The 72,089-nt window shown below is 38.9% G+C and overlaps 2 protein-coding genes across 2 annotated transcripts; both read left to right on the forward strand.

Moving 5' to 3' along the window:
* The first annotated feature begins 29,717 nt into the window (after positions 1–29,717).
* LOC110544425 (melanoma antigen preferentially expressed in tumors-like) lies at positions 29,718–33,133 on the forward strand. Its single transcript, XM_021630413.2, has 3 exons — positions 29,718–30,007; positions 31,118–31,699; positions 32,620–33,133. Exons 1-3 carry the CDS (start codon positions 29,718–29,720, stop codon positions 33,131–33,133), a joined length of 1,386 nt encoding a protein of 461 aa, XP_021486088.2.
* Positions 33,134–34,652: 1,519 nt separating this feature from the next.
* LOC132649880 (leucine-rich repeat-containing protein 14-like) lies at positions 34,653–56,407 on the forward strand. Its single transcript, XM_060374644.1, has 3 exons — positions 34,653–34,740; positions 54,411–54,969; positions 55,894–56,407. The coding sequence occupies exons 1-3, from the start codon at positions 34,653–34,655 to the stop codon at positions 56,405–56,407; spliced, it is 1,161 nt and encodes a 386-aa protein (XP_060230627.1).
* Positions 56,408–72,089: the final 15,682 nt, after the last annotated feature.

Raw genomic sequence — 72,089 nt, forward strand, 5'->3', positions numbered from 1 at the left:
TAGGCACCTGCCATGCCTTAGGGATATACATATGTAATTTGATTCTAATTATTTAACAAGTGGCCATTTAGTATGCTATTCTGAAAAAAAACAGCAAGATTGGACAGTGGTTATAACCACTATCCCTTTCTTTTTTTTAAATTTTATTTTTTTCTTATCAGTTACATTTTATTAACTCTGTATCCCAGCTGTATCCCACTCCCTCATTCCCTCCCAATCCCACCCTCCCTCCCTCATCTCCACCCTGCCCCTTTCCAAGTCACTTGAGTTTTTTATCTTAGCCATTCTGTTGGGTATAAAGTGAAATCTCAGGTTTGTTTTCACTTGCATTTCCTTGGTGACTAATGATATTGAGCATTTCTTTAAGTGTTTCTCTGCCATTTCATATCCCTCTATTGAGAATTCTCTATTTAGTTGTTTCCCATTTTTTAATTGGACTGCTTAATTTGTTGCTTTTCAGCTTCCTTAGTTATTTATATATACTGGATATGAGTCCTCTGTCAGATAAAGGGTTGGTGAAGATACTTTCCCAATCCTTAGGCAGTCGTTTAGTTTTGATGACAGTGTCCTTTGCTTTACAGAAGCTTTTCAGTTTCATGAGGTCCCATTTATTGATTGTTGCTCTTAGAGCCTGTGCGGTTGGTGTTCTGTACTAGTGTATAACCAATATAGGATTTTTTTTTTTCTAGCCCAGGTTGCAACCTTATTGTGACTTCTATTAATTTACACATATTGACCAATATACTGACAGTTATTTTTAATGTGCATTCATTTTTAACTCATTGGGTGACTCAACAATAAACTCAGGACATTTTTCACAGTCCAGTACAGTGTGTTGGATTAAAATTCAAAGTCTTTAATTCACTTTCTGCTTAGTCATGGCTAAAATCCTTATTGTATTTATTCTCAACTTTTCATCAGTAGAATGGGAATGGGCAGGAAATTAACCTCACACTGCTGCTGTGAACTCAGTGAGTGTGTGAATAGGACTAGCACACAATTCATTATAGTCACTTTTATCTGTTCTCTTGTGTCTTGCTTAGGAATTACTAGGCATGCCACTCCCAATGTGTAGACTGGTGGTAATTAATATTTAGTCACTATTTTATTTCTCAGTTTTATTACTCTATACTGGTAAGCAGAAATATACGTATTTAAATGATGTAGAGAATTGCTTTGATGTATGTACATATGGTGAATGATTGTGCCCACAGAGCTACTGAGCACATCCATCAAATCATAAAGTTCTTTTTTTGTGTGACAGGAATATTGATTTAGTGTCTTTGCAAATTTCAAGGAGAAAATGCACTAATGTTCTCTACTGTCACAATTCCTGTACACTAGGCCTCTGGAACCAATGGGCTTTATAACTGAGTTCTTCTATCCTTCACTCTTCCCAGAGCCAAGAGTGTGCTCAGCTTTTCACAGCTGAACTTTATTGGTTCTACATGCACATTGAGATGAGGTCCGACTTTCATTTATATTTCTTTGTAGTAGCAGCATTATGGTGTGAGACCAATCACAGTTTGGACATTTGCTGTATGTGGCATGGGAGTCCCTTCATGGGTGCTCAGAGAGGTCATACTGTGAATCTGTGAAGGTGACACCAGAGCTGTGGGATACCTGCCAAGGAGAAGATCAGGTGTAGAATAAGCCTACAAAAGAGAAGCATGATACAGTCAACAAAGTGGAAAGAAGTTGGAGAACTGAAGAGATTTTTGACATCTGTCATGGAGATGCAGAGTATGGAGTTTACCTGTTTTTTTTTGGTTTGCTTGTTTGTTTGTTTTTAACTTGGAGGGTATAGTATCTGTTTACTATGCTCTCTTTCTTTCATTTTTGCCTGGTGAAGCATATTCTGTGTGCCATTGTATGTGGAAAGTTTTAATTTTACAGGAAGTTACAGTTAATATATTGTCATGAGTCTCAGAAGATAAATTGAACTTTGGACTCCTAAATAGTGCTGAGACTATGATGATGATAGACCACAGGGACTTTTGACTTTACACTGAATGTGTTTTTGCGTTATGATATGTCAATAAGTGTATGGGGGCCCGGGTGAGGAATGCAGTGATGTGAACAAAAATGGCCCCAAGAGGCTCATAATTTTGAGTGTTTAGTCATCTGTGTTGTCTCTTCATGCCAACTCTCAGGTGAGTGTTGCAGACAGTTTTCCCTGCTATGCACAGAGATGGGTTTGGAGAACTTTGGCTGTCAGGCTCCACGCCCAGACTGTAATGGAGGACAGGCCTGGTTCCTTAAGGCATGTGATTGTTCAGTGCTTCTTGAGAAGCTGCTGCTGCCAGTCTCTGCTCCTGAGGAGCTCTAACAGCCAGATGACACCCCCAGACCCTATTGGCTGTAAATGCAGCTCACAGTCCCTTGAGGCAGTAGAGTGTCCAGGCTTCACCCTACAGAAAAACATCTCACCAATCCCTGAGCTTTCCCCCAAATCAAGGTACATCATCCCTCAAATCCCAGGCCACCCTGTAAATCTCTGTCATCCAATGACCTTAGGTAAATCCTGTATTCTGACCAGTTCTCTGATGCTTCTATCTGCAGCAGAGCAGAAACAGCCACCCTCCTGGGTTTTTCTTCCCAATACATCTCTTATGTGAGTTTTGTCTTGTGCCGTGATCATGTAGCCTTCCTTGGCTCCTGACTGCCTGAATACTGTTCACATCCAAGCTGTAACATATCATGGAGTACCACTATTAAAGGATGATTAGGAGGTGTGTCCCTGTATAGAGGAAGAGTATTACTGGGAGTTGGGCTTGGGTTTTCAAAAAAAGCCAATGGTAGTCTCAGTCTCTCTGCCACTCTGCGTGCTGAATAGGATAAAGTTCTCAGCTACTTTGTCAGCAATATGACTGTTATGCCTGCTTTCATGGTCCTTGCCATGACTATAATGAACTAAATCTCTGAACCTGTGAGCAAGACCCCTGATAAATGCTGTCCTTTCTAAGATTGCCTTGGTCGTACTTTCTATTCAGAGCAATAGAATAATGACTAAAACATAATGAATATGCATATAAAATACCATATTATGGGGCTGAGAAAATAGTTCAGTTGGTAATTCACTTGCTACCAAAGTATAAAGATCTCAGTGAGAACCCTGGCATTCACAAAACACAACTTCCATTGGGCATGACAGCCCATTTATAATCCCACTGCTTGGGAGGCAGAAATAGGTAGCCTCCAATGATAACTGGTTAGGTGATCTCTGCGTTAATTTAAGTGAAAATGTTTTCATGAAATAATGAGGAGAGCAAACTAGGAAGACACTTGATTAATCTCTAGCATGTGTGTGTGCACGTGCACGCTTACACACACACATACACACAAATTCAAACACAATACACAACACACATGTCATATCACATGAAAATTACATACATCTCAGCATCCTAGGCTATCTGGGAAATGTAAATTAAAATGACACTGAGATTTCATCTTCCACACATCAGAATGGCTCAGATAAAAAACACAAGTGTCAACACATGCTGGAGAGGATGTGATATCACATGAAAATTACATCCATCTCAGCATCCTAGGCTATCTGGGAAATGTAAATTAAAATGACACTGAGATTTCATCTTCCACACAACAGAATGGCTCAGATAAAAAACACAAGTGTCAACACATGCTGGAGAGGATGTGATATCACATGAAAATTACATCCATCTCAGCATCCTAGGCTATCTGGGAAATGTAAATTAAAATGACACTGAGATTTCATCTTCCACACATCAGATGGCTCAGATCAAAAACTCAAGTGACAACATTCCTGGAGAGGTTGTGGAGACTGGGGAACCTCCTCCATTGCTGGTGGGAATATAAACTTGTACAACCACTTTGGAAATCAATATGGTGCTTTCTCAGACAATTAGGTATAGTGATACCTCAAGATGCAACTATAACACTCCTAGGGAAATATCAAAGATGATGAAGTATTCAACAAGGATATTTGCTCTACCATGTTTATAGTGGCTTCATTTGTAATACCAAGAAGCTGGAAACAACACAGATGTCCATTAGTTCAGGAATTGATACAGAAATTGTCGTAAATATATATACTCTTATACTATTCAGAAATTAAAACAAGGAAATCAGGAAATTTGCATGGAAATGGTGGTAACTAGGAAAGATAATCCTGAGTGAATTATCTCTGAAGCAGAAAGACACAGATGGTGTATACTCACTTGTAAGTGTATATTAGTCAAACTAAAATCTGTACACCTAAAGAAACTAAGCAAGAAGGAGGACCCTGGGTAAGAAGATCAATCCTCATTCAGAAAGTCAAATGGGGTAGACATTGGAAAAGTGAGAAAATCGGGAAAAAGAACAGGGGCCTAACACAAAGGGACCCTGAAAGACTCTACCTTGCAGGGTATCAGAGCACATGATGAGACTCATAGCCAAACTTTGGGAAGAATGCAGGGAATCTTATGAAAGGATCAGGAGATAGAAAGACCTGGAGGTGCTTGAGAGACAGCTCAGTCATTAAAGCCTAGACTCACAATGATAAATATTAGAAAAGACCAGGAGAGGACAGGAGATCCACAGGAGAGAAAAAATGGGCACAGGGATCTTTTCTGCGACTGCCTCAGAGGGGTACAGCCTTTCCAGGCCACAAAGGAAGACAGTGCAGTCATTTCTGAAGAGACCTGATAGACTAAGATCATATGGAAGGGAAGGAGGACAGTCCCTATCAGCAGCCTGGTGGAGTGGCATGGGTGGAGAAGAGGGAGGGAGGGTAGGATTGGGAGGGAATGAGGGAAGGGGCTACAATTGGGATACAAAGTGAATAAACTGTAATTAATATAAAATAATTCATAAAAATAAAAAACATTCAGATGAATCTAAGTTTTTATTAAAGAACTTATAAAAAATTTACAATAGTGATAACACAGTAAAAACAATATAAAAAAATTTGAAAACTACACAAAACCTAACAAATCTGTGAAAGATACCAAAATATCCATGAAAGAATAGAAATTTTGAATAGCCTTAAACGATTTATATTATTAATATTAGCATATTAAAAGATTCTCAAAAGCAACAATGATGATCACCAGGTTAATAATAATGAGATTGTGATATCCAACAAAATTTAAGACAAAGTAAATCAAGTCTTTATAAGGTTTTCGAGCATATAAATATGACTAGATTCCTATTTTATGTTATGACACTGGACTCCCTATGCCAATCAAACCAAAGGTGTCTGAAGAAAAAATACACGAATATTCTTGAACATTGCCATAAAAATCCTGAGGAGAACATTAGTAAATTGAATCCATCAACACGAAGTATAAGACAACACCACAACTTCTGAAAGTGGGATCAGTTTGGTTTCACTATATTAACAAATTTCAGGAACATGAAATGACTAGGTCACCAGCCAGGAAAAAATGCTGAGAATAAGAACCATTTGTGAAAATTTTAGAATTAACATTAAACTTTGTTTTATGTGTTTTAAACTATTTAGATGTATTTATTTTGTGTTTATTCAGGTTTTGCCTGGTGCTCATGGAGGTGAGAAGGAGGCATTGGACCCCCTCGAAAGGGAGTTTTGTTTGATTGTGAGGCACCACGTGATTGCAGCAAAATGACCATGACGGTCTTCTTCGGCAAGAGCAGAAGTGTCCTTCACCAGTAAGACATCTCTTCAGCCCCTGTGTTCTGTTTTCAAAGACAGGGGTTTGCTATTCTGTTCAGGTTTGTCTCAGAGAGACTGAAGTAGTCTTCTACTTATGCCTCCCAAATGCCACATCCCAAGCATCCGAGAGGGTTCCACTACTAATACGGCAGAGAACTCGGGACATTATGTATGAGAGTATCTTATAACAATATATTTTAATGTGTACTATTGGCACGGTGCATGCTCCTGTTTGTGTACCATGTTCATGTGGTGCCCACAAAAGCCAGAAGACATCTGTTGTTGATGTCCACAAAAGAGTGTGGTGCAAGGCCTGAAACATGACATCCGATTGTGAGCCAATCGGAATCTCCTTCCAACGTGGGTCCTTTGGTCGAGCAGCCAGGGCTCCTAACCACACACTGTGTCTAGAGCAAAGGCCTGATTTTAAATAAAAAGCTTCTGCCCTTTTGTTCCCCTTAGTCTGACTGTAGGTTTCCAAGTTAGAGATCTTGCTTGGTAGAATTGCCTAGTCAGGCAGTGCTTAGGTCACACTCATATAGTCTACATTTTCTACCAAAATGATGTAGGCAGGTGCTTAGGCACCTAAATGTAACTTGCGGTCAGAAGGTTCTTAGCCTCATGAATGGCAGCATGCGGAAGAGAGAGAGCGAGGTCAGCTGACCGAAGCCAAGCCAACAGCGTTACAGTTGGAAAGAAAAGGCTGGGGGCTTCAAAGAGCTGTTGAGGACCCTGCACGCTCTGGCTCTCTCTAGCTCTGGCGCTTTCGAGCTCTCTAGCTGGTGGGGTTTCACGCTTTCGGTTTTCTGAGGATCCTGAGCTGTGGTCTACAAAACGTGCTTTCGAGACTGAGGTGCTGGAAAAGGCAGAAGATTCTCCTCACCCGTCCACTGAGGTAAACAATGGAAGTTTCTTTTCATAACTTGAACTTACTGGGGCCAAATGGTGGAGACGGAAGGTTTGGGGATTAATCATCCATTTCACTTGGTAGCTTAAAGGTTCTTATTAAGGGCATTAATTCTGCTCTCTTGCCCAAGGCTTCAGTTCTTGGGGTGTGAGTCGCTTCACTGATGTGACCAATATTTTCACATGCTCTACTTAAAATTCTTCACACATCCTTTTACGTCTTCTTCAAAGTTTTATATTTCTGGGCTGAGCATGATGGTGCTTTGGAGTTTGATGAAGCAAGCCGATTTTGAGTTCTACATCAGCCGGAGTACAGGTTGAGGTATTGTCTCAAAAAAATCATAATAAAGAAACAAACAACAACAACAACAACAAAAAACACCATTAATCTGGAAACAAAAGCACACACCTGTAATCTGAGCACTCAGTGAGGCATTAACAGGCAGGACTCTGATTTTGAGGACAACCTAGTGTACATGGAAAAACCCTATGACAAAAAACCAAAAACCATAAACCACCATTGTGTTTCTCTTTCTGGTAGAAGAGTCAGCCTTGGTCCATAGTGAGGACTTTTCTCAAACAAAACAACAACAACACACTCAAAACACCATTATTTGTTTCTTCCTTTGAATCAGTAAAGGTTAGGTTCATGGGGAGGGTTTCAGTTCCTGCATTTGCAATTTACAGTGGTGGACAATAACTTGTTAAAGGAAAAAAAAATCATTCTTCCCAGAAGGAAAAACAAAAAACAAAGAAACAAAAAATAACAACAATAAAAGAACCCACAAAAATCATTATTTTTTTTTCTACCTTTGAGTCAGCCTGGATATATGACAAGACCTTGCCACAAAAATAACCACCACCATTTCAAAAATCCACCACTATTTGTTTTTCTTGCTTTGCCTCTTAGTCTTATTAGTTTTTATATGCCAGGCGTTTAGGGAAAAAAATTTATTGTGTAGACATGTTTTTTCCCCCTCAGGTTATTTAATGTATATATTTAAATGCTTTTGCAACTGTAATACATATACCTGCTCATTCACCTGTTGGACCTGAGAGTGACTTCATTTCCAAGGAGTTTAGAATTTTCCAGTGTCCCACTGTGACTTCTCAGAAACTATATGATCTTCCTGCCTCTGCATTCTGAGTGTTGGCCTCCATGTCTGACTTTCATCTTTAAAATATCATAAAATAAAAATTTGAAGAATAGAGGTGAAAAAAAAAGCTTTCCGTTTTCTGTGGGTCCATCCCTAAAAAAAACAAAAAAAATATTTTATACAAAATGTTGTTATATTATGCAGTTTATGTATGTAGGTTTCTGTATGTTGTTTGGTCTTGTTCCCCTCAGGGCCCTCTCTTGTCCCTTGAGCCTATGGGCAACCTTTGGGCAGAGTGCAGGGAATCTTAGGATAGAAGTGGGAAAGAGTAAGATCTGGAGAGGACAGGAACTCCATAAGGAGAGTAACAGAGCCAAAAAAATCTGAGCACAGGGGTCTTTTGTGAGACTGCTATTCCAACCAAGGACTATGCATGGAGATAACCTAAGACCCCTGCGCAGATGTAGCCCATGGCAGTTCAGTATCCAAGTGGGTTCCATTGTGATAGGAACAGGGACTGTCTCTGACATGAACTGATTGCCCTGCTCTTTAATTATCTCCCCCTGAGGGGGAAGCAGCATTACCAGGCCACAGAAGAGGACAAGGCAGCCAATCCTGATGAGACCTAATTGACTAGGATCAGAAGGAAGGAAAAGAAGTCCTCCCCTATCAGCGGAGTTGGGGAGGGGCATGCATGCAGAGGGTGGAGGAAGGGAAGGGTTGGGATGGGAGGAGGGAGGGAACCAAGGGGGGAATACAAAGTGAGTAAAGTGTAATTAATAAAGAAAAAAAATTATGCTTCCTTCATTCAAACAGATGCTTTCTCTTTACTTACATGCCATATGATGTGTGTGTGTGTGTGTGTGAATATATATTTATAACTAAGTTCTTCCTGTGAAAGTATGTAATATTGGCATTCCTGAAACTGGATGATTTTGAGTAACCTGATGATTTCGGTTCCATGTAGTTTTCTACAAATGGAATCATTTTGTTTCTCTTTACCAGTTGATAATAAATACACTGCATTAGACATTTTATTTCTTGGATCCACTAAACTGTTGATAGAGTTCTAGGCTGATTCCATTCTTGTGTTATTGTGAAAAGTAACATAAGAAATGTCAATATGCAGGTTAATCTGTGGTTGGTTCATTTAGATTGCTTTGGATGTTACCTGTGGACAGTAAGATAGTTCTACTTTTCATTTTTCCAGGCGCCTCCCTGAGGGTTTTCATGTTTTCACCAGCATGAATTAAGGATTCTTTCTAACTCATCCTCACCAGCATTGGTTGTTATTTAATATATCCACGTATGTTTGTTTACCATATTTCTTATGACTATGGAATTTGGACATTTATAAGATTATTTATTATTCACTTGTATTTTTCCTATTGATATCTGTCCAATTTATTTGTCATTTATTCTTGTGGCAGTTTCTATATTTGATAAGTACTTTGAATATTCTAAATATTAATTTTCTCTAAAATATATAGCTAGAATATAATACCATCTTGTTGGTCATCACTCCTCTGTCTTTTCTATTACTCTGCAGAAACTTTTTAATTTCATGGAGTTTAATTTGTCAGTTCTTGCTGTTGTATCCTGAGCTGTTTCCAGAATGAGTTTTAAAGATGCTTTCCTGTGCCTGTATCGTAAAGAGTTTTTCTCATATCTTCTTATAGAAGTTTCAGTATGTTGTATCTTACATTAGGAAATTTGATCCATTCAATTGATTTCTGTAAAGAGTGGAAGACAGGGGCACAGATTAAAATCTCTACATTTAGATGGATTGTTTTTATCAGCTCCATTTGTTAAAAATTATTTTATTTGATGGATATTTTGGGCACTTTTATTTTTTATTTTTTCAAAAGTGAAGTGATTGTGAATATATGGTCTTATTTTTGGGTTGTCTATTCTATTCCAATGATTACACATCTCGTTTTGTTGCAATAACATGCTATTTTGTTAATATTGTACTGTGATATACTCTACATAAAATCTGTTCTTATGTGGGTGAAGAGAGAAAGTGAGGAAAACACTAGAAGAGAAAAAACCTCCTCCAGACATGAACCAGTGAGTAAATATTAGCAGCTTTCAAATCATATCATAGAGAAATACCAAAGAAACAGCATGTTATTGCAACAAAAGGTATGTGTAGATCTGCTTAAGAGACATCACTAATAATATTGACACAGTCAATACTGGGCAGTCTTGAAATCTCCTGTCAAGAGTATTAGTCTAATCCTTCTCAATTTATCCTCTGGCAGGTTATTTGGACAAGAGCAGCCAACTTCTTTGGCAAAACATTTTAAGAATGATCTCTAGGCCAGTTGCTGTTTTTGTCCTCTGAAACCTCTCAAGCTGGGACTCCATAGTCCACATTGTTCTCCACATTACTGTCTTTCAACTTTCTGAGAGGATGGCCCATTAGGCCTCATTTAAAGAGTTCAGCCATTTTCCTATTTCAAAGCTCCAAAGCACATATTCCATGAACAAACAGCATGGTCAGGCCAGGTCTGCCACAGCAATACAGCACTCCCTGGCCCTACTTCTAGTTATTTTCCTATTCCTGTGAAGAGGCCCTATCTATGGTCAAGGCAATACAAAAGAAAAGTACTTAATTGGGGCCTTGCTTACAGTTTCAGAGGGTTAGTTTATGTTCATCATGGTGGGGATTGTGGCAGCAGACAGGCAGGCATGGAGTTGCAACATTAGCTGATAGCTCACATATGATCGGAAAGGTGCAGGTGCAATGTGGGAGAAGGTAGGGAGGGAGAGAGACAGAGACAGACAGATAGACAGACAGGGGCTGGTATGTGGTTTTGAAACCTCCTAGCCCCTCCCTGTGACACTCTGAGAAGGGTAAGCCTGTTAATCCTTCCCAAACAGTTATATAAACTGTGGACTAAGCATTAAAATTCATGATTCTGAAAGGGGTCATTCTTATTCAAGCTACCATATTAGCCTCAAGCCACTATTTTCTTTAGACTCCAATTTATTAATATCTTTGCCTATACCTTTTAGCCTTTCTATTTACTGATTTGGAGTTTGTTTTATACTTTGAGGTATATCAAAGTGCATTGTTAGCATTTACCTTATTATTTCTGAGATTTTAAACTGAATCATTCTCCCCAATTAGTGGACTTAGAAAGGGGCAGGGAGGAAATGAGGGAGGGACGGAGGGTTGGGGAGAGAATGAAGGAGCAGGATACAGCTGGGATACAGAGTTAATAAAATGTAACTAATAATAAAGAAAAGAAAAAATAAACAATAATTCATAGCTATTCCTGTTAGATATGGTAACTCTCTATCACAAAGGTTCTAAGAAGTTAGTTTTCATTTGATTTAGATATTTTTAAATTTTAAGAGAGGAAAAAATGGGCTGGAGAGCTAGCTCATTCATTAAAGGGTAGGCTCACAACCAAATATATAAGAGAAAGAAAATATTGTTTTTATTATAAACTATTTTTTCACTTGCTCAATGACCTCAAGTGTTATTTATATCACAGAATGTCCCAAGGACTGCTGAGAAAATGTGTATTCTGTAGCTACTGAGTGGAAAATTGTCCCAGTTTTCTTTCTTTTTTTTATTTATTTTTTTTTTTATTTTATTTTTTTTTCTTTTAATGCAGTTTATTCAGGAACCTTGAACAATCATCTGACCCTGGGGAAAGCCAGCCCACAGCTTAAATAGCCTCTGGGTTGCCAACCCCAGCGTGCCACGTGGGCAATGCAGATAGGTCCACATACATGGAAGCAAGCCAGATCCTCAGCCTTAGCCAAATGTGGAATTGTTCGTGACAGAGAGCACTCACCATCGAGAAGGTGGAAGGCGGAAACCAGCTCCATCTTTAAGGCATAGCATTCCGCAGCTCTCTACAGTTCCCCCTTTTTGTTTTAGACACATCAGGCAAGAGTAGAGGTCTGATCTCTGATATTAGAAATAAATTGGGACTTTGTACTGATGTTCATTTAGGTGTCATCCACCCAAAGAGCATCAGACCCGACCGATACATTTTTCTCAGAGGCGGGACCTGGGGCATCAACCCGCATGCAATCAGACATGCTCTTCTCTGGGTCCAAAGCGGCTGACCCTGAGTGCAGTGCTTAGCCTCGCATCCTGAGCGTAACATTTTAGCTTTTTATGGTATCCAACCATGCTTGGGGAGACTGTCCTGCTTCAATTTCTTGTGGTTGTGATAAACACCAGAACCAAACGTAACTTGGGGAGGAAAGGGTTTACTTCACCTTCCATCTTATAAGTTTATCATCCAGGGAAATGGGGGCAGAAATCAAGGCATGAACCTGGACGTATAAACCATAAAGAAATAATGCTTACTGGTCTATTTCTTCTGGATTGCACAGCTGCCTTTTTACACAACCCAGACTACCTGCACAGGCACTGCATTTCCATCAGAGATGCATCAAAAATATGCCCCAAAATCACTCTATGTGCCAGTATGATGAAGGCAATTCTTGAGTTAAAGTTTCTTTTTTGCATATTACCCTACCTTGTTTTAATTTGACAAAAATTAACCGGGGTAATGTCTAAGTCTATTTGATCTATAGTGAATGGTGTCTGCAGTAAACTGTCAACTTTTATGTTTGGATTTTTTATCAGTTGACAAGAGTATTGTCATTACCCACTGAATAGCGATAGTAGTGTTTGTTTGATGATCTTATGTACATCAAACATACATTGGTTACATATTTATATTCATGCTAGTATGTTGATTCGATGTTCCCTCTATTAATTATTTATTAGCTGTCTGTTTCTCAAATAATTTGTTTTGGTTTCAAATGTACTTTATCATATATCTGAGCATAGATATTCCTGGTTGTTTCCTGCTTCCAATATCTTGGTACATCAATTTCAGCCCTTTCCTTCTTAGTTCTTCCTTATATTTGAACAATAGATTCATTTTCTCCAGGTACCAAACATCTAGCCTTATTTGTAAGGCAGGCAACAAGTTTGACTCTGTAAATTCAATAGGTATAGCCACTATAATTAGGATTTTTATTGTGAGTATTGGGACAATTTTAGTTGATTTCATGGCTTATTGAAATATTAATTTTTATTCTTCCCTCATTGGACTAAGCACTTGATTTTTTTACTGTCATAAAATTGATTATTTTATGTTTCCATATAATTAATACTCCGTTGCGTGCAGGTTTCCTTTAAATATTTTTCTTATATGCTGGGTTGGTATCAATGGATTGATATACTTTGTGCTTATCTGAGAAAATCTTCATTTCCTCATTGGTTTATGAGATGATAATCTCATTTGACATTTATTTAATGCTTAAAATACATCCCTTGCACTTTTCATGTTTCTGCCAAGAAATCTGACATTATTCTGATTGCTCTTCATTTTTAAGTAACATAGATGCTTCTTGGCAGTTTTTAATGTCTTGTCTTTTCTCTTTAGTTTTAGCTAGAATGCCATGGTTTTCTATCATTATATTTTCATTTGTAATACATATTAGAGAAATTATTTTCTTGTCATTTCTGTTTTGGTATCTAAATGCCTCTTGTGTTTAAAGTTGTTGTCTTTATTTACAGTCAGAAAACTTTCTGGTATAATTTCAGTGACTTTGTTTCCTATACCTTGAGTTTTTATTTCACCTCATTTTTCTGGCTATAGATATATTTTGTCTTGTGTTCATACTTCAGAAATTAGTGCTCAAGATTGCCTTTTTCTTTCCTCGTGTATAAATGTAAAATTTCCTTCAGCTCTTCTTCAAAAATCAGTGTTCTTTATTTTGATTAGCTTACTAGTGACACTTTCTAGGATTTTGATTTAATTTTCAGAATTTCTGCTTTTTTTTTAAATTTTCTATGACTTTCTCATCCATGTTGCTGACATCTATATCATGTATTCTGAGTTCATTTCCTCACTTCATTCATATACATGGAAGTTCTTGACCTTCTTTTCAAGTATACTCTCTGTCTAATAATTTATTGAATTCTATGTGCATTAGTGTTTCAACTACATGTATGTCTGTGTGAGGGTGTTGGATCCCCGTAGAACTAGAGTTGCAGACAGTTGTAAACTGCCACCTGGAAGCTGGGAATTGAACCTAGATCCCTCTTCTGGAAGAGCAGTCAGTGCTCTTAACTGTTGAGCCATCTTTCCAGACCCCTCAAGGACACTTTTAAACTGTTTGTCCAGGAATTTTTAAACTCGTTACATGTTTGTCTCAGGAAATTTTTGGCATGGCATTTGCAAAGACATATTTATTTGCTTTTTTTGTGTTTTTTTAAATTTTTCTGTCAGGATACATAATTCATGTTGGATGTGTATGTCTTCAAGTTTACATTTCTCATATTGATTTACCATTTTAGAAGACTCAGTCTCAAACCAAGAAAGAAAGAAGGAAAGAAAGACCGAAAGGAAAGAAGGAAGGAAGGAAGGAAGGAAGGAAGGATGGATGAAAGGGAAGGAAGGAAGGAAGATAAAAGAAAAGAAGCTACTGTAATAGCTAACTAAACTATATATATAAACACAGAGAAGGTATTAAAATCAACTATTCTTTCCCAACAACTCTGAAGGAGGCACTAACGAAATAGTGTATAATGAACTCAGATGTTAAAACTCAATTTGGATAAAAGCAGAATCATTACTTGTACATTAAAACTAGAGAAGAGAACAGATAATGTTGACATAGTTTAGTGGTGGAGATGGATCTAGGATAATTTGGGGCAGGTCTGGGTTTGAATATGAATAGAATACATTTTATGCATGTATGAAATTTTCAAATAATTAATAAAATGTTCTAATTTAAAAGTAGAAATAATAATAAATTAATAAAGTAAATAAAGAAGACAGACAGGAGAAGGAAATGCAGCACTGAGATTTGTGCTGGAATTTTGGACTCACTGCATTCATTTCTCATCCAATTGTAGACCACCTGTGAGGCAACCTAAGGCCTTCGTGGATCTGAAACTCAGAATTCCCGGTTTAACCAGCACTGAACCATATAGAAGGTAAGTGGCTCTCAATGTAGATCTGCTCCAGCACATGCATGGGATCACTGGTGTCCTCAGGTGTCATGAGCTGGTGGAGTTTGCTCACTAACACACAAGAGATATGACCTCTGCTCAGTGGCCCCTTCATTACCCGGGATCTGTTGCCTGCACTTCTCAGTATGTCGCTGTCTGTCATTCACCAAACCCTTAACTGCCTTCTACAGCTGTCTCCCACAGGGCTGGTCTGGAAGCCTATCTCCAGTCCTTTTTATTTACCAGAATAACTTGGCCTTAAATGTTGGGCATTTCTCAAAATTGCACCTTGTTGTGTAGCCCTCTAAAGCGTTAGAGAGGGGAAAATGTATTTATTTCCTTTATGTTGATAGTGCCAACAGCAGGGTCACTGTCCCCAAATTTCTGAGATTGAATTAATTCTTGTGAGAAACATGGGCTCCCCTTTTGGGGTTAAAACATTTTTTTTAAGTAGAGAACTATTATATTTGGAAGAGTCTTTTTCTCATTTCTCCCCCTCCCCTCTCTCATGGAACTTGTGCTGGAGCTTTTGACAGCTTGCTACTCTTGTGTCTCAGTTCTTCTCAGCTGTTCTAGTGCTTCCTTTGTGATTCCTGATGTTAAAATCTTTCTCCTTCTTAATAGACTATCTCTCCTTTCTCCACTTCTGTTTTTGTTGTTTGTATGGATTTAGATTTTGAGACAGGATATCATACACCTCAAGGAGTTTTTTTTTTTTTTAATTAATTACACTTTATTCACTTTGCATCCCCCGATAAGCTACTCCCTCCTCTCCTCCCGACCTCACCTTTCCTCCCCATCTTCACACATGCCCCTCCCCAAGTCCACTGATAAGGGAGGTCCTCTTCTCCTTCCTTCTGATCTTAGTCTATCATATCACATCAGGAGTGGCTGCATTGTCATCTTCTGTGGCCTGGTAAGGCAGCTCCTCGCTCAGGTTGAGGTGGTCCAAGCACAGGCCAATCAGATCATGTCAGAGGCAGTCCCTCTTCCCATTACTGTGGAACCAACTTGGATACTGGAATGTCATGTGCTACATCTGTGCAGGGGTTCTAGGTTATCTCCAGGAAAAGTCCTTGGCTGCAGTATTAGTCTCTGGGAAGTTCCCTGTGTTCAAATTTTCTAGTTCTGTTGCTCTACTTGTGGGGTTCCCATCCTCTGCAGCTCTTACTATTTCCTACTTCTTACATAAGATTCCATGCACTCTGCCCAACAGATGACCATAAGTTTCAGTGTCTGCTTTGATAGTCTGCAAGGCAGAGCCTTTCAGAGGCCCTCTATGGCAGGTTCCTAGGTTGTTTCCTGTTTTCTTCTTCTTCTGATGTCAATCCTCTTTGCCTTTTTGGATGGGAATTGAGCGTTTTATTCAGGGTCCTCTCTCTTGATTAGTTTCTTTAGATGTACAGATTTTAGTAGGTTTATCCTATGTTATATGTCTATATGAGTGAGTATATACCGTGGGTCCTCTGTTTGGTTCCATTGATCCACCATTCTGTTTCTATGCCAGTACCATGCAGTTTTTATTACTGTTGCTCTATAGTATAGCTTAAGATCAAGGATGGAGATACCTCCAGAAGATCTTTTATTGTAGAGGATTGTTTTAGCAATTCTGGGTTTCTTGTTATTCCATATGAAGTTGAGAATTTTTTCTTCCAGGTCTGTAAAGAATTGTGTTGGTAATTTGATGGGAATTGCATTGCATCTGTAGATTGCTTTTGGTAAGATGGACATTTTTACTATCTTAATCCTGCCAAGCCATGAACATGGGAGATCTTTCTATCTTCTCATATCTTCTTCTAATTCTTTCTTCAGAGACTTGAAATTTTTTTCATACAATTCTTTGACTTGTTTGGTTAGGGTTACACCAAGGTACTAATTGTGGTTATTGTGATGGGTGTTATTTCCCTAATTTCTTTCTCACCCCTTTTGTCTTTTGTATACAGGAGGGCTACTGACTTTTTTAGAGTAAATTTTGTATCCGGCCACTTTGCTGAAGGTGTTTATCAGCTGTAGCAGTTCCCTGGTAGAGTTTTTGGGGTGACTCACGTATACTACCATATCATCTGCAAACAGTGATAATTTGACTTCTTCCTTTCCAATTTGTATCCACTTGATCTCCTTCAACTTTCTTATTGTTCTAGCAAGGACTTCCAGAACTATGTTGAAGAGGTATGGAAAGAGTGGGCAGCCTTATCTTGTCCCTGATTTCAGTGGGATTGCTTTAAGTTTCTCTCTGTTCAGTTTGATGTTGGCTATATGCTTGCTGTATATTGCCTTTACTATGTTTAGATATGTGCCTTGTATCCCTGATCTCTCCAATACTTTAACCATGAATGGATGTTGGATTTTGTCAAATGCATTTTCAGCATCTAGGGAGATTATCATGTGGTTTTTTTTTTTTCCTTCAGTTTGTTAATATGGTGGAACACATTGATGGATTTCTGTATATTGAACCACTCCTGCATGCCTGGGATGAAGCCTACTTGGTCATAGTGGATGATACCTTTGATGTGATCTTGTATTCTGTTTGCAAGTATTTTGTTGAGTACTTTTTCATCAATGTTCATAAGGGAGAGTGTCCTGAAATTCTCTTGCTTTGTTGGGTCTTTGTGAGGTTTAGGTACCAAGGTGACTGTGGCTTCATAGAATGAGTTTGGTAGTGTTCCTTCTGTTTCTATTTTGTGGAATAGTTTGAAGAGAATTGGTGTTAGCTCTTCTTTGAAGAATGTCTGGTAGAATTGTGCGCTGAAACCATCTGGTCCTGGGCTGTTTTTGGATGTGAGACTTTCAATGAGTGCTTCTATTTCCTTACGGGATATAAGATTATTAAATTGATTTACCTGGTCCTGATTCAGTTTTGGTAAGTCGAATTGATCAAGAAAATTGTCCATTTCATTTAGATTTTTAAATTTTGTGGCATACAGATTTTTGAAGTAAGTCCTAATGATTGTTTGGATTTCCTCAGTGTCTGTAGTTATGCCCCCTTTTCATTTCTGATTTTGTTGATTTGGATGGTGTGTCTCTGCCTTTTAGTTAGCTTGGCTAAGGGTTTGTCTATCTTGTTGATTTTCTCAAAGAACCAGCTCTTGGTTTCATTGAGTCTTTGAATTGTTTTATTTGTTCCTAATTGATTGATTTCAGCCCTGAGTTTGATTATTTCCAACCATCTACTCCTCTTTGGTGTGTCTCCTCCTTCTTTTTCTAGGGTTTTTAAGTGAACCATTGCATTGCTTGAATGAGCTGTCTCTAATTTCTTCTTGAAGGCACTTAGTGCTATGAACTTTCCTCTTAGCACTGTTTTCATTGTGTCCCACAATTTGAGTATGTTGTGTCTTCATTTTCATTGAATTCTAGGAAGTCTTTGATTTCTTTATTTCTCCTCTGACCCCGCTGTCATTGTGTAGAGAGTTGTTCAGTACCCATGTGTGTGTAGGCTTTTTGCTATTTCTGTTGTGTTGAGGTCCAGCTTTATTCCATGGTTATGAGGCAGGATACAAGGGATTATTTCAATCTTCTTGCATCTGTTGAGGCTTGCTTTGTGACCAACTATGTGGTCTATTTTGGAGAAGATTCCATGAGGTGTTGAGAACAAGGTAAATTCTCAAGGTGTGTTTTTAACTCTCAATATAGTTGAGTCTCTCTGCTGTCACCTCCTGAGTCCTGAGATTGCAGGCATATGCTGCTATAGCTAGGTTTTACTCTGACTCTTTCTGTTTACCATGTACTGAACATAGCTCCTAAGGTCATTTTACCCTAGACTTTCCTGTTTTATTATGACTGAGTTGAAACTATGTGACAAAAATGCCTGCTCTAACGGTGTTCATACCTCCCTCTGCTCATTTTGATGTGGGAGGTATGTTCACCATCTTGTTTTAGCAATGGCTAATAGATGACACCTGACAGCAGACATGAAGTCCCAACAAGATGCAGGGCTACTGCTCTACAAGTCCAACTGTGTTTCTCTTTTGTGTATGAGAAGCATTATCATTAATCAGATAAACCAGTATGATATAATACAACATAATATAGTGTAATACAATATAAGATAGCATAATACTATTCAGTTGCTCCCATGTTATGATTTTCCTTTTTTTTGCCATAATTCATTGTAGGGATAACATATGCTTTTTACTTACTTCTCTAATATCACTTATATTCATTTTGCACAAAGGAAAAATAACATGTTTTCTGACACTGCCTTCTTATAGTAGAGATAGCATAGAATGCACATTTTATTTTTTATGTAACACAATATTTTATTAATTAATTACATTCTATCCTGATTGCAGCTTCCAATCACCCTTTTCTTCCCAGTCCCTCCCTCTCACCCCCTGCCCCATTTCTCCTGCTCTTTTTCTTAGGAAAAGAGGAGACATCCCATGGGTATCAGTCCACCTGGGCATATCAAGTAGCAAAAGATCTGCAGTGTGAGGCTAGACAAGGTCATCCTGTTTGGGGCAAGGGACCCATAGGCAGGCAGTGTAGTCAGAGGAAGCCCTGTGCCTGGTGTTAGAGTTCTGGCATGATGACCAAGCTGCCCATTGGTTACTTATATGTATGTGGCCTAAGTCCATTCTGTGAATTTTCTTTTTTGGGGGGGTAGGAAATGGGAGGAATTGAGGGAGGGAGGGAGTGATTGAGAAGGGATTATGGAGCTGGGACACAAAAATTATAATTATATTTTCATAATTTATAATTTTTATAATTAATTAAAAATTATATTTAATATAAAACATTTTTAAATCTTTATTATACTTCCCTCATGCAGCAGCCACTCTGCAGGTCCCCTCCTCATATTCCAATATCCTCTTCCTTCCCCCTCCTGCACACATGCCTCCCCCAAGTCCACTGACAGTGGAGATCCCCCTTTCCTCCCTTCTGATCCCAGTCAATTAGGTCTCATCAGGAGTTGCTGCATTGTCTTCTTCTGTGTCCTGGTAAGGCTGTGGTTAAAGAGTAGACCAATCAGTTCATATCAGAGACAGTCTCTGTTCCTATTACTATGGAACCCACTTCGACACTGAATTGCCATGGGCTATATTTCTTCAGTGGTCCTAGGTTATCTTCACGTACAGTCCTTGGTTAGAGTATCAGTCTCAGGAAAGACCGCTGTGCTCAGATTTTTTTGATTCTGTTGCTCTTCTTGTGGCGTTCCTGTCCTCTCCAGATCTTACTGTTTCCCACTTCTTTCATAAGATTCCCTGAACTCTGCCCAAAGGTTGCCCATAAATCTCAGCATCTGCATTGATAGCCTGCAGGGCAGAACCTTTCAGAGGTCCTCTGTGTCAGGCTCCTGACTTGTGCCCTCTTTTCTCCTTCTTCTGATGTCCATCCTCTTTGCCTTTCTGGATAGGAACTGAGCATTTTAGCATGAGTCCTCCCTCTTGATTAGTTTCTTTAGGTGTACAGATTTTAGTAGGTTTTATCCTATATTATATATCTATATGAGTGAGTATATACCGTGTGCATCTTTCTGCTTCTGGGATAGCTCACTCAGGATGATCCTTTCCAGTTCCCACCATTTACCTGAAAATTTCATGAGTTCCTTGTTTTTTATTGCTGAGTAATATTCCATTGTGTAGATGTACCACAATTTCTGTATCTATTCCTTGGTTGTGGAACATTTGGATTGTTTCCAGGTTCTGCCTATTACAAATAAAGCTGCTATAAACAGTGTTGAACTAATGTCCTTATTGTTTACTTGAGCCTCTTTTGGGTATATGCCTAGGAGTGGTATAGCTGGATCTTGAGGAAGTGCTATATCTAGTTGTCTGAGGAAGCGCCAGATTGATTTCCAGAGTGGTTGTACAAGTTTACATTCCCACCAGCAGTAGAGGAGTGTTCCCCTTTCTCCACAACCTCTCCAGCATGTGTTGTCTCTTGAGTTTTTAATCTTAGCCATTCTGATGGGTGTAAGGTGAAATCTTGGGGTCGTTTTGATTCACATTTCCCTGATGACTAAGGATATTGAACATTTCTTTAACTGTTTCTCTGCCATTCAGTATTCCTCTACTGAGAATTCTCTGTTTAGTTCTGTTTCCCATTTTTTAATTGGATTACTTGATTAGTTGCTGTTTAACTTCTTGAGTTTTTTTATGTTTCACTTTATTTTTTTATTATTAGTTACATTTTATTAACTCTATATCCCAGATGTATCCTGCTCCCTCATTCCTTCCCAATCCCACCCACCCTCCCTCATCTCATCCCCACCCCTTTCCAAGTCCACTGATTGGGGAGGACCTCCTCCTTTTATCTGACCCTCTTTTATCAGGTATCTTCAGGACTGGCTGCAAAGTCTTCCTCTGTGGCTTAGCAGGACTGCTCCTCCCTTTGGGGGTGGGGAGGTCAAAGAGCCTGCTATTGAGTTCCTGTCAGAAATAGTCCCTGTTCCTCTTACTATGGGAAAATAATTTGTTACTGAGCTACCACGGGCTACATCTGAGCAGAGGTTCTAGGTTATATCCATACATGGTCCTTGGTGGTGTGTTAGTGTCAGAAAAGATCCCTGTGCCCATATATATTTGGTCCTTGTGGAGCTGCTATCCTTTCCATGTCATTCTAACTCCCCCTTCTTTCATATGATTCCCTGTACTCTGCTGAAGGTTTGGTTATGAGTCTCAGCATCTGCTTTGATATACTGCTAGGTAAAGTCTTTCAGAGGCCTTCTGTGGTAGTCTCCTGTCCTGTTACTTGTTTTCTCCTACGTCCAATGCTCATCCCATTTGTCTTTCTAAGTGAGGACTGATCATCTTATCCCTGCCTCTTTCTTGTTTTATCTTCTTTAGGTGTATAGATTTCATTATGTTTATTATATCTTATAGGTATACATAAGAGAGTATATATGATGTGTGTCTTTGTCCTTCTGGGATACCTCATTCAGAATAATCTTTTCTAGATCCCACCATTTGCTTTAACATTTCATGATTTCCTTGTTTTTGATTGCTGAGTAATATTCCATTGTGTAAACATACCACAATTTCTGTATCCATTCCTCCATTGATGGACATCTGGGTTTGTTTCCAGGTTTTGGCTATTACAAATAAAGTTGCTATAAACATGATTGAACAAATGTCCTTGCTGTGTACTTGAGGAAATTTTGGGTATATGCCAAGGACTGGTTAGCTGGGACTTACGGAAGCACTATTCCTAATTGTCTGAGAAAACACCAGATTGACTTCCAAAGTGGCTGTACAAGTTTACATTCCCACCAGCAATGGAGGAGTGTTCCCCTTTCTCTACAACCTCTCCAGCATGTGTTGTCATTTGAGTTTTTGTTTTTAGCCATTTTGATGGGTGTAAGGTGAAATCTCAGGGTCGTTTTGATTTGCATCTCCCTGATGGGTAAGGATGTTGAGAATCTCTTTAAGTGTTTCTCTGCCATTCTATATTCATCTACAGAGACTTCTCTGTTTAGTTCCGTACCTCATTTTTTAATTGGATTACTTGATTTATTGTTTTTTAATTTCTTTAGTTCTTTATAAATTCTGGATATCAGCCCTCTGTCAGATATAGCGTTGGTGAAGATCCTTTCCCAGTCTGTAGGCTGTCATTTTGTTCTGACAACAGTGTTTTTGCTTTACAGAATCTTTTCAGTTTCATGATGTTCCATTTATTGATTGTTGCTCTTAGAGCCTGTGCTGTTCGTGTTCTGTTCAGGAAGTTGTCACCGGTGCCAATGAGTTCTAGGGTCTTCCCCACTTTTTCTGCTAACCGATTTACCCTATCTGGTTTTATGTTGAGATCTTTGATCCACTTGGACTTTAGTTTTGTGCAGGGTGATAAATAAGGATCTATTCTCATTTTTCATCATGTAGACATCCAGTTGGAGCAGCAACATTTGTTGAAGATGCTGTCTTTTTTTCCATTGAATGCATTCTCTTGGTTGGCAGTTCAGCTTCTGTGAGTCCCCAGGGGCCCAGGTTAGTTGATTCTATAGGTTTTCTTGTGGTTTCGTTGACCATTTTAGCTCCTCCAATCTTTCCTACCCGTGTTCCACAGGATTCCTCCAAGCTCTTCCTAATATTTCTCCATGGGTCTCTTCATCAGTTTCCATCAGTTTCTGGGTGACACCTCACTGAGGATAATCATGCTGCCAGCACACCTCTGGTTGAAGCACACAGAGCTGTTTCCCTGACTTGGCAGGCAAGGGTTAACAGTATTTCCTCTTTGACTGAGAGCAGATTTTTATACAATTATTCTCATCATAGTTTCCCCTTTCCCAACTCCTTTCAGACCCTGCCACATCCCCATCAACACAAATCCATATCTTTTGTTTCTCTCATGAGAAAACAATCAGTTGTCTAAAAGACTAATAGAAAATATAAACTAAGAGCAAACATAAACCAAAAAAAAAAAAAAAAAAAAAAAAACAGGAAAAGCACAAAGAAACAGACAAATGCAGAGACAAACACATTCACACAGAGCGAAATACCTTAAAAAAATCTGAAACTGTAATATATAAGGAAAAGACGTGAAAGGTTTTTTTTTAAGCTGAGACAAATCATTACTTTACTAAAACAAAATACAACAAAACCTTCAAAGATACCGCCGAGTACATTTTGTGTTGGCAGTTAACTGCTTGGCATAGGGCCAGACCTTGAATCTGGTTTATAGAGGCAAGTGAGACTTTCGGAGAAACAAACATTTTTGTTCTTTGTGAGTAGTTATCAGCTAGGGATAGCTTCTGGTTTAGGGATGAGAGATTGTGTCCACTTGTGTCACCCCTGCCACAGTCTCTGTGAGTTTATAAGGGCATCAGTCCTGGTGTCTCTAGAAAGCCTTATTTCTTTAGTGTCTTCATCCCCAGTGGCCCTTTTTTAATTTAAATTTTACTTTTTATATCAATTACAGTTTATTTACTTTGTATCCCAGCTGTAGCTACCTTCCTCATCCCCTCCTGATCCCATCCTCCCTTCCTCATCCCCTTCCTGTCGCTCTGTAAGTGCACTGATAGGGGAGGTCTTCCTCTCCTTCCATCTGACCCTAGCTCATCAGGTTTCACCATGACTGGCTGCAATGTCCTCCTCTATGGCCTAGCTAGACTGATCCTCCCATGGGGGTTGGGGAGGTCAAAGAGCTAGCCAAGGAGTTCATGCCAGAGACAGTCCCTGTTCTCCTTACTAGGGAAGCCACATGGATACTGACCAGCCATGTACTACAGATGCTGAGACACATGGCTAAAATTTGGGCAGAGTTCAGGGAATCATATGAAAGAAGAAGGAGTTAGTAAGTCCTGGAGAAGACAGGAGCTCCACAAGGACGAAAAATATCTGGGCACAAGGGTCTTTTATGAGACTGATTCTACAACCAAGGACCATGCATGGATATAACCTAGAACCCCAGTAGCTCTTAACATCTTTCTCCAACCTCTTCTGGAGAGTTCCCTGAGCCCTGAGGGTAGAGATTTGATGGAGATATCTCATTTAGGACTGGGTGATCCATGTTCCCAGCATTTCATGACATTTGCCTCCCTGACATTTCTTAATAGATTTTCATTGCTATTTTCACACTTGCATCAGGCACATTTGTACAGCTATAGCAGACCATTTTTATTCCACCTATGTGTAGTTTTTAATTGTTTATACTTAAATATTTTGTTGCTTCACTGAATATCCTTGGGCATAAATAGCTGTTTTTATAGAAGTTCTTTATAGGATATGTAAATTTTCATTTTTCACAGCTTCACTAACAGAACACAGTCACATGCTAATTTTGCTTATATGTTACCAGAGACTGGATCAAAACTCGGAGCTATTTTAATATACGATGCACATCTAATTGTCATTAAACTTTGGTGTTTATTATTTGACTGCAAATTCTTCTTAACAGATTTGTGTAACCTTCATTTTCATACATTTTTGTTTTCTTTCCTTGGTTGTTGAGTTCTCTGCACAAGAAGCATAGTTTCCACTTATCTGAGATGTGTAATTACTACCTCCTTTTAGTCTGTAAGCTCTCCTTTGAAATACTTACATTTAATATTTTAAATTCCGTTGATTTCATTTGGTCAGGTTGCTCATTGCTTCCTTTCATTACCTGTAGAATTTCAGTGACAGGCATAAATCCCTTAAGCTTAACAAATACCTCTCACGTGTTCTTCAAGAATCTGTGTGATTCAACTTTTTGCTTAAATCTAAGTAAAATTTTCAGTTACTCTATACATGGCACGTTTCATGGAGCTACTTAAAGATGTTTTCCTCTAAAAGTCTCACTCTGTACATTGCATGTATGTCTTTACTCTAGTGATTTGCCCATGGTACCTGTATTCATTTTTTTTTAGGTTTGTATAGACTTTAATTTTTTAAACACCTACTTTATTTCAACTTCTTTTTATATTTCTTTTTTATTTTTTATTAATTACAATAATCAATAAATTATTTTATAAATCATTTATTAATTTTTATTTTTATTAATTATTTATTAAAATAAATAATCGATTTATTTTTATTAATTAATTAAATTAATTAATTTATTATTTTTATTAATTTATTATATATATTTTATTCACTTTGTATCACCCATAAGCCCTCCCTCCTCCCCTCTGGATTCCACCCTCCCTACCCCTTCTTCACACATGCCCCTCACCAAGTCCACTGATAGGGGAGGTCTTCCTCTCCTTCTTTTTGATCTTAGTCTATCAGATCTCATCAGGAGTGGCTGCATTGTCATCTTCTGTGGCCTGTAAGGCTGTTCCCCCCTCAGGGGGAGATGATCAAAGAGCATGCCAATCAGATTATGTCAGAGGCAGTCCCTCTTCCCATTACTATGGAACCCATTTAGACACTGAACTGCCATGGGCTACGTTTGTGCAGGGGTTCTAGGTTATCTCCATGCATGGTACTTGGTTGGAGTATGAGTTTCTGGGAAGACCCCTGTGTTCAATTTTCTTGTTCTGTTGTTCTCCTTGTGGAGTTCCTGTCCTCTCCAGATCTTACTGTTTCCCACTTCTTACATAAGATTCCATGCGCTCTGCCCTACAGTTGGCCATCTGTCTCAGCATCTGCTTTGATAGTCTGCAGGGCAGAGCCTTTCAGAGGCCCTCTGTGGCTGATTTCTAGCTTGTTTCCTGTTTTCTTCTTCTGATGTACTTCCTCTTTGACTTTCGGGATGGGGATTGAGCGTTTTAGTCATGGTCCTCCCTCTTGATTAGTTTCTTTAGGTGTACAGATTTTAGTAGGTTTATCCTACATTACATGTCTATGGAGAATGAGTATATACCGTGTGTGTCTTTCTGCTTCTGGGACAGCTTACTCAGGATGATCCTTTCCAGGTCACACCATTTACCTGCAAATTTCACGATTTCCTTATTTTTCATTGCTGAATAATATTCTATTTTGTGGATATTTATGTGTGTTGATTTTTGCCTGCCTGTGTGTCTGTTTAGCACGTTCGTGCAATTCCCATAGTGGCCAGAAGGTGGCAGGCCATCGCGTAGAACTGAAGTTATAGGTGGTTTACAAGGATTGGGAATTGAAGCCATGCCCTCTGGAAGATCCCAGTGCTCTTAACTGCAGAGCCAACTCTTTCAGCCCACCACTTTTATTAAGAACTAATGCCCATTGGTGTTAACCGATTTCTATTTGGAGGTTCTCTGACCAATTTCATTGGGTTATTTGTATTTTAGCAATGATAAGATACTATATTTACAGAAGTTTTCCAGAAAGTTTTTCTTTTCTTAGTATGGTATCAGAAGTTCCTTCTCAAGTGTGTTCATTCTTAGCTATCCTGGGGTATTCTTTCATATATGAACTTTACCATCATGCTGTCTAACCTAGTGAAAGGTTTGTAGATAATTTTTTTATTTGCATTCAATTTATATATCAACTTAAGGAGAACTGACAAATTTTTTAAAGTGTGGTTATTCATGGAAATGTCAAATGTAAATATCATTGCTCCACAGTCCTTACAATGGAATCTGGAGTCCATACTCAGTCATATCAGGCACATCCACAACTGAAATTTGAACCAAAATATTGGAATATTCAGAGATATTCTTGGGAACATGGTGACCATGTAATATAGCACAAACAGCAAATTCTTGAATACATTTCCTAACTTTTGTAACAGTGTGTGAGATTAGTCCCTTTGCTTCTTGAGAGTGCCCCGTCCCTTTGTTTCCAGACTGTTTTGACTTTTGCTTCACAGAGAAGATAGTTCATCACAGGTAGGAAGTAATTAAACTCTCTTGCACCTTAAGCTATAACTGAAGAACATCATTTTAGACCATGGAGCATAATTTTTGGGACTGCTTGAATGCTGTCTCCCTGAGATTGAAAACCTGGAAGCCTCAAGAAAACGTACTGCTTCTTTGTTCTTAACTAGGATAATTTTATCTTAATCATCAAGTTATTTTATCCAAGGACAATGCTGTACTGTATACTGGATTACACATGACATTGCAGTACAGTACATGACATTACAGCAACATACCATGCTAGGTAGGTGATGGACAGGAATAATTTTGTTTTCTGATGGCTTGTTATTTTTGCTTGGAACTTTCGTTCGTTTTTCTTATTCATTGTTTTATAACATATCTAATTTAATCATGCTATTATTTTTGTCTATCAGTGTTATGTAAGGATTTTAGAGGGTTTGTGGTTGTTCTGGCAGTAGAAGAAAACGTTAAGAGTGTTGTGACTCATATATTTGTTACAAGTTTCTTTTATTTATTTTAAAAAATTATTCATTACAGTTTATTCCCTTTTATCCCAGTGGTAGCACACCCCCTCCTCTCCTGCTAGTCCTACCATCCTCTCTTTTCTCCTGCTCTTCGAACTCCAATAGTCCATTAGAGGAGGTCCTCTTTCCCTTCTATCCGACTCCAGCCTATCGGGTCTCATAAGGACTGCCTGCATCCTCTCTTCCTTTGTGGCCTGGCAAGGATGCTCCCCCAGGGGAAGGTGATCAAAAGTCTGCCATTGATTTCATATCAGACATAGACCCTGCTCCCTTTACAAGGTCACCCACTTGGAGACTCAGCTGACTATGTTATATTTTTGAACATTGGTTCTAGGTTGTCTCCATGAATGGTCTTTGGTTGGAGAATCAGTCTCTGGAAGACGCCCTATGCCCAAGTTTTTTTCTCTGTTGTTCTCCTTGTGGAATTCCTGGCCCTTCAGGTCTTTCTATCTCCCCCTTCTTCCATAAGATTCCCTGCATTCTGCCCAAAGTTTGGCTATGAGTCTCAGTATCTGTTTTGATACCCTGCTGGGTAGGTTCTTTCAGAAGCCCTCTGTGTTAGGCTCCTGTCCTGTTCCCTGTCTTCTCCTACCTTCCATGTCTATCATTCTGCACTAGGCTCCTCCTTGTTGTTTAGCTTCTTTAGGACTATAGATTTTAGTATGTTTATCCAAAAACTCAAGTGAGAACACATGCTGGAAATGATGTGGACAAAGTGGAACCCTCCTCCATTGTGGGTGTGTATGTAAAATTATGCAGCCAGTTTGGGAATCAATCTGGTGTTTTCTCAGAAAATTTGGACCAGTGCTACCTCAAGATCCAGGTATACCACTCCTAGGCATATATGTCTGAAATATACTCAACTATACATCAAGTACACTTGCTCACCTATGTTCATAGCAGCTTTATTCGTATTAGCCAGAATCTGGAAACAACCTAGATCTCTCCCAACTGAGAAATGGAAACAGAAATTGTGGTACGTTTATACAATGAAATACTACTCAGCTATTAAAAACAAGGAATTCATGAAATTTGCTGGCAAATGTTGGGGACTAGAAAAGATCAGGCTGAATGAGGTAACCCAGAAGCAGAAAGACATACATGCCATATACTCACTTATAAGTGGATATTAGCCATATAATATAGGTTATAAGATTCTTAATTCCTCCCCACGTTTCTCTCCCCATTTTTCCCCAGCACATATTGTTGAGTGCTTCTTCTTTTGGGATCAATTTATTCCTCCTCAGAGTCTGTGTGTTTAAAGACTGCATTTTTAAACCATCCATATTGCTTATTTGATACTCATTTGATATTTATTATTTGTAATACGTATTCTTAATACATCAGTTTTATTTTTACTATTTTTTTTCTATATGTCTAAGTGAGGCTGTTGGATTCTAAGAGTTACAGACTGATGGAAGCTGCCAGGTTGGCTCTGGGAATTGAACCCTGCTTGTCTAGAAGAGCAGTCAGTGCTCTAACCACTGAGCCATTTCTCCAGCTGCTCCTCCATAACACTTCTTAATGAGATTCATTGTGAGATGGCCATTCCAGCTTCTCATTTACATGAATCATTCCCAACTGCTTTTGCACCTCAAGCACTGGCACTAACCCCAGAGGCTGGAAGTCAGTATTCCATTATCAAATTGAGTATTTATTCCCATGTGTGAGACAACATACAGGTTTGAGTTGAACAGCTTTTTTAAGTCTTTGCCCTAAACTACACCCCATTCTTCTGACTTTCTGTTTTATTTTTCATCCTTACACTTAGTTTATGACTAGTTTTTCTGAATATGCTTGAGGTCAACTTTCAGTATTTAACTATCTTTTTTGATGTGTATCTTGTGCACTTTGGATGTGCATTTATCTATCACAGTGACAGAAGTATGACAATTCATGGGCTATAATATCATTCGTTTTCTCTTTGGTCACAATTGATTTGATGTTTTAATATTTTCTACTCTGTTACTTTTGTGTCGATTTACCTTTTCTTTCATTATGGCTTCTATAATTCTGAGGGAAAATACTGGGATCCATGTAGCTATGTGACCAAAATATTTTTCTGCCTGCTCTCTACCCAATTATAATAGTGTTTTATCATATACATATATTTACACATACATGTGATGGAGTAAGAATTCTTCAAGAGGAAGTAAATAGTAACACACACACATGTACACACACACACATACACATCATTCACACTCACAAAGAAATTTCTAACATGTGTCTGTAGTGGAGGTATCTAGTGGTGGCCATCAGATTCACCATTTATTCTTTAAATATTTTCTGCTTTGCTAGCACTGGTGGCAAAGAACAGACTGTGTTTTTTCCCAGAACTTCTAAATGTTTCTCCTCCTGATACAGGCTCACAACGATGGATGCAGCAGTCCCGAATAAACTGTTGGATCTTGCTGTGCAGAGTCTGCTGAGCAATGAGTCTGCAGCTATCCAAGCTCTGGAGGACATTCCAAGAGAGCTTTATGTTCCACTGTTCATTGCTGCCTTCAAGGGTGGGCATAAGAGTATATTGAGTGCAATGGTAAAAGTTTGGCCCTTTTACTGTCTCCACATTGGGTCATTAACTATTCAGGAGGCCCACCATGAACTCCTGAAAGCCATGATTGAGAATCTTCCAGTATGTCCTGCACAGAACTCTGCTCCTAGGTAAGGTTGTGTAGTTTACACATGGTAAGATTCAGGAGATTATGCCATGGCCTGCTACTCTCTCCAGAAGTAGTAACAAGTGCATGCTGAAGATTTATGTCAGAGCCTATTGGCCCAACACATTTGTTATGAAATCTATGTTATTGGGGGAGGGGTACTGTTGATGGGTTAATGTAACAAATGTTATTACTTAAAAGAAAAACAGGAGCTTTAACTGGAGACAATTTAAGGTGTAAAAGGATGGGGAAAAAGAGGCTGAATTTTCATGGGAAAGAATTGTTGGAGTTTAGTATTATTAACGCCAGCTATGGCTAAAAGGATTTGTTCTATTTTATTTTAAATTTCGATTTATTAATTTTTTGTACTTTTCTTTTTATCTTTTTTTAATTTATGTTTTATTTTTTATTATTAGTTACATTTTACTAATTTTGTATCCCAGCTGTATCCTGCTCCCTTATTCCCTCCTAGTCCCACCATCCCTCATCTCCTCCCTGCACCTTTAAAAGTCCAGTGATAGGGAAAGACCTCCTTCCTTTTCATCTTCCCCTCTGTTGTAGGTTCCTATCCTGTTACTTGTTTTCTCCTAAATCGAATGCCCATCTCATTTTTCTTTCTAAGTGAAGATTGATCATCTTAACCAGGATCCTCTTTCCTGTTTATCTTCTTTAGGTGTATAGATTTCATTATGTTTATCCTATCTTATAGGTCTATATAAGTGAGTATATGCCATGTGTGTCTTTCTCTTTCTGGTATACCTCACTCATGTATTTTTCCTTTGCACAACTTATTCATTATTTATCCTGATTGAAGACCACTCACTTAACTCTTCCCAGTCTCACACTCCCTCCCTCTTCCCCCTATCACCAATTGGAAGCTCAATCTCCATGAAGGAGCAAGAGTAAGGGGAGCAGGGTCTGCCTCTGTCATGAACTCAGTTGCCTGCTCTTTGATCAAATGCCCCTGGTGATGCAGCCTTACCACACCACAGAGAAACAGAATCCAGTAACTCCTCATGAGACTGGATTTGTTCTTATATTCCATCATTGATTCTACAGGGTTTCATTATCATTTGCTATTTCTAATATATTCTATCTTCTCTTTTCCTTATAGGAGACCTAAATTGAGGATCCTAGATTTGAGACAAGTCACTGGCTGTAGAATCACATGCCCTGAAGTCAGCACCAAATCACCTTTCTGTTTTCATTCTTGTGCTTATTCTGAAAACTGTATCACTAAAACAGAAGGACATCTTCCTTTAGGAAATTCAGGGATTGAGACTCAGTCACCAAGGCCTGTGGAATTACTAATGGATCTTTCCCTCGATGACTCCTTAGTGCAAAAGGAAATCTTGGTTTTGCTTATGGGTAAAGTTGAGGAGAGTTCAGGGTCTTTGCATGTGTGCTGTCGAGATCTCCATGTTGATAAATTGCGTAACTACAAATGCACCCTGAAATTTCTTGATCTCAAGTGTGTTGATCAGTTTTCTGTTGATAAGGGATCACTGAGTGATATCAATACCATATTGTCTCGGATGGCGCACCTACAAAGCCTAAGTCTGTTTAAAGTCTCTTTTAGATCTCTGAATGGGAAAGTCTTTAAAAATTTCCTCAGTAACCTGCAGCAAATGGAAAACCTCAACGAACTCAACTTGGCTTCATTCTACCTTAAAAATCGCCTGGACAAAGTGCTCAGGTAATAGTTTGCAGTTGGACCCTGGGTTTCCTCAGTAGCCTATTGAGACAGGAGAGAAAACCTTCATGGTTATTCCTAAGCTCCTCAAAACCTTTTATGCATTCCATTTCATCACTTCTGGGAATTTGAAACTGAAGAAAGACAGGATTACACAAATTAAGCAGCCAGCAATGTACAGATACTAGAGTAAGTCCAGAAATACAAGGGAGAAAAACTTCTAGCCCTGCAGATATCAGGAGGAGGAAGAGAACTGAGAGAGGGGAAAACATTTTTGTTATAGCACTGAAGCACATGATTATAAATGTCCATAGCTCATAATGTCAGATCACTTTGATAATCTATACTCTCCAAGATAGAGGTCATGGTAATAGATGTTGTTATTTGGGGACTGTCCAAAGGGAATTCTCAGTTGCCTGCTCTTTGTAACTCCTCCACACTAAGAAGGTGAACTAAAATCTACAGTGGATAATTTTAAAAGTGATAAGTGGGTTAATATTTTGACCTTAATATTTCTTAGAATCATCTATTCTACCATACTGTACACATTCTTAAGATGAAAACAGATTGTATCTCAGTGTTGAACCTAAACCGTCAGCTGGGTGTGGTGGCATATACTTTTAATCTCAGCACTCAGGAAGCAAAGGCAGGTTGATTCTGTGAGTTTAAGGCTAGCCTGTTCTACACAGTTCCAGGAGAGCCTGAGCTACATAGTAATATTATGTCTCAAAAACAGTAAGAAAAAGAAAACTAACTTTCTCAGAGTCACAATCTAATAAGTGAATTAAAGCCCACACTGACACATTGATACTCAAGTATCATACATGTGAAAAGTAGTTTCTTCTAGACAGAAAGGTATAGCTTTCCTCATTCAGTTTTCATTCTTCAGAAGCTCTTTTTGTTTTTGTTTTTCCTCTTTACAGATTCGTACCACCTGGTTTGGATTTCTTGTGTCTGCCATTCTGTAATCTCTCATCCAGAGACTATCAATTTCTGTCTCAGAGTCCTCAGGCCACCCACCTAAAGCTCTTGAATCTTAGTAACAACACAATGCATTGGAATGATTTTGGGCCTATTTGCACTCTTTTAGTAAATCTCTCTGGTACACTTCAGATTCTAGAACTAAATAATTGCCTTATAACTGATTCTGCAATCACTGTTCTTATCCCTGCCCTAATTAGATGCACCCATCTCCGTGTCCTGGGCTTTGCTTCTAACCCCATCACAATGCCTATCCTTATGAATATCATGAATAATTTAACACCTTTGATGGAGCTAAAATATGTGATTTATCCTATCCCTGTACATTGCTTTGATGATTGGCCTTTTCAGGGCAGTTTAGACAGAAGGAAGCTTGCCATTGTACAGCTACAACTGAAGACGATGCTAGAGCTTGCGCAGCGCAATGACATGACATGGATCACTTACACAGAGTAAATTTCATGGTCCAACACAATTTGAACCAGATATGTACCCTTTTAGTACTAACTGTTATTTCCTGTGCCCATAGACTCAATCTATATGGTCCTTATATTGTAGAAAATTACACTTAGGGAGGGTATGTATGTAACTGGTTTCTAACGAGAATAACGTAGGGAAAACTGGGAGACTTCAAGAGTTCCTGTGTATCTCTTGTCTACTATTGGTCTGTTTGGTTTTGCTGAGCACAGTGCTGTGCATTTAATATTGGACAGTCATATCCTGCTATACTATGTCTCTGCCCTTAATGTTCGGTTTGCTTGTGCATACATCACACAAATCAGGAGAATGACAGCCTTTCCTTATATTTATGGATTAGTTGCTTATAATTTATGTATACACATAATATATATTATATATGTTTATATATAATACATAGGTATTATCGTATAAAATATATATTACCTATACATGTATGTATATACATAATTCATATATTAGTAATATTATGTATATTATATCCATAATATGTATTATATATAATATGTATTATTTATATGTTTATATATGTATATAAATTTTGTTTTTTCCCCAATAGCTGTGCACTGTTTGGCATGATACATACTAGCCACATTTGAGTACTGAGTCCAACTTCTTTCATACTCTAAAATACGACATAATAATGAATCTGCATGTCCTAGACTTACCTAGAAATAGTGTATGTAAAGTCAATAATCAAATAAATTCACAGGGTAAGGAAATGCCTCCGTCATCCAGGTGCTTACCACACTAGCACACCTGTGCTCAGATCACTAGGATTTGTGCAAAATGCTGAGCACCAAAGTGCACCCTTGTAACTTGAGTGCTGAAAAGGTAAAGGAGGAAAGATCCCTGGGGTAGCATGGCCAGACATTCTAGCAAACAAAATAGCAGGTGTTGACTTCTGGCTCCCACATGTACACACATACAAGGTCATGCATCTTCTCCCTCACACAGACACATAAAAATATCTTGTATTGTAAATTTCTTGAAGCAGCAGACTGCATTGGAAAGTCAGGGTAAAGTTGTAAAATTAGCATTTTTTTCCTCTCACACATTGAAATGCCAAAACAACTGTATTTCAATGAGTGAGTAACTAAAAGAATAAAAAGGAAGTAATAATTTGCACATACTGTTTTCCTGTTGAAATAAATTAGTAATAACACTGGGATATATGTTTATATTTTCTGTGTTTTTGAGATCACACTCGGATCCATTCTGACCATAGTTAAAAATAACTGAATTTCGTTTTTAATAGTGATACTGGCAAATATATCAAACTATATTTTACATCCATAATGCAATCGGAAAACTGTCAAGGTTGTTAATTGCTTTTTATTAAGTTTCTTTTGATGATAAGAGATTGTATTTCCAAATCAGTAGGAAAAGGCATGTTAAAACTATGCTGTAGATCTGATGGCTTTCCCGGAGGTGTTGTGCCTTCTCTGCTGCCTTTCCCCTCAGGTCGCCTTTTCTCCTGCTGTTCATGGATTCCATCATGGCGACCCACAGTCCCAGCATTGTGATGCCATCATTGATATTTGTGGGAATGTGCAGTTTCTGCGTTGAAATGTCTTACGGCCCAGGTAGGGAAAATCACACCTGTTTTCCAGCTGAAGAGTGGAAAGATGCCTCATTTCCCCTGTGGCTTTGGATTCAGATATACTTGATTTGGTAACCCATGCCCTTGGATGCTATAGGAATCACAGTAGCTGTCGGGACTGGGACAGCAGGACTAGCTGCTTCACTAACTTTATCAACTTTCTTCCCAGTTTATTCAGTTCCTCTTGCAAGTGGCTCAGACAATACTAACCCTCCAAGGACAGATTGACTCGCTGGCAGCAGTAGATTATCAACCTCTGCCCACAGAATGAGATGACAATGACCCTCCAATTGACTCTGATGGTGGGCACCAGCTATACCCTAAGAATGACGACGTCCCTTATCAGCAGGAAGTAGCTAGACGAGCAGAAGTCATCCCTATGCCCTCCCCACCATCACCCCTTCTTATCTCCTCACTTTTTAATAAAACAAAAAGGGAGGAATGTTGAGATCCATAAGCAGGCATCTCAATAAACAGCCCCAAAGGACCTGACGAACCAGTTATCAGGCATCTGTGAGGCCAACTACGGACCACCTATGGACCACCTGAAGCCACCTGGTATTCTCTGGGTCGCCTTATAAGGGACCTCAAAGCCCCTCATCTCTGTCTCTCCTGCCCTGCCCAGTGATGGTCTCTGTGATCCCTTCCACCCTTCCCTTAAACCTACCACTTGCAACCAGTGGGCATGATTTGTGAACCACCATGTAACTCTTTTGCACAATCATAACAAGACTATATCAATAATTTTTAATTTTGGTTTAATTATATCATTAAATTTTAATTTGGTTAAAAAACTATGCTGTAATTCATTTGTCATATTTCCTCTGTGATATAACATTTCAAATTTGTTCATATTTCTGTCATGCTTGTATAATGCACAACATTTCCAAGATCTATTAAGATGCCAGTGTGGTGAGCAATTTTCTTACATTGTTGCCAATAAAATGTGTTATTTTTTTGGCATTTCGATTTAAATAAAATGTTATTAAGAATTATGTTTACATGTTTCTTTGCTCTTCTTTGTGTTTTTGACTTTTACCTACGTGGTATTTACTATATATTCTGTGAAGAAGCTGGGATCTTGTGCTCTCAGAAGTACAGCTCTCTGTGTGTTGCCAGTACCAAGATAGTGGGGAAGATGCAACTCTAACAACATTGGCATATTTCCATTCTTTCCTCCCTCCTTTCTTGCCGCCATGTTTCTCTCTGAGACACTGCACCCAGAGGTGAAAACTATACTCCACAATGAAGAGAGAATTTAGAAGTCATTCTTGTGGTAGTGACAGTGTGAATGATGTTCTTGGAAATTCCTTATATAAGAAGGTGCTCTTGATACTTCGTTTTCAATAGTTTTGAAATGTAACTCTTGTGACTGTTCTAGGCTGCTTCTCCGCTGCTGTTATAACATACTGTCCAAAAGGAGGAGAAGGGATATTTGGCTTACTGTACCAGTCTCAGCCCATCATGGGAGAGAGACAGGAACTTGAAAAGGAGCAGAGGCAGGAAAGATGGAGGAAAGCTATTTACTAGGTTTCTGTTGCTTGCTCAGCTACCTGTCTTCTCCAGCCCAAGACCTGTTTCCCAGGAGGCACTGACCACAGTGGTCAGGGCTCTCCTTCAACAACCATTAATCAAGAAAATGTCCCCATGTACTTGCTCCACAAACCGATCTGATGGAGAAGACTCTTCTATGGGTCTCTTTTCCTCCATCACTCTATTTGGTGTCAAGTTAACAAAAACCTAACAGTAAAGGTGACCCCTGTGAACACACAAACAAAACTATTAAAATATGACCTATCTGTGCTTATTCCCAGTAGCCCCTGTTGCTATCCCAATATAAAACAAGAGTATGACATTTAAAAAATATGTTCTTTAATTTTTTACAGTACATTAATAATCCAAGGTCTCTAAGAATTCAGTCTCACCTCATATGCTATAAAAATTCAAAATAAGTGTAAATTTCCATAATAAAATTTGTTATTTTGTGAGACCATTTAAATATACATTCATATTAAGATTTATTTTAAAATATATAAAAAGATATTCAAATATATAGTGTTCTCTTCAAAGCATTTTAATATTTTGTCACATTTAATATTCAAAATATACCTGTTTTAAAAGATTTACTTTAATTTGTACATGTGGTATATGGACACATGGGTCAAGCTCAGAAGACGGCTTGAAGCCGTTGGTTCTATCTTTCTGCCATTGAACTCAGGATTGAAGTCAGGATGTCAGACATGGCAGCAAGAGCTTTTACCGGGTTCCTTTTTTTTTTTTTTTTTGCTATTTTTATTTATTTATTTATTCACTTTACATCCACATCATAGCCCTTTCCTTTCTTTTCTCTAGGTCTCACCCTCCATCCTCCTTCCAGCTATCTTTCCTCCCACACCCCTCAGAAAAGGGGACTCCCCCTCGACCAACCACTCAAGTACCTCAAGTAGCATCAGGACTGAGCACATCCTCTTCCCCTATTGCCTGGTGAGACAGCCATGCCATGGAATTGATCAAAACCAGGCAAAAGAGTCCTCATCAAAGACAGATGCTATTCTTCACCCTCCCCTTACTAGGAAACTCACTTGAAGACCGAACTGCTTTTAATAGGTGTTTACGAAGTTAAAAGTCTCCAAGTGGGTACCCTAATAAGGAAAACAGTTGCTGTCTCTGACATGAACTCAGTGGCCTGCTCTTTGATAACCGTCCCCTGAGGACTGGGGCAGCCTTACCAGGCCACAGAGGAAGACAATGCAGCCAGTCCTGATGAGACCTGATAGGGTCACATGGACGGGGAGGAGGACCACCCCTATCAGTGCACTCCAGAACAAACAAGGGAGCACAACATGGAAGGAGTGAGGGATTGAGAGGGGATAAGGGAAGAGGCTACAGCTGGGATACAAAGTGAATAAACTGTAAAAAGAAAAAGACATTATAAAAGGAAATTTTCTCTCAGACAAAAAATAAGTGAGTATAATAAATTTGAATTGTACATTGGGAAAAAAGTTAAACGTACCTTCATTTGTAAGATAATATACATTTCTCTTGTTCCAAGTTATTTGTGATAGATTAAATATGCTCAAATTACACTTTCATTTATTGTAAATCATCTGTTTTGGAAACCTGCAACAAAGTTGTTCTTTCTTTTATTTCTTTAGCTCTAATTCCCAGAATTAACACTCAAAAGTGCTGACACCCACGTATTCCAGTAAGAGGCTCAAAAATGAACATTTTAATATTTACATTTTAGTTAGGCCTAACTGAGCAAAGACTTTGAGTAATGACTTTTTCTTCAAGGGCCATAAAATTTACAGAGAGGGGGTTGGAATGATGGGTCCGTGGTTAAGAGCACTTGCTGCAAAGAGGATCTGGGTTTGGTTCCCTGCACCTATGTAGGCTGGCTCACAAAGCCTAAAACTCCAGTGACAGGTAATCTGATGCCCTGTTCTGGAAGTTGTTCACAAGTTCAAATACTCACACACAGACATAACCATTCATAAATAATTAATCAGAAACAATTAAAAATAGTTTTCCAGGAAAAGGCAATCAGGGTTTTAATATGAACATGTAAATGTTCATATTTCTTCTGGAGAATTTTTATTTTATTCTTATTGTATATTTTCCTGATAGATTATAGAATCTACTTTTCATTGTTCAAAGCTTTGTTAGTTGACATTCAGGAGTTTTGAAATTGTCCCTCTGTTTGGCAAAGCTTATAGAAGATCACCTTTTTTAACTGAGCTCCAGCAGAAGAACCCAGCAGACAGTATCATATTGCTTCCACAGGGTGTTTCTATGATTTGTTTTATTTTGTTTGTGTGTGTGTGTTTATTTGGGGGAGGAAGTTTGCAAAGGGGAAGGGTGCATAAGAGGGGAATGGGAGTTGAGTGGGAAGCTCACAAAGAATGATGTGAAACTCACAAGAATCAATAAAACGTGTTTAAAATATACCTTTGCCAAACTAAAATCTGAAATGGCTTTTAAAAAAAATCACAGCAGGAGGTTCCATTCAAACTGAACCCTGGATACAAGAGAGGCCCTCTAACCTTGGAAAGTTAAGTCATTTTTACATACATAATCTCCAGAGCTCTCTCCACTTTTTTCTCCATGAAAGCAGCTCTCAGTTCTGCTCATAAGAATTTACCAACTACTTTATACGAAGTGGTTTTGACCAATTGTAAATTACCAACAGTGGCAAATCATATCTGGTCTTAAATATACTGTAATTTTGATCTTCAATACAGACACATTTCTTATTTCATCCCTTTGTCATTGTTTTGACATTTTTATTTAATATTTGTACATGGATAAAATGTGTTTGGAGCCAATACATACCCGATTCTGTTCCCTCCAGTTCTTCTCTCATAGCAGTCAGTGTGTGTCTGAATCTCCAGGGCTGACAGATAAATGCCCTTGCTAGATAGTGCAGCAAAAGTGGAGAGATACAGATTCAGGATGAGAGCTTGTCTCAGAAAATACAGTAAAGAAGTGATTAAAAGACATACCAGTGACAGCCTCTAGCCTCCACAAAGGACATGAAAACACACACAATCTTTTTTTTAAAAATGTAGTCTCCTTATATATGCTCTGGGTTCTTGTCTCAGAAAATACAGTAAAGAAGTGATTAAAAGACATACCAGTGACAGCCTCTAGCCTCCACAAAGGACATGAAAACACACACAATCTTTTTTTTAAAAATGTAGTCTCCTTATATATGCTCTGGGTTCTCTACCCTAGTTGCTAGCTGCAGCTAGCTGCCTAGCTACAAACTCAGCTGCAGCATTTTAAAAATAGCTTCCTGCATGGCTTGGTGGCTCTCACTTGTAAACCCAGTACACAGTGGGCAGAGGCAGCCACATCTCTGTGAGTTCAAGGTTTCCATGTTTCATGTAGAGAGTTCCTGGAGAGCCAGTGGGCCTCCCCCTTAAAATTCTTCTGAACACTTCTCCAGTCATGTGCCAAGATGAGGAGCTATTCCCACGTGCCTACCACTGTATCCCTCTCTATAGATGATTCCTATAGCTGCTGCTGGTGGTGGTAGTGCTTTTAGAATCTCTGTTTCCAGTTTTGTTTTCCCTGTTTGTTGTGTGTGTGTGTGTGTGTGTGTGTGTGTGTGTGTGTGTGTGTGCTCCATCTTTATCCTTGGCCATCTGTATCTCCAGACAGAGATCCAACCTCAAACTATCACATTCCTATCTCTTTCTCTCTGTCTCTGTATCTCTGACTTTCTCTTTCTTGCTTACTCATGCTCACTCATTTTGTCTCCCAAAGCCTGTCTCTCTTGCTCTGTCTCTGTGGGTCTCTGTCTGTGTCTCTGTCACTGTCTACTTCTGCCTCTAAAGACAAAACACCAAAAACAGATTTCTTCAATGTCTTTTAAGATTCTGAACATCCCACGGACTCTCAAATCGACTACACTAATACTTCTGTTCGAATATACAATGTTTTCTTTTTTTTCTAGCCCAGGTCGCAAACTTATTATGATTTCTCTAAATTTGTACAAATTGACCAACGTACTGACAATTACTTTAAATGTGCATTCATTGGTAACTCATTGGGACACTTAACAATAAACTCAGGACATTTTTCCATAGTCTAGTACAGTGTGCTGGATACAAATCCAAAGGCTTTCATTCACTTTCTGTTTAGTCATGGCTAAAATCCTTATTATATCTATCCTCAATTTTTCATCTGTAGAATGGGAATGGGCCGGAAGTTAACCTCACACTGCTGCTGTGAACTCGGTGAGTATGTGAGTCTGTGAATAGGACTAGCACACATTTCATTACAGTCACTTTTATCTGTTCTCCTGTGTCTTGCTTAGGAATTACTAGGCATGCCACTCCCAATGCGTAGACTGATGGTAATTAATATTTAGTCACTTTTAAATTCCTCAATTTTATTGCTCTATACTGATAAGCAGAAATATACATATTTAAATGATGTAGAGAACTGCTTTGATGTATGTACATATGGTGAATGATTATGCCCACAGAGCTACTGAGCACATCCATCAAATCATAAAGTTCTTTTTTTGTGTGTGACAGGAATATTGATTTAGTGTCTTTGCAAATTTCAAGGAGAAAATGCACTAATGTTCTCTACTGTCACAATTCCTGTACACTAGGCCTCTGGAACCAATGGGCTTTATAACTGAGTTCTTCTATCCTTCACTCTTCCCAGAGCTAAGAGTGTGCTCGGCTTTTCACAGCTGAACTTTATCGGTTCTACATGCACATTGGGATGAAGTCCCGACTTTCATTTATATTTCTTTGAAGTAGCAGAATTGTGGTATGAGGCCAATCACAGTTTGGACATTTGCTGTATGTGGCATGGGAGTCCCTTCATGGGTGCTCAGAGAGGTCATACTGTGAATCTGTGAAGGTGACACCAGAGCTGTGGGATACCTGCCAAGGAGAACTGAGGACTACGTGTAGAATAAGCCTAGAAGAGAGAAGCATTATACAGTCAACAAAGTGGAAAGAAGTTGGAGAACTGAAAAGATTTTTGACATCGGTCGTGGAGAGGCAGAGTATGGAGTTTTCCTGGTTTTTTATTTGTTTGTTTGTTTGTTTGGTTTAACTTGGATAGTATAGTATCTGTTTACTATGCTCTCTTTCCTTCCTTTTTGCCTGGTGATGCATATTCTGTGTGCCACTGTATGTGGAAAGTTTTGATTTTATGGGAAATTATAGTTAATATATTGTCATGAGTCTCAGGAGATAATTTGAAGTTTGGACTCTTGAATAGCGCTGAGACTATGATAGACCGCGGGGATTTTACACTGAATGTGTTTTTGCGTTATGATATGTCAATAAGTGTATGGGGACCAGGGAGAAGAACGCAGTGACATGAATAAAAATGGCCCCAAGAGGCTCATAAATTTGAGTGTTTAGTCATCTGTGTTGGCCCTTCATGCCAACTCTGGGTCTGGGGTTGGGGGCAGCTTTCCCTTCTATGCACAGAGATGGGTTTGGAGACCTTTGGCTGTCAGGCTCCAACCCCAGACTGTTCTGGAAGACAGGCCTTGTTCCTTAAGGCATGTGATTGTTCAGTGCCTCTTGAGAAGCTGCTACTGCCAAGCCCTGTTCCTGGGGAGTTCTAAAATCCAGGTCACACCCCCAGACCCTATTGACTGTAAGTGCAGCTTCCAGTTTCTTGAAGCAAGAGAGTGGCCAGGCCCCACCCTACAGAAAAACATCTCACCAATCCCTGAGCTTTCCCCCAAATCAAGGTACATCATCCCTCAAATCCCAGGCCACCCTGTAAATCTCTGTCATCCAATGACCTTAGGTAAATCCTGTATTCTGACCAGTTCTCTGATGCTTCTATCTGCAGCAGAGCAGAAACAGCCACCCTCCTGGGTTTTTCTTCCCAATACATCTCTTATGTGAGTTTTGTCTTGTGCCGTGATCATGTAGCCTTCCTTGGCTCCTGACTGTCTGAATACTGTTCACATCCAAGCTGTAACATATCATGGAGTACCACTATTAAAGGATGATTAGGAGGTGTGTCCCTGTATAGAGGAAGAGTATTACTGGGAGTTGGGCTTGGGTTTTCAAAAAAAGCCAATGGTAGTCTCAGTCTCTCTGCCACTCTGCGTGCTGAATAGGATAAAGTTCTCAGCTACTTTGTCAGCAATATGACTGTCATGCCTGCTTTCATGGTCCCTGCCATGACTATAATGAACTAAATCTCTGAACCTGTGAGCAAGACCCCTGATAAATGCTGTCCTTTCTAAGATTGCCTTGGTCGTACTTTCTATTCAGAGCAATAGAATAATGACTAAAACATAATGAATATGCATATAAAATACCATATTATGGGGCTGAGAAAATAGTTCAGTTGGTAATTCACTTGCTACCAAAGTATAAAGATCTCAGTGAGAACCCTGGCATTCACAAAACACAACTTCCATTGGACATGACAGCCTACTTATAATCCCACTGCTTGGGAGGCAGAAATAGGTAGCCTCCAATGCTAACTGGTTAGGTGATCTCTGCATTAATGTAAGTGAAAACGTTTTGATGAAATAATGAGGAGAGAAAACTAAGAAGACACTTGATTAATCTCTAGCATGTGTGTGTGCACATGCACGCTTCCACACACACATACACACAAATTCAAACACAATACACAACACACATGTGATATCACATGAAAATTACATACATCTCAGCATCCTAGGCTATCAGGGAAATGTAAATTAAAATGACACTGAGATTTCATCTTCCACACATCAGAATGGCTCAGATCAAAAACTCAAGTGAAAACACTTGCTGAAGAGGATGTGGAGACTGGGGAACCTCCTCCATTGCTGGTGGGAATATAAACTTGTACAACCACTTTGGAAATCAATATGGTGCTTTCTCAGACAATTAGGTATAGTGCTACTTCAAGATGTAGCTATAACACTCCTAGGGAAATATGAAAGGTAATGAAGTATACAACAAAGACATTTGCTCCTCCATGTTTGTAGCAGATTCATTTGTAAAAGCAAGAAGGTGGAAACAACCCAGATGTCCATCAGTTGAGTAACAGATACAGAAATTGTGGTAAATATACATAATCTTATACTATTCAAAAATTAAAAACAAGGAAATCATGAAATTTCTATGCAAATGGTGAGAACTAGTAAAGATCATCCTGAGTAAAGTATCCCAGAAGCAAAAAGACACACATGGTATATATTCATTTGTAAGAGGATATTATACATATAATATAGGATGATCATACTAAAATCTGTACACCTAAAGAAACTAATCAGGAAGGAGGACCGTGGGTAAAATCAACCCTCATTCAGAAAGTCAAATGGGGTAGACATCGGAAAAGGGAGAAAACAGGAAAAATAACAGGGGCCTAACCCAGAGGGACCCTGAAAGATTCTACCATGCAGAGTATCAGAGTAGATGCTGAGACTCATAGCCAAACTTTGGGCAGAGTGCAGGGAATCTTATGAAAGGATCAGGAGATAGAAAGACCTGGAGGTGCTTGAGAGACAGCTCAGTCATTAAAGCCTAGGCTCACAATGATAAATATTAAAAAGACCAGGAGAGGACAGGAGATCCACAGGAGAGAAAAAATGGGCACAGGGATCTTTTCTGCGACTGCCTCAGAGGGATACAGCCTTTCCAGGCCACAAAGGAAGACAGTGCAGTCATTTCTGAAGAGACCTGATAGACTAAGATCATATGGAAGGGAAGGAGGACAGTCCCTATCAGCAGCCTGGTGGAGTGGCAGGGGTGGAGAAGAGGGAGGGAGGGTAGGATTGGGAGGGAATGAGGGAAGGGGCTACAATTGGGATACAAAGTGAATAAACTGTAATTAATATAAAATAATTCATAAAAATAAAAAACATTCAGATGAATCTAAGTTTTTATTAAAGAACTTATAAAAAATTTACAATAGTGATAACACAGTAAAAACAATATAAAAAATGTGAAAACTACACAAAACCTAACAATTACTTGCAAGATACAAGCAATACCCATTAAAGAATGGAAATTTTGAATAGCCTTAAGTATTTTAATTAATATTAATAGCTGAAAAGCTTCTCAAAAGCTACAATGATAATTCCCATTAAATAAATTTCAAATATGCTAGGTTGGTATCAATGGATTGATATACTCTGTGCTTATCTGAGAAAATCTTTATTTCCTCATTGATTTATGAGATGAGAATATCATTTGATATTTATTTAATGCTTAAAATACATCACTTGCACTTTTCATGTTTCTGCCAAGAAGTCTGACATTATTCTGATTGCTCTTCATTTTTAAGTAACATAGATGCTTCTTTGCAGTTTTTAATGTCTTGTCTTTTTTTTTTCTTTAGTCTTAGCATTCTAGCCATGGTTTTCTATCATTATATATTCATTTCTAATACATATTAGAGAAGTTTTTTTTCCTTGTCATTTCTATTTTGGTGTCTAAATGCCTCTTGTGCTTAAAGTTCATTTCTTTCGGTAGAGTCAGAAAACTTTCTGGTGTAATTTCAGTGACTCTGTTTCCTAGACCTTCAGTTTTTATCTCACCTCCTTTTTCTGCCTATAGATATATTTTCTCTTGTGTTCATACTTCATAAATTAGTGCTCAAGATTACCTTTTTCTTTCCTTGTGTATAAATGTAAAATTTCCTTCAGCTGTTCTTCAAAAAAATCAGTGTTCTTTATTTTGATTAGCTTACTAGTGACACTTTCTATGATTTTCATTTAATTTTCAGAATTTCTGCTTTTTTTTAAATTTTCTATGACAGTCTCATACATGTTGCTGATGTCTATACCATGTATTCTGAGTTGATTTCCTCACTTCATTCATATACATGGAAGTTCTTGACCTTCTTTTCAAGTATACTCTCTGTTTAATAATTTATTTAATTCTATGTGCATTAATGTTTCAACTACATGTATGTCTGTGTGAGGGTGTTGGAACCCCCTGCAACTAGAGTTACAGACAGTTGTAAACTGCCACCTGAAAGCTGGGAATTTAACCCAGATCCCCCCTCTGGAAGAGTAGCCAGTGCACTTAACTGTTGAGCCATCTCTCCAGACCCCTCAAGGACACTTTTAAACTGTCCAGCAATTTAAACACCTCAGGAATCTTTTGACATGGCATTTGCAGAGATATGTTTATTTGCTTATTTCGTTTTTTTTTATTTTTGTGTCATGATACATAATTCATTATGGTTGTGTATGTTTTAAAGTTTATGTTTCTCATAGAGGATAAACATTTTTAGAGGACTCAGTCTCAAAACAGGAAAAAAGAAAGAAAGGAAGGAAGGAAGGAAGGAAGGAAGGAAGGAAGGAAGGAAGGAAGGAAGGAGGAAAGGAAGAAGGAAAGGAAGAAGGAAAGGAAAGGAAAGGAAAGGAAAGGAAAGGAAAGGAAAGGAAAGGAAAGGAAAGGAAAGGAAAGGAAAGGAAAGGAAAGGAAAGGAAAGGAAAGGAAAAAGGAAAGGAAAGGAAAGGAAAAAAGAAAGGAAAGGAAAGGAAAAAGGGAAGGGAAGGGAAGGAAAGGGAAGGGAAAGGAAAGGAAAGGAAAGGAAAAGGAAGGAGGAAAGGAAGGGAGGAAGGAAGGGAGGGAGGGAGGAAGATAAAAGAAAAAAGAAGCTACTGGAATAGCTATCTAAACTATATAAATAAACACACAAAATATTAAAGCTAACTACTGTTCCCCAACAACTCTGAAACAGACACTAATGAAATAGTGTAAAATAAACTGAGAAGTTAAAACTCAATTTGGAAAAAAGTAGAAGCATTAATTGTACATAAAGACTAGAGAAGAGAACAGATACAGTTGAAATGAGTTTAAAGGTGGGGATGGATCTAGAATGATTTGGGGGCAGGACTGGGTTTGAATATGAATAGAATACATTTTATGGATGTAGGAAATTTTCAAATTATTAATAAAATGTTCTAATTTAAAAGCAAAAATAATAATAAATGAATAAAGTAAATAAAGAGGACAGACGGGAGAAGGAAATGCAGCACTGAGATTTGTGCTGGAATTTTGGACTCATTGCAATCATTTCTCACCCAATTGTAGACCACCTGTGAGGCAACCTAAGGCCTTCGTGGATCTGAAACTCAGAATTCTTGGTTTAACCAGCACTGAACCATACAGAAGGTAAGTGGCTCTCAGTGTAGAACTGCTCCACCTCACGCATGGGATCACTGGTGTCCACAGGTGTCACAAGCTGGAGGAGTTTGCTCATTAACACACAGGAGATATGACCTCTGCTCAGTGGCCCCTTCATTACCCGGGATCTGCTGCCTGCACTTGTCAGTGTGTCGCTGTCTGTCATTCACCAAACCCATCACTGCCTTCTACAGCTGTCTCCCACAGGGCTGGTCTGGAAGCCTATCTCCAGTCCTTTTTATTTACCAGAGTAGCTTGGCCTTAAATGTTAGGTCTCTCTCAAAATTTCAACTTGTTGTGTAGCCCTCTGAAGCGTTAGAGAGGGGAAAATGTATTTATTTCTTTTATGTTGATAGTGCCAACAGCAGGGTCACTGTCCCCAAATTTCTGAGATTGAATTAATTCTTGTGAGAAACATGGGCTCCCCTTTTGGAGTTAAAACATTTTTTTAAGTAGAAAACCATTATATTTGGAAGAGGCTTTTCCTCATTTCTACCCCTCCCCTCTCTCATGGAACTTGTGCTGGAGCTTTTGACAGCTTGCTACTCTTGTGTCTCAGTTCTTCTCAGCTGTTCTAGTGCTTCCTTTGTGATTCCTGATGTTAAAATCTTTCTCCTTCTTAATAGTCTATCTCTCCTTTCTCCATTTCTGTTTTTGTTGTTTGTATGGATTTGGATTTTGAGACAGAATATCATGTATCTCAAGGTGGATTTTTAACTCTCAATATACTTGAGTCTCTCTGCTGTCACCTCCCGAGTCCTGGGATTGCAGGCATATGCTGCTACAGCTAGGTTTTACTCTGACTCTTTCTGTTTACCATGTACTGAACATAGCTCCTAAGGTCATTTTACCCTAGACTCTCCTGTTTTATTATGACTGAGTTGAAACTATGTGACAAAAATGCCTGCTCTAACAGTGTTCATACCTCCCTCCCTCTGCTCATTTTGTTGTGGAAGGTGTGTTCACCATCTTGTTTCAGCAATGGCTAACAGATGACACCTGACAGCAGACATGAAGTCTCCATAAGATGCAGGGCTACTGCTCTACAAGTCCAACTGTGTTTCTCTTTTGAGTATGAGAAGCATTATCATTAATCAGATAATCCAATATGATATAATACAACATAATATTGTATAATACAATATAAGTTAGCATAATATAATTCAATTGCTCCCATGTTCTCATTTCCCTTTTTTTGCCATCATTCATTGTAGGGATAACATATGCTTTTTACTTACTTCTCTAATATCACTTATATTCATTTTGCACAAAGGAAATATAACATGTTTTCTGACAGTGTCTTCTTACATGAGAGATAGCATAGGATGCACATTTCAATTTTTCATGTAACACAATATTTTATTAATTAATTTAATTACTTTCTATCCCAATAGCAGCTTCTCCTTCCATTCCCTCTCTCACCCATTGCCTCATTTTTCCTGCCCTTTCTCTTCAGAAAAGAGGAGACATCCCATGGGTATCAGTCCACCTGGGCATATCAGGTGGCAAAAGATCTGAGTGTGAGGCTAGACAAGGTCATCCTGTTTGGGGCAAGGGACCCATAGGCAGGCAGTGTAGTCAGAGGAAGCCCTGTGCCTGCTGTTAGAGGTCTCACATGATGACTAAGCCACCCATGGGTTACATATGTGTATGTAGCCTAAGTCCATCCCATGCATTGTATTTGGTTGGTGGTTCAGTATCTGTAAGCCCTCATGAGCCCAGGTTAGTTGACTCTCTAGGATTTCTTGTGGTGTCCTTGACCCTTTCTGCTCCTCCAATCCTTCCTCCCCATCTCCCACAGGATTCCTCCAAGCTCTTCCTAATATTTCTCCATGGGTCTCTTCATCAGTTTCCATCAGTTTCTGGGTGACACCTCACTGAGGATAATCACGCTGCCAGCACTCCTCTGGTTGAAGCAGGCAGAGCTGTCCTGGAGTTAGCAGTCAAGGGCTAACAGCATTTCTTCTTTCACTAAGAACAGATTTTTATACAATTATTCTCATCATAGTTTCAACTTTCCCAACTCCCTTCAGATCCTCCCATATCCCCATCCACCCAAATCCATATCTTCTGTTTCTCTCATGAGAAAACAATTGTCTAAAAGATTAATAAGAAATATAAACTAAGAATAAACACTGGCCAGCATATGACAGTACAAACGAAAACAAAGAAAAATGGAAAAACACAAAGAAAACAGACAAATGCAGAGAGACACACATTTACACATAGAGAAATCCCATAAAAACAAAATCTGAAACTCTAATATATAAGGAAAAGACATGAAAGTTTTTTTTGGGGGGGAGGGGGCTCAGACAAAGCATTAATTTACAAAAACAAAGCAAAATACAACAAAACCTTCAAAGATACCACCGAGTACATTTTGTTTTGGCCATTCACTGCTTGGCATAGGGCCTGACCTTGAATCTGCTTTATAGAGGCAAGTGAGACACTTGGAGAAACAAACATTTTTGTTCTTTGTGAGTAGTTATCAGCTAGGGATAGCTTCTGGTTTAGGGATGAGAGATTGTGTCCACTTGTGTCACCCCTGCCACAGTCTCTGTGAGTTTATAAGGGCATCAGTCCTGGTGTGTTTAGAAAGCCTTGTCTTCATCCCCAGTGGCTCTTAAAATTTATTAAAATTTTATTTTTTAAATTACACTTTATTTACTTAGTATCCCAGCTGTAGCCTCTTCCATAATTTCCTACCAATCCTACCCTCCCTCCTTCATCTCCTCCCTGTCCCTCTCTAAGTCCACTGTTAGGGGAGGTCTTCCTCCCCTTCCATCTGACCCTGGCTTATCAGGTCTCAGCAGGACTGACTGTAATGTCCTCCTCTATGGTCTAGCTAGGCTGCTCTTCCCAAGGGTGTTGGTGACTTCAAAGAGCAAGTCACAGAGTTCATGCCAGAGTTGGTCCCTGTTCCCCTTACTAAAAGAGACACGTGGATACGGACCTGCCATGTGCTACAGATGCTGAGACACATATCCACATTTTGGCAGAGTTCAGGGAATCATATGAAAGAAGAAGGAGTTAGTAAGTCCTGGAGAAGACAGGAGCTCCACAAGGACGAAAAATATCTGGGCACAAGGGTCTTTTATGAGACTGATTCTACAACCAAGGACCATGCATGGATATAACCTAGAACCCCAGTAGCTCTTAACATCTTTCTCCAACCACTTCTGGAGAGTTCCCTGAGCCCTGAGGGTAGAGATTTGATGGAGATATCTCATTTGGGACTGGGTGATCCATGTTCCCAGCATTTCATTTCCTAAAATGCCTCTCTGACAATCCTTAATAGATTTTCATTGTTATTTTCACACTTGAATCAGGCACATTTGTACGACTGTAGCAGACCATTTTTTTCTACCTATGTGTGTTTTTTAATTGCTTATACTGAGAAGTTTTGTTGCTTCACTGAATATCCCTGGTATTATATAGCTGTTTTTGTAGAAGGATATGAGAATTTTTATTTCTCACAGCTTCACTAACAGAACACAATCACATGCTAATTTTGCCTATATGTTACCAAAGACTGGACTATAACTCAGAGGTATTTTAATTTACTACACATATCTAATTTTCATTAAACTTTGGGATTTATTACTTGCCTGCAATTTCTTCCTAACATATTTATGTAAACTTCATTTTCATACTTTTTTTTTGGTTTTTCTTTCCTTGGTTTTTGAGTTCTCTACATTAGAAACATAGTTTCCACTTATCTGAGATGTGTAATTACCACATACTCTTAGTCTATAAGCCCCCTTTTGAAATATGTGCATTTGATATTTTTTAAATCCGTTGATTTTCATTTGGTCAGATTGCGCATTGCTTCCTTTTATTACCCCTAGAATTTCAGTGACAGGCAGAAATCCCTTAAGCTTAATGGATACCTCTCATGTGTTCTTCAAGAATCTGTGTGATTCAACTTTTTGCTTAAATCTAAGTAAAATTTTCAGTTACTCTATACATGGCATGTTTCATGGAGCTACTTGAAGATGCTTTTCCTCTAAAAGTCTACTCTGTACGTTGCATGTCTGTCTTTACTCTAGTGATTTGCCCATGCCACCTTTATTTATTTATTTATTTTTTGTCCTCCTGAACTTTCTGCTGGATATCCTCTGCTTTATGCAACATTGTTGGGCTTTCTTTTCATCCAGTCACATTGGGTCTAACTTCCAACCACATTGGGTGTGAGATATTAATGGTTATTTTTTGTTTTTTTTTATTTTTTATTTTTTATTTTTTATTTTTTTTATCAGTTACATATTATTAACTCTGTATCCCAGCTGTGTCCCGATCCCTCATTCCCTCCCAGTCTCTCCCTTCCTCCCTCATCTCCACCGTGCCCCTTTCGATGGGAATTGCACAAATGTGCTAAACAGACCTACAGGCAGGCACAAATCCACACACATATAAAAATGATTAAAATAAATAAAGGTGCCCCAGAGTCCCAGTGCACCTTTATTTATTTTAATCATTTTTATATGTGTGGATTTGTGCCTGCCTGTAGGTCTGTTTAGCACATTTGTGCAATTCCCATAAAAGCCAGAAGGTGGCAGGCCATCGCCTGGAATTAGGTGGTTTACAAGGATTGGGAATTAAAGCCATGCCCTCTGGAAGATCCCAGTGCTCTTAACTGCAGAGCCATCTCTTCAGCAGAACACTTTTATTAAGAACTAATGCCCATTGGTGTTAACCGATTTCTATTTGGAGGTTCTCTGACCTATTTCATTGGGTTATTTGTTTCTGTAGCAGTGATGAGAGAGTGTATTTACAGAAGTTTTCTAGAAACTTTTTCTTTTCTTAGTATGGTATCAGAAGTTCCTTCTCAAGTGTCTTCCTTCTTAGCTATCCTTGGGTATTCTTTCGTATATGAACTTTACCACCATTCTGTCTACCCTAGTGAAAGGTTTGTAGGTAATTTTGAATTTGCATCCAATTTATATATCAGCTTATGGAGAACTGACAAATTTTTAATTCTTTATTAATTACACTTTATTCAGTTTATATCCCCCCATAACCCCCCTCCTCCCCTCATAATCCTACCTTCCCTCCCATTTTTCCACGCATGCTCCTCCCCAAGTCCACTGATAGGGGAGGTCTTCTTTTCCTTCCTTCTGATCCTAGTCAACTAGATCTCATCAGGAGTGGCTGCATTGTCTTCTTCTGTGACCTGGTAAGGCTGCTCCCCCCTCAGGAGGAGGTGATTAAAAAGCAAACAATCAGTTCATGTCAGAGACAGTCCCTGTTCCTATTACAATGGAACCCACTTGGATAGTGAACTGCCATGGGCTACATCTGTGCAGGGGATCTAAATTCTCTCCATGCATGTTACTTGGTTGGAGTATGAGTCTCAGGAAAGACCCCTGCGTTCAGATTTTTTTTTTTTTTTGGTACAGTTGCTCTCCTTGTGGAATTCTTGTCCTCTCCAGATCTTACTATTTCACACTTCTTTCCTAAGATTCCATACACTCTGCCCAACAGTTAGCCATATGTCTCAGCATCTGGGTTTTCTTGGGTTGTATTTTCCCTTCTAGTATCTTCTGTAACACTGGATTTGTGTGTAGGTATTGTTGAAATTTGTTTTTGTTGTTGAAAATCTTGTTTTATTCATCTATGAGGACTGAGAGTTTTGCTGGGTATAGCAGCCTGGGCTGACATCTGTGTTCTCTTAGGGTCTGCATGATATCCGTCCAGGCCCTTCTGGCTTTCATAGTCTCTGTTGAAAAGTCAGGTGTGATTCTAATGGGTTTGCCATTATATGTTATTTGGCCTTTTCCCCTTGCAGCTTTTAGTATTTTTTCTTTGTTCTGTATACTTACTGTTTTGAATATTATGTGGTGGGAGGATTTTCTATTCTGGTCTAATATATTGGGTTTTCTGTAGGCCTCTTGTATTGTTATAGGCCTCTCCTTTAAGTTGGGGAAATTTTCTTAAAAGATTTTGTTGAAAATATTTTCTGCACCTTGGAGGGAATCTTCTTTTTGCTCTATTCCTATTATTCTTATGTTTTGTCTTTTCATGTTGTCTTGGATTTTTTGGATGGTCTATGTCAGAATTTTTTTAGATTTATTATTTTCTTCGATTTCTTTGATTTTATCTCCCACACCTGTCTGACTGTATTTTCCTGTTTTTCTTTCACCTGTTTGTTTGAACATTCCTCTGTTTCTTTTATTTCTTTCAGTGATTTAAGTATTTCCTCTCTAAAGGCCACAAATTGTTTGGCTGCAACTTCCTGTATTACTTTATAGATGGCCATAATCGGTTTGTCTTTACCTTCCTCTATTTCTTTAGGAATGGCCATAATATTTTTGACAAGATGGCGCTCCAGGAGGACACTGAGTCTGAGGAGCAGGACATCTTTGGTACAGTGACCAAGAGACTGAACTCTGGGCCTAAAAACAACAGTGACCATGTTTCCCAGGTGAGAGAAAACCCCCAAGGTGTGGGAGTCAGTGAGGTCTACTCTCAGGTCACCCATCAAGAGACATGGTAAGATTCAGGAGGTTATGCCACGGCCTACTACTCTCTCCAGAAGTAGTAACAAGTGCATGCTGAAGATTTATGTCAGAGCCTATTGACCCAACACATTTTGTTATGAAATCTGTTTTTTTGGGAGGGTACTATTGATGGGTTTATGTAACAGATGCTATTACTTAAAAGAAAAACAGGAGCTTTAAGACTGGAGACAATTTAAGGTGCAAAAGGATGGGGAAAAGGAGGTTGACTTTTCATGGGAAAGAATTGTTAGAAGTTAGTATAAGGAACAGTATAAGGAATGCCAGCTATGGCTAAAAAGATCTGTTCTATTTTATTTTAAATTTGCATTTATTATTTTTTGTATTTTTCTTTTCTTTATTATCTTTTTTCATTTCTTTTTTTTAAATTTCTTTATTATTAGTTAGATTTTTTTAACTTTGTATCCCAGATGTATCCTGCTCCCTCATTCCCTCCCAATCGCACCCTCCCTCCCTCATCTACTCCCTGCCCCTTTCCAAGTCTACTGATAGGGGAGGACCTCTTCCCTTTTCATCTGACCCTGTTTTATCAGGTCTCTTCAGGACTGGCTGCAAGGTCCTCCTCTGTGACCTAGCAGGGCTGCTTCTCCCATGGGGTGTGGGGAGGTCAAAGAGACCGCCATTGAGTTCATGAGAGAAATAGTCCCTGTTTCCCTTACTAGGGTTCACACTTAGATACTGATCTACCATGGTCTACATTCGAGCAGAAGTTCTAGGTTATATCCATATACAGTCCTTGGTTGGAGAAACAGTCTCATAAAAGACCCCTGGGCGCAGATATATTTGTTCCTTGTGGAGCTCCTATCCTCTCAAGGTCATATTAACCCCCCTTCTTTCATATGATTCCCTGCACTCTGCTGAAGGTTTGGTTATGAGCCTCAGTATGTGCTTTGATACACTGCTAGGTAAAGTCTTTCAGAGGCCCGCTGTGCTAGGCTCCTGTCCTGTCACTTGTTTTCTCCTACATCTAATGCCCATCTCATTCTTCTTTCTAAGTGAGGATTGATCGTCTTACCCCGGGAGCTCTTTCTTGTTTATCTTCTTTAGGTGTAGAGATTTCATTATGTTTAACATATCTTATAGGTCTACCTAAGTGTGTGTCTATATATCATGTGTGTCTTTCTCCTTCTGAATACCTCACTCGTGTATTTTTCTTTTTCACAGTTTATTCATTATTTATACCAATTGAAGACCCCTCCCTCAACTCTTCCCAGTCCCACCCTCCCTCCTTCTTCCCCCCATCACGAGTTGGAAGCTCAATCTCCATGCAGGAGCCAGAGTAACGGGAGCAGAGGCTGCCTCTGTCATGAAATCAGTTGCCTGCTCTTTGATCACAAGCCCCTGGCAATGCAGCCTTACCAGGCCACAGAGAAAGAAGATCCAGTCACTCCTGATGAGACTAGATTTGTTCTTATATGCCATCATTGATCCTACTGGGTTTCATTATCATTTGCTATTTCTCATAAATTCTATCTGCTCTTTTCCCTAGATTTGATTTTTTTTAGATTTGAGACAAGTCACTGACTGTAGGATCACATGTCCTGAAGTCAGCAAAAGATCACCTTTCTGTTTTCATTCTTGTGCTTATTCTGACCGCTCTATCACTAAAATAGAAGGACATCTTCATTTAGGAAATTCAGGGTTTGAGACTCAGTCACTGAGGCCTATGGAATTACTAGTTGAACTTTTCCTCGATGGCTCCTTAGTGCAAAAGGAATTTTTGGATTTGCTTATGGGTAAAGTTGAGGAGAGTTCAGGGTCTTTGCATGTGTGCTGTCGAGATCTGCAAGTTGATAAATTGCATAACTACAAATGTTCCCTGAAATTTCTTGATCTCAAGTGTGTTGATCAGTTTTCTGTTGGTAAGGGCTCATTGAGCTATATCAACAACATCCTGTCTCAGATGGCCCACCTACAAAGCCTTAGCCTGTTTAAAGTCCCTTTTCGATCTCAGAGGGGAAAAGTCTTTAAAAATTTCCTCAGTCACCTGCAGCAAATGGAAAACCTCAACGAACTCAATTTGGCTTCATTCAACCTTAAAAATCGCCTGGACAAAGTGCTCAGGTAATAGTCTGCAGTAGGTCCCTGGGTTTCCTCACTAGCTTGTTGACACAGGAGAGAAAACCTTCTTGGGTATTCTTAAGCTCCTCACAATATTTTATGCATTCCATTTCATCAATTCTGGGAATTTGAAAATGAAGAAAGACAGGATTACACAAATTAAGCAGCCAGGAATGTACAGATACTACAGTAAGTGTAGAAATACAAGGGAGAAAAACTTCTAGCCCTGCAGATATCAGGAGGAGGAGGAGAACTGAGATAGGCGAAACATTTTTGTTATAGCACTGAAGCACATGATTATAAATGTCCATAGCTCATAATGTCAGATCACTTTGATAATCTATACTCTGCAAGATACAGACCATTATAGTAGAGATTGTTATTTGGGGACTGTTCAAAGGGAATTCTCAGTTGCCTGCTCTTTGTAACAACTCCACAGTAAGAAGGTGAACTAAAAATCTACAGTGGATAATATTAAAAGTGTTAATTGGGTTAATGTTTTTCTCTCAATATTTCTTAGAATAATCTATTCTAACATACTGTACACATTCTTTACATGAAAAGAGATTGTATTTCAGTGTTGAAAACTAATCTGTCAGTTGGGTGTGGTGGGATGTACTTTTAATCTCAGCACTTGAGAAGCAAATGCAGGTTGATTCTGTGAGTTTAAGGCTAGCCTGGTCTATATAGTTCCAGGACAGCCTGAGCTATATAGTAATATTCCCTCTCAAAAACAGTAGGAAAAAGAAAAGAAAACTTTCTCAGAGTCACAAACTAGTAAGTGAATTAAAGCACACACTGACACATTGATACTCAAGTATCATACACGTGAAGAGTCGTTTCTTCTAGACATAAAGGTATAGTTTTCCTCATTCAGTTTTTATTCTTCAGAAGCTTTTAGTTGTTTTTTGTTTTTCATCCCTACAGATTCATACAACCTGGTTTGGATTTCTTGTGTCTGCCATTCTGTAATCTCTTGTCCAGAGACTACCAATTTCTGTCTCAGAGTCCTCAGGCCATCCACCTAAAGCTCTTGAATCTTAGTAACAACACAATGTATTGGAATGATTTTGGGCCTATTTGCACTCTTCTAGTAAATCTGTCCGGTACTCTTCAGATTCTAGAGCTAAATAATTGTCATATAACTGATTCTGCAATCTCTGTTCTTATCCCTGCCCTAATTAGATGCACCCATCTCCCTGTCCTGGGCTTTGCATCTAACCCCATCACAATGCTTATCCTTGTGAATATCATGAATAATTTAACACCTTTGATGGAGCTAAAATATGTGATTTATCCTATCCCTGTACATTGCTTTGGTGAATGGCATTTTCAGTGCAGTTTAGACAGAAGGAAGCTTGCCATTGTACAGCTACAACTGAAGACAATGCTAGAGCTTGCGCAGCGCAATGACATGACATGGATCACTTACACAGAGTAAATTTCATGGTCCAACACAATTTGAACCAGATATGTACCCTTTTAGTACTAACTGTTATTTCCTGTGCCCATAGACTCAATCTATATGGTTCCTTATGTTGTAGAAAAAAACACTTAGGGAGGGTATTATGTTACTGGTTCGTGAAGAGAATAACGTAGGGAAAACTGGGAGACTTCAAGAGTTCCTGTGTATCTCTTGTCTACTATTGGTCTGTTTGATTTTGCTGGGCACAGTGGTGTGTATTTAATATCGGACACTCATATCCTGCTATACTATGTCTCTGCCCAAAATGTTTGTTTGCTTGTGCATACATCACACAAATCAGGAGAATGACAGCCTTTCCTTATATTTATGGAAAAGGTGCTTATTATATATATTTATATATGTATATAAGTTTTGTGGGTTTTTTTCCCCCAATAGCTGTGCCCCATTTGGCATGATACCTACTATCCACCTTTGAATAATGAGTCCAAATTGTTTCATACTCTAAAATATTACATAATAATAATTTCAGTCTGCATGTCCTAGACTTACCTAGAAATAGTTTATGTAACGTCAGTAATTAATAATATTCACAGGGCTAAGGAAATGTCTCAGTCATCCAGTTGCTTACCACACTAGCACACCTGTGCTCAGATCACTAGGATTTGTGTAAAATGCTGAGCACCAAAGTGCACCCTTGTAACTTGAGTGCTGAAAAGATAGAGGAAGAAAGATCCCTGGGGTAGCATGGCCAGACATTCTAGCAAACAAAATAGCAGGTGTTGACTTCTGGCTCCCACATGTACACACATACAAGGTCATGCATCTTCTCCCTCACACAGACACATAAAAATATCTTGTACTGTAAATTCCTTGCAGCAGCATACTGCATTGGAAAGTCAGGGTAAAGTTGCAAAATTAGCATTTTTTTCCTCTCACACATTGAAATGCCAAAACAACTGTATTTCAATGAGTGAGTAACTAAAAGAAGAAAAAGGAAGTAATAATTTGCACATACTGTTTTCCTGTTGAAATAAATTAGTAATAACACTGGGATATATGTTTATATTTTCTGTGTTTTTGAGGTCATACTCGGATCCAGTCTGACCATAGTTAAAAATAACTGAATTTCGTTTTTAATAGTGATACTGGCAAATATATCAAACTATATTTTTTACGGCCATAATGCAATCAGAAAACTGTCAAGGTAGTTAATATTTGCTCTTTATTCTTTCTTTTGGTGATAAGAACTTGTATTTCCACGTCAGGAAGAAAATACATGTTAAAACTATGCTATAATTCATTTGTCATATTTCCTTTTTGATATAACATTTCAAATTTTTCATATTTTTGTAATGCTTGTATCCTGGTATAATGCACAAAATTTCTACCATCTACCAAAATTCCAGTGTGATGAGCAATTTGCTTACATTGTTGCCAAGTTAAAATGTGTTGTTTTTCGGCAGTTCGATTTAAATAAAATGTTATTAAAATTTTGTTTACCTGTTTCTTTGTACTTCTTTTTGTTTTTTACTTTTTCCTACATGGAGTTTTCTAAACATTGTTTCATTTTGTTTCTTTGTTTGTTTGTGTATGTGTGTGTGTGTGTGTGTGTGTGTGTGTGTGTGTGTGTTTATTTGGGGGAGGAAGGTTGTAAAGGGGAAGGGTGCATAAGAGGGGAATGGGAGATGAGTGGGACTCACAAAGAATGATGTGAAACTCACAAAGAATCAATAAAAAGTTTTTTAAAAAATAACTTTCCCTAACTAAAACCTGAAATGGTCCAGTTAAAAAAAAAAAAAAAGCAGAAGGTTCCATCCAACCTGAACCCAGGATACAAGAGAGGCCCTCTGACATTGGCAAGTTAAGTCATTTTTATGCACATAATCTGCAGAGTTTTCTTCACTTTTCTCTCCATGAAGGCAGCTATCAGTTCTGCTTATTAGGGGGCAGAGAGGAGATGAGGGAGGGATGGTGGTATTGGAAAGGAAAGAGGGAGCGGGTTACAGCTGGGATACAAAGTGAATGAGCTGTGATTAAAATAAAAAAATAAAATAAAATAAGAAGTATTTACACACTACTCTATCAAAGAGGTTTTGACCAATTCTAAATTACCAACACTGGCACATCAGATCACGGACTTAAATATGCTGTAGTTTTTGTCTTCAATACCGACACATTTCTTATTTCTTCCCTTTGTCGTTGTTTTGACATTTTTATTTAATATTTGTACATGGATTAAATGTGTTTGGAGCCAATACATACCCCATTCTGTTCCTTCCAATTCTTCTCTCATAGCAGTCAGTGTGTGTCTGAATCTCCAAGGCTGACAGATAAACGTACTTGCTAGGTAGTCCAGCAAAAGTGGACAGCTACAGATTCAGAATGAAATCCTGTCTCAGAAAATACAGTAAAGAAGTGATTAAAGAAGACATAAAGTGACAGCCTCTAGCCCCCACACAGGAGGTGTACACACACATACACACAATCTTTTTTTCTAAAAATACAGTCCCCTTACATTTGCTCTGGGTTCTCTACCCTAGTTGCTAGCTGCAGCTAGCTGCCTAGCTACAAACTCAGCTGCAGCATTTTAAAAATAGCTTCCTGCATGGCTTGGTGGCTCTCACTTGTAAACCCAGTACACAGTGGGCAGAGGCAGCCACATCTATGTGAGTTCCAGGTTTCCATGTTTCATGTAGAGAGTTCCTGGAGAACCAGTGGGCCTCCCCCTTAAAATTCTTCTGAACACTTCTCCAGTCATGTGCCAAGATGAGGGCTATTCCCATGTGCCTACCACAGTATCCCTCTCTGTAGGCGATTCCTATAGCTGTTGCTGGTGATGGTAGTGCTTTTTGAATCTGTTTTGATTTTTGTTTTCTCTCTTTTTTTTTTTTTTTCTGCTCCTTCATCCTTGGCCAACTGCATCTCCAGACATAGATCCAACCTCGATCTCTCCCTTCACTAGCTCTTTCTGTCACTCTTTCTCTCTCTTGCTTACTCATACTCTCTCATTCTGTCTCTCAAAGTCTATCTCCTGCTCTGTTTCAGTGTGTCTCTGTCTCTGTGTGTCCCTCTCTCTATTTCTGCCTTTGAGGACAAAAGAGCAAAAACGGATTTGTTCATGCTCTTTTAAGATTCTGAACTTCTGAGGGACTCTTAACTCCACTACACTAGTACTACTGTCCCCAAATCACAAAGTGTGTGTTCTCACCAAGGTCACATTTTTATAGCTTCTATACAATTGTACAAAGTGACCAGCATAATGACATTTAACTTTAATGTGCATTCTTTTGGCAATTCATTGTGTCACTCAAAAATAAACCCAAGACATTTTTCCATATTCCAATACAGTGTGCAAAAAACTAATTCAAGGTCTTTCATCCACTTCCTGTGTAGTCAAGACTATAATCTCTATCCTCAACATTTCCTCTGTAGAATGGGGATGGGGAGGAAATTAACCTCACATTACTGCTATGAACTCAATGAGTATGTGAATAGGACTAGCACATATTTCATACACTCGTGCATACACAAACACACAAACATACACACAAATTTAAACATGATGCACAACACACATTTCATATTACATAAGAAATTACATACATCTCAGCATCTTTAGCTATCAGGGAAATGCAAATCAAAATGACCCTGATATTTCACCTTACACCTATCAGAATGGCTATGAACAAAAACTCAAATGACAACACATGCTGGAGAGGATGTGGAGAAAGGGGTGCCCTCCTCCATTGCTAGTGGGAATGGAAATTTGTACAACAACTTTGGAAATCAATCTGGTGCTTTCTCAGACAATTAGGCATAGAGTTACCTCAAGATCCAGCTATAACACTCTTAGGCATCTATTAAAAATATGCTCAAGTACAGTACAAGGACATTTGCTCAACCATGTTTGTAATGGCTGTATTTGTAATATCCAGAATCTGGAAACAACTCAGATGTCCATCAGTTGAGGAATTGATATAGAAATTGTGTTAATAATACATAATCTAATACTATTCAGAAATTGAAAACAAGGAAATCATGAAATTTGCAGGCAAATGGTGGGAACTGGAAAAGATCATCCAGAGTGAAGTAACCCAGAAACAGAAAGATACACATGGTGTATACTCACTTATAAGTAGCTATTAGACATATAATATAGGATAATCATACTAAAATCTTTACACCTAAAGAAGCTATTCAAGAAGGAAGACTCTGGAAAAGAAGATCAATCCTCATTTAGAAGGGCAAAGGGGATGGACTTCAGAAAAGGGAAAAAACAGGAAACAGGACATGACCCTAATACAGAGGGCTTCTGAAAGTCTCTACCCTGCAGGGTATAAAAGAAGAAGCTGAGACTCATAGCCAAACTTTGGGAAGAGTGTAGAGAATCTTATGAAAGAAAGGGGAGATAGAAAGACCTGGAGGGAGATAGAGAGATGGCTCAGCCATTAAAGCCTAGGCTTACAAAGATAAATATTAGAAATAACTGGAGTGGACAGTACTTCCACAAGGACAGAAAAAAAAATCTATGCACAGGGATCTTTTCTGAGACTGATACTCCAACCAAGGACCAATCATGGAGATAACTTACAATCCCTGCTCATGGTAACTCAGTGTCCAAGTGGGTTCCCTAGTAGTGGGAACAGGGGCTGGCTCTTTAATCACCTCTCCCTCAGGGGGTACAGCCTTTCCAGGTCACAGAGGAAGACAGTGCAGCCACTTCTGATGAGATGTGATATACTAGGATCATATGGAAGGGAAAGAGGACAGACCTTATCAGTGGCCTGGAGGAGTAGCATAGGGGAGAAGAGGGAGGGGGGTAGGATTGGAAGGGATGGTGGGAGGGGGGCATAGTTGGGTACAAAATGGATAAACTGTAATTAATATAAAAATAAAATTTTAAAAAATTCAAATGAAAGTAAATTTTTTTTTTGTTACAGAACTCATAGTTTGCTATAGTAAGAAAACACTTAAAATAATATAAATAATTTGAAAACTGGAGAAAACCTAACAATTCTTTGAAAGATACAAACGATACTCATAAAATAATGGAAATTTCGGGGGTGGGGAGACCAAAGAGCCAGTCATTGAGTTCCTGTTAGAAATAGTCCCTGTTCCCCTCACTTTGGGAAACCAATTGGTTACTGAGCTACCACAGGCTACATCTGAGTGGAGGTTCTAGGTTATATCCATACATGGTCCTTGGTTGAATGTCAGTCTCAGAAAAGACCCTGTGCCCAGATATATTTGGTCCTTGTGGAGCTCCTATCCTTTCCCCATCAGACTAACTCCCCTTCTTTCTTATGATTCCCTGTACTCTGCCAAAGGTTTGGTCATGAGTCTTTGCTTTGAAAACACTGCTAGTTAGAGTCTTTCAGATGCGCTCAGTAGACTCCTGTCATACGTTCAATGCACATCCCATCTGTCTTTCTAAATGAGGATTGATCATCTTACCCCATGTCCACTCAATTGATTATCTTTTTTAGGTGTATAGATTTCCTGTTAGGCCACAGAGGAGGGCTTTGCAGCCAGTCCTGAAGATACCTGATAAAACAGGATCAGATGAATGGGGAGGAGGTCCCCCCTATCAGTGGACTTGGAAAGGGGCACGGTGGAGATGAGGGAGGGAGGGAGGGACTGGGAGGGAATGAGGGATCGGGACATGGCTGGGATACAGAGTTAATAAAATGTAACTGATAAAAAAAATAAAAAATAAAAAAAAATAATGGAAATTTGAAATAGCCTTAAGCAATTTAATTAATATTAATGTTAATACCTGAGAAACTTCTCAAAACCAACAATGATAATCTCCAGGTCTATAGTAATGAGCTTGTCAAATCCAACATTTTTAAAGATTAATTGAATTTAGTCTTCATAAGATTTTCAAGGATATAAATATGACCAGATTCCTATTTTATTTTATAACACTCGACTCCCTATGCCAACCAAATAAAAGGTGCCCGAAAAAAGAAAAACAGACCACAATTTTTGTACATAGCCATAAAAATTCTCAGTAGAACATTAATAAATTGAATCCATCAACACAAAGTATAAGACAGCACCATAAAGTAGTTGTTGTTCACTAACTCAACTTCTGAAAATGGGATCAGTTTGGTTTCACTATATATTAACAAATGTAAGAAAAATGAAATGATTTTGCCGGGAGCCAAAGCTATTTACTGAAGCCAAAGCCAAATAGTGAGCAAAGGTCATTTAGTGGAGACCTAAAGGCAATTAGTGGAAGAGTTATCTAGGACCCTAGGTGATGGGTGATAGATATGTGAGGACATCCCTCTGTTAGTTTTAGATCATCCCTGAGATATCTTTTGAAAACATCCTTACGGTATCTTGCAGGTGCAATATTCAAGCCATGAAATCACTCTTGCTATCTTCTGCAGCAGTAAATTAGTCTTCCCCTTTTCCTGCCTTCTCCCTATATAAGTTGGGTAAAAATTTCTAAGAAATGAGGCTTTGATCAGACAAACTGACTTGGCCTCCTTCTTCGAGCCTCTTGTCCCCCATGCTTTTCACCCCCACCCCCTTTAGGAACCCGTTGAACTACCTATGGACGGGACATGACTGGGTCACCAGCCAGGAAAAAATGCTGAGAAAAAGAACCATTTGTGAAAATTTTAGAATTAAGATTAAACTTTATTTTCTGTGTTTTAAACTATTTAGATGTATTTATTTTGTGTTTATTCAAGTTTTGCCTGGTGCTCATGGAGGTGAGAAGGAGGCATTGGACCCCCTCGAAAGGGAGTTATGTATGATTGTGAGGCACCACGTGATTGCAGCAAAATGAACATGACGGGCTTCTTCGGCAAGAGCAGAAGTGTCCTTCACCAGTAAGACATCTCTTCAGCTCCTGTGTTCTGTTTTCAAAGACAGGGGTTTGCTATTCTGTTCAGGTTTGTCTCAGAGAGACTGAAGTGGTCTTCTACTTATGCCTCCCAAAGGCCACATCCCAAGCATCCGAGAGGGTTCCACTACTAATACGGCAGAGAACTCGGGACATTATGTATGAGAGTATCTTATAACAATATATTTTAATGTGTACTATTGGCACGGTGCATGCTCCTGTTTGTGTACCATGTTCATGTGGTGCCCACAAAAGCCAGAAGACATCTGTTGTTGATGTCCACAAAAGAGTGTGGTGCATGGCCTGGAACATGACATCCGATTGTGAGCCAATCGGAATCTCCTTCCAACGTGGGTCCTTTGGTCGAGCAGCCAGGGCTCCTAACCACACACTGTCTACAGCAAAGGTCTGATTTTAAATAAAAAGCTTCAGCCCTTTTGTTCACTTAGTCTGACTGTAGGTTTCCAAGTTAGAGATCTTGCTTGGTAGAATTGCTTAGTCAGGCAGTGCTTAGGTCACACTCATATAGTCTACATTTTCTACCAAAATGATGTAGGCAGGTGCATAGGCACCTAAATGTAACTTGCGGTCAGAAGGTTCTTAGCCTCATGAATGGCAGCATGCGGAAGAGAGAGAGCGAGGTCAGCTGACCGAAGCCAAGCCAAGAACGTTACAGTTGGAAAGAAACGGCTGGGGGCTTCAAAGAGCTGTTGAGGACCCTGCACGCTCTGGCTCTCTCTAGCTCTGGCGCTTTCGAGCTCTCTAGCTGTTGGGGTTTCGCGCTTTCAGCTTTTTGAGGATCCTGAGCTGGGGTCTACTAAAAGCTGCTGCAGGGACTGAGGAACTGGAAAAGTCAGAAGATTCTCTCCTCCTGTCGACTCAGGTAAACCATAGAAGTTTCTTTTCATAACTTGAACTTACTGGGGCCAAATGGTGGAGACCCATTGTTTTGGAGTTAATCAACCATTTCACTTGGTTGCTTAAAGGTTCATGCTAAAGGCATTAATTCTGCTTTCTCACTTAAGGCTTCAGTTCTTGGGGTTGAGTTGCTTCAGTGATGTGACCAATATTTTCACATGCTCTACTTAAAGTTCTCCACACATCCTTTCACCTCTTTTTCAAAGTTTTATATTTCTGGGCTGGGCATGATGGTGCTTTGGAGGATGAAGCAAGCCAATTTTGAGTTCTACATCAGCCTGAGAATAAGATGAGGAATTGTCTCAAAAAACTAACAATGTTAATATCCGCAGGATAGGGCACACCTCTAATTCCAGCACTCGTGGAGGCAAAGAAACGCAGGACTCTGTGATTTTTGAGGACAGCCTAGTCTACATGGAGAATCCCTGTGTCAAACAAACAAACAAAAACAAATAATAAACCCCATTGTGTTTCTCTTCCTGGTAGAAGAGGCAGCCTGAGTACATATTGAGGCCTTGTCTCAAGCAAAACAACAACAACAACAAAACCCCAGAAAACTCCAAAACATTGCTAATTATTTCTTCCTTTTCATCAGTAAAGGTGAGGTACATGGGAAAGCCTTGATTTACTGACTTTGCTGCCTACAGAGTTGGCCCATAACTTCTCAGAGGAAATAAATTCTTCCTTCCCAGGGGAAAAAAATCAACCACGAGGACAATAAAAACACCCACAAACATTAATTTTTCTACCTTTCATTCAGCCTGGAAACATGATGAGGCCTTGCCTCAAAAGCAACCACCACCAATATGAAAAAACACCTCTATTTTTTTCTTCCTTTATATCTTAGTATTATTTGTTTCTATATGCCAAGCTTTTAGGAAAAATTAGCTGTGTAGACATGTTTTTTCCTCTATGTTTATTTAATTTATATTTTTAAATGCTTTTGCATCTTAAATACAAATACATGCTCATTCACCTGTTGGACCTGAGTGTCAAGGACTTTAGAATTTTCCAGTGTCCCACCATGACTTCTCAGAAACTGTATGATCTTCCTGCCTCTGCATTCTGAGTGTTGGCCTCCATGTCTGACTATCATCCTTAAATTATTGTAAAATAATTTTATGTGTTTTCCAAGATCTCTCTAACTGTCAACATCTTATAAAAATCTTTAAATTATATCAAAACTAGGATTGAAATACTAGTAAGTTATTACAGATTTCATTTTATTTTTTCAGGGTCATTAATTTTTAATATAATTTTTATAGAGAATTTCATACATGTATATGATGAAATATGATTCTATCCACCACCATTTTTCCTCTCCAAATCCTCCCACATCCCCTCCCCAACATATTCCACTCCCAGCTTTATCCTCATGTCTTTTTGATTTGGGTTTTGATAATACACTGAGTCCAATTAGTGGTAGACATTTGCTAATCCAAATAGAGTCCCTTAGGATTCCTGGATCGCCTTCAGGATACCTCTGTAAATTTAGTTGTCATTTTTCCATATTCCAATCCAGGGGTATAAGCTTGAAAACTTTGAAAAGTACTGGTAAAAAAAATACTTTCAAGTTGCTGTGGTTCCAGCCTTAAAAGAAAAAACAGTTTATACAAAATGTTGTTACATTATGACGGTTTATGTATGTAGGTTTCTGTAGGCTCTTTGGTCTTGTTCCCCCTCAGGGCCCTCTTTTGTCCCTTGAGCCTTTTAAGATTATATGCTTTTTTCATTCAAACAGACGCTTTCTCTCTACTTTCATGGCATATATTCTCTCTCTCTCTCTCTCTCTCTCTCTCTCTCTCTCTCTCTCTCTCTCTCTCTGTGTGTGTGTGTGTGTGAATATACATTAAATCTATGTTCTTCCTGTGAAAGTATGTAATATTGGCATTCCTGAAACTGGATGATTTTGAGTCACCTGATGATTTTTGGTTCCATGTAGTTTTCTACAAATGGCATCATTTTGGGTCTCTTTACCACTTGGTAATAAGTCCACTGCATATGGACATTTTATTTCTTGGATCCACTAATGTGTTGATAGAGATCTAGGCTGATTCCATTCTTGTGTTATTGTGAAAAGTAACATAAGAAATGTCAATGTGCAGGTTTATCTGTGGCTGGTTCATTTAGATTGCTTTGGATGTTATGTGTGGACAGTAAGATAGTTCTACTTTTCATTTTTCCAGGCACCTCCCTGAGGGTTTTCATGTTTTCACCAGCATGAATTAAGGGTTCTTTCTCTCTCGTCCTCACCAGCATTGGTTGTTATTTAATATCTCAATGTATGTTTGTTTATCATTGTTCTTATGGCTAGAGAATTTGCACATTTATAAGCTTATTTATTGACGATTGGTATTTCTCCTATTGATACCTGTCCAGTTTATTTGTCATTTATTCCTGTGGCAGCTTCTGTATTTAATATGTCATGTTTTAAGTACTTTGAAGATTCTAAATATTAATTCTCTCTAAAATATATAGCTAGAATATAATATTACCATCTTGTTAGTTGTCACTCCTCTGTTCTTTCTATTGCTCTGCAGAAACTTTTTAATTTCATAGAGTATAATTTGTCAGTTCTTGCTGTTGTTTCCTGAGCTGTTTTCAGAATGAGTTTTAAAGATGTTTTACTGTGCCTGCATCATAAAGTGTTTTTCTAATATCTTCTTATATAAGTTTTAGTATTTTGCAACTTACATTAGGAACTTTGATCCATTCAATTGATTTCTGTTAAGAGTGGGAGACAGGGAGACAGATTAAAATCTCTACATTTAGATGGATTGTTTCCATTTGTTTAAAATTATTTTCTGTGGATATTTTCTGGTCTTATTTCTGGGTTGTCTATTCTATTCCAGTGACTTACACATCTCTTTTTGTTAAAATAATATGCTATTTTGTTAATATTTACTATGATATAATCTGAATAATCCATTTTTATAACAGTGAAGAGAGTAATTGAAGAAGACACTAGAAAAGAGAAAAACCTCCTACATACAAGAACCACTGAGTAAATATTAGCAGCTTTCAAATTATATCGAAGAGATTTACCAATGAAACAGCATGCTATTGCAAGAGAAGCCATGTGTAGATCTGCTTAAGAGAGATCACTAATAATATTGACACAGTCAATACTGGGCACTCTTGAAATCTCTTGTCAAGAGTATTAGTCTAATCCTTCTCAATTTAGCCTCTGGCAGGTTATTTGGGCATGAGCAAAAAGCAGCCAACTTCTTTGGCAAAACATTTTAAGAATGATCTCTAGGCCAGTTGCTGTTGTTGTCCTCTGAAACCTCTCAAGCTGGGACTCCATAGTCCACATTGTTCTCCACATTATTGTCTTTCAACTTTCTGAGAGGGTGGCCCATTAGGCTTCAATTAAAGAGTTCAGCCACTTTACTATTTCAAAGCTCCAAAGCACATATTCCATAAACAAACAGCATGGTCAGGCCAGGCTATCACAGCAATACAGCACTCCCTGGGACCCACTTCTTGGTTACTTTCCTATTCCTGTGAAGAGACCCTATCTATGGTCAAGGCAATACAAAAGAAAAGCACTTAATTGGGGCCTTGCTTACAGTTTCAGAGGGTTAGTTTATGTCCATCATGGTGGGGAGTGTGGCAGCAGGCAGGCAGGCATGGAGTAGGAACATTAGCTGATAGCTCACATATGATCTGAAAGGTGCAGGGTGGGGGGAAGTGAGACAGACAAACAGACAGACAGACAGGGCCTGGTATGTGGTTTTGAAACCTCAAAGCCCCTCCCTGTGACCCTCTGAGAAGGGTAAGCCTGTTAATCCTTCCCAAACACTTGTATAAACTGTAGACTAAGCATTAAAATTTATGATTCTGAATGGGGTCATTCTTATTCAAACTACCATATTAACCTCAAACCACTATTTTCTCTCAGACTCCAATTTATTAATATCTTTCCCTATACTTTTAACCTTTCTATTTACTAATTTGGAGTTTGTTTTATACCTTGTGGAGTATTAAAGTGCATTGTTAGCATTTACCTTATTATTTCTGAATTTTTAAATTGAATCATTCATAGCTATTCCTCTTAGATATGTTATTTCTGTACCTCAAACGTGCTAATAAGTTAGTTTTCATTTAATTCAGATATTTTTAAATTTTAAATTATCCTTCGTTTTGGTGATTTCACTTATGAGTACTGTATTTACCTCATTTCCACCCCTGCAATTCCCACGTACTGCTTCATCCTCTCAAGTTCACCAGCTCTTCTTCTTTAGTAATTATCGTTACACTCAAAACCTTACTGAGTTCTTTTAGCACTGCTCATATTTACATGTGTTTGGAGCTGGCGACTTTATACTTGATAACCAATCACAGGTCTCATCTGTTGTTGACACAGTTCTTGGGGAGAGTTGTATTCTCACCACAGATAGAGAACTGAAAACAGAACAAAGTAAATCTTCACACACCAAAGTCAAACTTGGTGAACCAATCAGTTTTATTAGGGTTACTTACAGAAACATGGGTGAGGGCTGACTGACAGGAACAGAAATGATTCAACAATAGCTGCATCACCAAATCCCATCCCAGCATAAGTAACGTCTTAAAACATCTGGAAATCTGGAGGCTGTTGCATAGCCAGCAGGAAATACAGCGGTTTGGGCAGTGTTCTTTGCTGGTAATTCAGTGGGGCTGAGCCACTTCAAGCAGCATGTCTTGTCAAAGGGTGTTTCTCAGCAGTTCTTACTGCTTCTTTATGCTTGGAGAGGGAGGGGGCAAATTAATCTGGTCAGGAATCAAAACTATTTTGAGTTTACATCCTGAGATTAACAATATTCCTTACAGGATATAAAATGTTTCACCTTCTTAGGATATCCTCTTTTTTACTTCTGTGTAACTATCATATGCCTTAAAAAGCATTGAAAGTCTTTTGTTTTGATTTGTTTTGTTTTTGAGACAGGATTTCTCTGTATAGCCTTGGCTGTCCTAGACTCACTTTGTAGACCAGGCTGTCCTTGAACTCACAGAGATCTGCCTACCTCTGCCTCTCTGAGTACTGGGATTACAGGTGTGCACCACTGTGCCTAGCTACACCAAAGTTTTAACTTCAGGAATCTGCTACACAACCTTCTCTCTGGGGAGAATGGATTCTTCCTGTGTCAATTACGCTTTTCTGTATCTAGTGATTGGGGTCTTGTAAAGTTTTTCTGTTCGTATTTGTGTATCAGCTGGTGATTTCAGAATGTAAGTCATATTTACAGAAATTATTGTTGAGATTCCATGGGCGCAGCTTCTTTGTCATGTCTAGAAACTGCTATCTCACAACAGACATACTGTTGCTGTGCCTCTTAAAATCTTTCCACCCTCTGCTTCCATGAATTCCCCTGAGCCTTAGCTGTGAAAATTGCATGTAGACATAAGTTTGAGATGAGTACCCCACAGTCACATATTCTCTGTATATGACCAGTTGTGGATCTCTGTAATAAGCTCCATGTGTTGCAAAAAGATGCTTCTTTGATAAGGAGCAAGGAAAATGGAGTTAAGGAAAATGGAAGGAGTTAGATTCTCCTCTGGTATCTATGAACTCTCCAGTCACAGGTAGTTGGCCAATTTTACAGTACCAAGCATGGATTTCCTCCTCTTGAGTGAACTCTTAAGTCCAATTAGGTGTTGGCTACCACAAATATAAAAGTGTCACCATTGCACCATTGATAATATCTAGTCTTATTGGTCTTTGTTGGTTTGAATGAAACTACCCCCATAGGTTGAAACATTTGCATGTTTAGTTCCAGTTTGTTGGACTGTTGATGAAGAATTAGGAGGTGTGGTCTTGTTGGAGGAGGGATGGCTCCAGGCATGGGATAAGGGAGGTGAAATTCCATATGAGGCTCAGTCTTCACTCCCTTCCTGCCTATGATCAAAATGTAAGCTTTCAGCTACTGTTCCAGCGCCATGCCTGCCTGCCACCATACTTCCTGCCATGATGGTCATAAACTAGCCCTCTGAAACTGTAAGCAAACCTCCAACTAAATGCTTTTTCTAAGTTTCCTAGGTCAGGATGTATCTTCACAGCAAGAGAAAGGTAACTTGGACAGAAGTTAGAATTGGGGACTGAGGTATTGCTGTGATCGATAGGGAGGTCTGAGAAGGAGGAAGAACGTGAGAAAATGGGATAGAGAAAATTAAAGGGCAATGGAAGGCTGTTCTGGTAATTTCCCCCAAGTCTGATCTGGGTTTACAGAGTACCAGAACATCCCAAGATCTGACGTTTGATTCACAGGATTTGCACTGCTCACAGAGGCAGAAGCCACATAGTCTAGGAATTCTCACATGGCAGCTAGTGGCTGTTTAGCCTATTTAGTGAGTTCAGAGGGTATCTGTGCTTCTGAATTAACAAGTCCCAAAGTAGTTAAGGTCATTAAGAAAGTCAAGAGAGTCCCAGGAGAAGGGTTGGAGCCACCACAAGCCAGGGACCCTAGAAGCCTTCCTAGGTTTAAACACCAGAATATTAGATTTAGGAGCAATAAAGGAACAAAAGGCATGAAAGAGACCAAAGTCTACTCCCAACAGATGAGACTTACATTTATAGCACATCAGGGAGGAGCAGCAACTTTCCCATGGGAATATAACTGTGTGAAGGGGGAGGAGCTGGTCAAGGTGCTTGGAGGAGTGGGCAGGGGCACTTGAGTATAAGGAGGTTGATAGAGCTGCATGGGGGTACATATGGCCTCCTTTTAACTACCTGTTCAGGCAAAGCAGGTTAAGATAAAAACTCTCTTTTTCAACAGAGCTCTCACTGAGATATGGGTTTGGCTGACAGGTAACAGTTGAGCAGTAGCAGCAAGACAATCTCAGCTGGTTTTGGTTTTCTGCTGCCAGGGCATACTATCAGAAACTGTTAGCATGTCAAAGCTTTCACAAATGTAAGTCATGGAGGGGGAGTAGGTTTTGGCCCAAGCAAGCAGAAGACTTGGTATCTTAAGCCATATGGCTCTGGTTTTATCAGGTGTAAAGGAGTAGAGGTGTTTGGGAACTTGCTCCATCCTTAAGTACTAACACTGGGAGGAGTGGGAGATAGAAAGAGCTGTATAGTAAGCCCTTTCACATCAGACACAGAAATACCGAGTTGGCCTTGCTGACTTGCAGTCTTACTTTGGTCCAGTGTCCAGTATTTCCTCACTATGCCCCTGCTCCTCCTCTCTTTTGAAAGTCATGTATATTTTGTGCTATTATATGCTAGAAATGTGTAACTTGATTTTCAATTTTGACTTTACTGGGGTTGCAGTTAAGAGATTGCCCTGAGACTCAGGTGAAATAATAGCTCTTGACTCTGGACTTTTAAAGTCTAGGGACTTTTGGGGGGGGGACTTTTGAAATGGAACTGTGTATTTTCAATTATGATATGGCTACAGGCTTTTGGCAGTCAATGAGTGCAATGCAGTGGCTTGATTGAGAATGGTCTCCATAGACTCAAGTGTGTGAATGTCCAGTTCCCAGGTTTTTAGGAAGGATTAGGAGGAGGTGTGGCTGTGTTGGAGAAGGTGTGTCATTGGCTTTGAGATTTCAAAAGCCAGTGCCAGGCCCATACTCATTTTCTCTCTTCCTCCTGCCTGCAGATTAAGAAGTAGCTCTCAGCTACTCCTCCACCACCATACCTGCCCGCAATACTCCTCACCTTGATGGTCATGGACTAAGCCCCTGCAGCTGTAAGCAGATCCCTATTTAATGCTCTTGTATTTTTCCATGGCCATGGTATCTCTTCACAGCAAGAGAAATGTAACTAAGACAATAGGCATTAAGTTACTTATGATGACTGATTACATTTCTCCTTTGGCAGTTTTGTAGATAACCCCATTGAATATTGTATGAACTCAGCCCAAGGGAAAAGACATGAAGGCTGTTTCCAGCTCAGTCCCTCCAAGTCCCGTACCTGAAATGAGTGCTAGTTTT

The sequence above is a fragment of the Meriones unguiculatus genome, chromosome X (genome assembly GCF_030254825.1).
Source record: "Meriones unguiculatus strain TT.TT164.6M chromosome X, Bangor_MerUng_6.1, whole genome shotgun sequence".
Taxonomy (NCBI): Eukaryota; Metazoa; Chordata; class Mammalia; order Rodentia; family Muridae; genus Meriones; species Meriones unguiculatus.

Bases quoted from the DNA above. Each gene is read 5' to 3' on its own strand.
- LOC110544425 (XM_021630413.2), top strand. From the start codon at position 29,718: ATGGATGCAGCAGTCCCGAATAAACTGTTGGATCTTGCTGTGCAGAGT. The intron at 30,008-31,117 runs GTAAGGTTGTGT...TTTTCCTTATAG, and splicing joins GCACAGAACTCTGCTCCTAG to GAGACCTAAATTGAGGATCC. The intron at 31,700-32,619 runs GTAATAGTTTGC...TCCTCTTTACAG, and splicing joins CGCCTGGACAAAGTGCTCAG to ATTCGTACCACCTGGTTTGG.
- LOC132649880 (XM_060374644.1), top strand. From the start codon at position 34,653: ATGGCGACCCACAGTCCCAGCATTGTGATGCCATCATTGATATTTGTG. The intron at 34,741-54,410 runs GTAGGGAAAATC...GATTTTTTTTAG, and splicing joins TGAAATGTCTTACGGCCCAG to ATTTGAGACAAGTCACTGAC. The intron at 54,970-55,893 runs GTAATAGTCTGC...TCATCCCTACAG, and splicing joins CGCCTGGACAAAGTGCTCAG to ATTCATACAACCTGGTTTGG.